The sequence below is a fragment of the Oncorhynchus keta genome, unplaced genomic scaffold (assembly GCF_023373465.1).
Source record: "Oncorhynchus keta strain PuntledgeMale-10-30-2019 unplaced genomic scaffold, Oket_V2 Un_scaffold_984_pilon_pilon, whole genome shotgun sequence".
NCBI lineage: Eukaryota > Metazoa > Chordata > Actinopteri > Salmoniformes > Salmonidae > Oncorhynchus > Oncorhynchus keta.
Window position 1 is genome coordinate 802501 of NW_026291019.1, and position 67306 is coordinate 869806.

Sequence of the window (67306 nt, forward strand, 5' to 3'; positions counted from 1 at the left end):
AGAGGTAGTTGTATTGGGGGGTATCTAGGTACAGAAAGAGGTAGTTGTATTGGGGGGTATCTAGGTAGTTGTATTGGGAGGTATCCAGGTAGTTGTTTTGGGGGGTATCTGGGTAGTTGTTTTGGAGGTATCGAGGTAGTTGTATTGGGAGGTATCTAGGTAGTTGTATTGGAGGGTATCTAGGTACAGAAAGAGGTAGTTGTATTGGGGGGTATAAAGGGACAGAAAGAGGTAGTTGTATTGGGAGGTATCTAGGTACAGAAAGAGGTTGTTGTATTGGGAGGTATCTAGGTACAGAAAGAGGTAGTTGTATTGGGGGGTATCTAGGTACAGAAAGAGGTAGTTGTATTGGGAGGTATCTAGGTACAGAAAGAGGTAGTTGTATTGGGAGGTATCTAGGTACAGAAAGAGGTAGTTGTATTGGGAGGTATCTAGGTACAGAAAGAGGTAGTTGTATTGGGAGGTATCTAGGTACAGAAAGAGGTAGTTGTATTGGGAGGTATCTAGGTACAGAAAGAGGTAGTTGTATTGGGGTGTATCTAGGTACAGAAAGAGGTAGTTGTATTGGGGGGTATCTAGGTACAGAAAGAGGTAGTTGTATTGGGAGGTATCTAGGTACAGAAAGAGGTAGTTGTATTGGGAGGTATCTAGGTACAGAAAGAGGTAGTTGTATTGGGAGGTATCTAGGTACAGAACGAGGTAGTTGTATTGGGAGGTATCTAGGTACAGAAAGAGGTAGCTGTATTGGGGGGTATCTAGGTACAGAAAGAGGTATTTGTATTGGGGGGTATCTAGGTACAGAAAGAGGTAGTTGTATTGGGAGGTATCTAGGTACAGAAAGAGGTAGTTGTATTGGGGGGTATCTAGGTACAGTAAGAGGTTGTTGTATTGGGAGGTATCTAGATACAGAAATAGGTAGTTGTATTGGGAGGTATCTAGGTACAGAAAGAGGTAGTTGTATTGGGGGGTATCTAGGTACAGTAAGAGGTTGTTGTATTGGGAGGTATCTAGGTACAGAAAGAGGTAGTTGTATTGGGGGGTATCTAGGTACAGAAAGAGGTAGTTGTATTGGGAGGTATCTAGGTACAAAAATAGGTAGTTGTATTGGGAGGTATCTAGGTACAGAAAGAGGTAGTTGTATTGGGAGGTATCTAGGTACAGAAAGAGGTAGTTGTATTGGGAGGTATCTAGGTACAGAAAGAGGTAGTTGTATTGGGAGGTATCTAGGTACAGAAAGAGGTAGTTGTATTGGGGGGTATCTAGGTACAGAAAGAGGTAGTTGTATTGGGAGGTATCTAGGTACAGAAAGAGGTAGTTGTATTGGGAGGTATCTAGGTACAGAAAGAGGTAGTTGTATTGGGAGGTATCTAGGTACAGAAAGAGGTAGTTGTATTGGGAGGTATCTAGGTACAGAAAGAGGTAGTTGTATTGGGGGGTATCTAGGTACAGAAAGAGGTATTTGTATTGGGGGGTATCTAGGTACAGAAAGAGGTAGTTGTATTGGGAGGTATCTAGGTACAGAAAGAGGTAGTTGTATTGGGGGGTATCTAGGTACAGTAAGAGGTTGTTGTATTGGGAGGTATCTAGGTACAGAAAGAGGTAGTTGTATTGGGAGGTATCTAGGTACAGAAAGAGGTAGTTGTATTGGGGGGTATCTAGGTACAGTAAGAGGTTGTTGTATTGGGAGGTATCTAGGTACAGAAAGAGGTAGTTGTATTGGGGGGTATCTAGGTACAGAAAGAGGTAGTTGTATTGGGAGGTATCTAGGTACAAAAATAGGTAGTTGTATTGGGAGGTATCTAGGTACAGAAAGAGGTAGTTGTATTGGGAGGTATCTAGGTACAGAAAGAGGTAGTTGTATTGGGTGTATCTAGGTACAGAAAGAGGTAGTTGTATTGGGAGGTATCTAGGTACAGAAAGAGGTAGCTGTATTGGGGGGTATCTAGGTACAGAAAGAGGTCGTTGTATTGGGAGGTATCTAGGTACAGAAAGAGGTAGTTGTATTGGGGTGTATCTAGGTACAGAAAGAGGTAGTTGTATTGGGAGGTATCTAGGTACAGAAAGAGGTAGCTGTATTGGGGGGTATCTAGGTACAGAAAGAGGTCGTTGTATTGGGAGGTATCTAGGTACAGAAAGAGGTAGTTGTATTGGGGTGTATCTAGGTACAGAAAGAGGTAGTTGTATTGGGAGGTATCTAGGTACAGAAAGAGGTAGTTGTATTGGGGGGTATCTAGGTACAGTAAGAGGTTGTTGTATTGGGAGGTATCTAGGTACAGAAAGAGGTAGTTGTATTGGGAGGTATCTAGGTACAGAAAGAGGTAGTTGTATTGGGGGGTATCTAGGTACAGTAAGAGGTTGTTGTATTGGGAGGTATCTAGGTACAGAAAGAGGTAGTTGTATTGGGGGGTATCTAGGTACAGAAAGAGGTAGTTGTATTGGGAGGTATCTAGGTACAAAAATAGGTAGTTGTATTGGGAGGTATCTAGGTACAGAAAGAGGTAGTTGTATTGGGAGGTATCTAGGTACAGAAAGAGGTAGTTGTATTGGGTGTATCTAGGTACAGAAAGAGGTAGTTGTATTGGGAGGTATCTAGGTACAGAAAGAGGTAGCTGTATTGGGGGGTATCTAGGTACAGAAAGAGGTCGTTGTATTGGGAGGTATCTAGGTACAGAAAGAGGTAGTTGTATTGGGGTGTATCTAGGTACAGAAAGAGGTAGTTGTATTGGGAGGTATCTAGGTACAGAAAGAGGTAGCTGTATTGGGGGTATCTAGGTACAGAAAGAGGTTGTTGTATTGGGAGGTATCTAGGTACAGAAAGAGGTAGTTGTATTGGGAGGTATCTAGGTACAGAAAGAGGTAGTTGTATTGGGGGGTATCTAGGTACAGTAAGAGGTCGTTGTATTGGGAGGTATCTAGATACAGAAAGAGGTAGTTGTATTGGGGGGTATCTAGGTACAGAAAGAGGTTGTTGTATTGGGAGGTATCTAGGTACAGAAAGAGGTAGTTGTATTGGGAGGTATCTTGGTACAGAAAGAGGTAGTTGTATTGGGGTGTATCTAGGTACAGAAAGAGGTAGTTGTATTGGGTGTATCTAGGTACAGAAAGAGGTAGTTGTATTGGGAGGTATCTTGGTACAGAAAGAGGTAGTTGTATTGGGGTGTATCTAGGTACAGAAAGAGGTAGTTGTATTGGGGGGTATCTAGGTAGTTGTATTGGGAGGTATCCAGGTAGTTGTTTTGGGGGGTATCTGGGTAGTTGTTTTGGAGGTATCGAGGTAGTTGTTTTGGAGGTATCGAGGTAGTTGTATTGGGAGGTATCTAGGTAGTTGTATTGGAGGGTTTCTAGGTAGTTGTTTTGGAGGTATCTAGGTAGTTGTATTGGGGGGTATCTAGGTAGTTGTTTTGGAGGTATCTAGGTAGTTGTATTGGGAGGTATCTAGGTAGTTGTATTGGGGGTATCTAGGTAGTTGTTTTGGAGGTATCTAGGTAGTTGTATTGGGGGTATCTAGGTAGTTGTATTGGGGGGTATCTAGGTAGTTGAATTGGGAGGTATCTAGGTAGTTGTATTGGGAGGTATCTTGGTAGTTGTATTGGGAGGTATCTAGGTAGTTGTTTTGGAGGTATCTAGGTAGTTGTATTGGGGGGTATATCTAGGTAGTTGTATTGGAGGTATCTAGGTAGTTGTATTGGGGGGTATCTAGGTAGTTGTTTTGGAGGTATCTATGTAGTTGTATTGGGAGGTATCTAGGTAGTTGTATTGGGGGTATCTAGGTAGTTGTATTGGAGGTATCTAGGTAGTTGTATTGGGGGGTATCTAGGTAGTTGTATTGGGGGGTATCTAGGTAGTTGTATTGGAGGTATCTAGGTAGTTATATTGGGGGGTATCTAGGTAGTTGTATTGGGGGTATCTAGGTAGTTGTATTGGGGGTATCTAGGTAGTTGTATTGGAGGTATCTAGGTAGTTGTATTGGAGGTATCTAGGTAGTTGTATTGGAGGTATCTAGGTAGTTGTATTGGAGGTATCTAGGTAGTTGTATTGGAGGTATCTAGGTAGTTGTATTGGAGGTATCTAGGTAGTTGTATTGGAGGTATGTATTGGAGGTAGTTGTATTGGAGGTATCTAGGTAGTTGTATTGGAGGTATCTAGGTAGTTGTATTGGAGGTATCTAGGTAGTTGTATTGGAGGTATCTAGGTAGTTGTATTGGAGGTATCTAGGTAGTTGTATTGGAGGTATCTAGGTAGTTGTATTGGAGGTATCTAGGTAGTTGTATTGGAGGTATCTAGGTAGTTGTATTGGAGGTATCTAGGTAGTTGTATTGGAGGTATCTAGGTAGTTGTATTGGAGGTATCTAGGTAGTTGTATTGGAGGTATCTAGGTAGTTGTATTGGAGGTATCTATACCAGAATAGAGGGCTGCTCTGACTTTTGAAAGGTCCAGTCTCTATGGGCTTCTTTCTATCTCTTTCTCTATGCTGTTTCTGAGACTCTTTCCTTCCCTCGTTCCTCTAACTTTCTCTCTCATTCTCCCACATTCACCCCCTCAACCTCTCCTACTCATCCTCCTCCTCTTCTTTCTCTCTCCAATCCTCCCTCGTCCTTTCACCTCTATTTATCCAGTTTCTCTCCTCTTCCACCTACTCTCTCTCTCTTCCTTTTTTCTCCTCCTTTACATATTTTTATCTCTCAGTCTTTCTCCAACTCTTTCTCTCCCTCAGAACGATGAGGTGGTATACGCGCCGTCGCTCTCGGACTGTCTGTCTATCGCTGGTCGTTGCCTCCCTCTCTCTCCATCTCCTCCTCACCGTACTATCTCGCTCCGTCTACCAGAACCACTGTGATGCCCCCTCCCCTCGTCAGACACACCTCAACACCCTCCGAGCCCTGGTGGATACCAACTATACCTCCAGGATGTTGGACAACTACGCCACCTATGCCAAGACACCCCCGGGCACCAGAAAAGTGAACTCTTCCCATATGGACAGCAATGGCCCTCAAGAAATGTCCGAAAAGGACGCTGTCACAACCAAAATGGCCGTCAAGGTAGGTCATGGACATAAGGAGGAAGGGCCTGTAGACTCACTCATGACGGTAAGGGTAGGAAAGTTTGGCTCGATGGGGATTAAGCCTATGGGATCCGGGATGTCGAAATTAGAGGCTCTTTTTAGCCACCCGCTCTACAACATGCCAACCCCGCCCATCCCTGAAGATGATTGGCTGCTGAAGGTGAAGCCCAAAGGGAAGGCGGGCGAGATGAGCACTCAGATGTGGTGAGTTTAGGGAAGTAGCGTGATTGTTCTGAAAAAACAGACGCATGCTGCATGATCCTTTAGTTCATTACGGCAAATATCCCTCCTATTTCTCCTGGCATCTCCTCCACTTCCTCCTCTTAACTACTTCTCTCTTGTCCTCTCCTCCTGTCGTCTCCCCCTCTTAACTACTTCTCTCTTGTCCTCTCCTCCTGTCGTCTCCTCCTCTTAACTACTTCTCTCTTGTCCTCTCCTCCTGTCGTCTCCTCCTCTTAACTACTTCTCTCTTGTCCTCTCCTCCTGTCGTCTCCTGCTCTTAACTACTTCTCTCTTGTCCTCTCCTCCTGTCGTCTCCTCCTCTTAACTACTTCTCTCTTGTCCTCTCCTCCTGTCGTCTCCTCCTCTTAACTACTTATCTCTTGTCCTCTCCTCCTGTCGTCTCCTCCTCTTAACTACTTCTCTCTTGTCCTCTCCTCCTGTCGTCTCCTCCTCTTAACTACTTATCTCTTGTCCTCTCCTCCTGTCGTATCCTCCTCTTAACTACTTCTCTCTTGTCCTCTCCTCCTGTCGTCTCCTCCTCTTAACTACTTCTCTCTTGTCCTCTCCTCCTGTCGCCTCCTCCTCTTAACTACTTCTCTCTTGTCCTCTCCTCCTGTCGTCTCCTCCTCTTAACTACTTCTCTCTTGTCCTCTCCTCCTGTCGTCTCCTCCTCTTAACTACTTCTCTCTTGTCCTCTCCTCCTGTCGTCTCCTCCTCTTAACTACTTCTCTCTTGTCCTCTCCTCCTGTCGTCTCCTCCTCTTAACTACTTCTCTCTTGTCCTCTCCTCCTGTCGTCTCCTCCTCTTAACTACTTCTCTCTTGTCCTCTCCTCCTGTCGTCTCCTCCTCTTAACTACTTCTCTCTTGTCCTCTCCTCCTGTCGTCTCCTGCTCTTAACTACTTCTCTCTTGTCCTCTCCTCCTGTCGTATCCTCCTCTTAACTACTTCTCTCTTGTCCTCTCCTCCTGTCGTCTCCTCCTCTTAACTACTTCTCTCTTGTCCTCTCCTCCTGTCGTCTCCTCCTCTTAACTACTTATCTCTTGTCCTCTCCTCCTGTCGTATCCTCCTCTTAACTACTTCTCTCTTGTCCTCTCCTCCTGTCGTCTCCTCCTCTTAACTACTTCTCTCTTGTCCTCTCCTCCTGTCGCCTCCTCCTCTTAACTACTTCTCTCTTGTCCTCTCCTCTTGTGTCTCCTCCTCTTAACTACTTCTCTCTTGTCCTCTCCTCCTGTTGTCTCCTCCTCTTAACTACTTCTCTCTTGTCCTCTCCTCCTGTCGTCTCCTCCTCTTAACTACTTCTCTCTTGTCCTCTCCTCTTGTGTCTCCAACCCTCTTCTCCTCTCCCTCTCTTTCCCCCTCCACCCTCCCCAGGGTGAGTGACAGTGACATTGGCGATGACTCAGCCCATTGGAACAGGAGCAGTGACAGCCACCCCCCCTGGCTGAGGTTCCATCTTGGTATCTCCCGTTGGCAGCTGTACCCCCACCTGGACCCCAACATGGCACCTCTTGCTCAGCAGCTCAGCACACACCGTATCGTCAGCGCAGGTGTGCGTGTGGCGTGTGGTGTGTGGTGTGTGTGTGGTGTGTGTGTGTGTGGTGTGTGTGTGTGTGTGGTGTGTGTGTGGTGTGTGTGTGTGTGTGGTGTGTGTGTGTGTGTGTGTGTGTGTGTGTGTGTGTGTGGCGGAATAGGGGGACGTTCCCCTTTGACACTGATCTTGGATGAGTATAGCAATTTCCCCACTAAGGGGGTTAAGGTTAGAATTGGAGGAGGGGAAGCTGATCCTAGATGTCTGTCAAAGGGAACCTTCACCCTGGAGTGTGTGTGGGTGGTGTGTGTGTGTTGGGTGGGGGTCTTGGGAGCCTGATTGTTGGGGGTGGGAGATATGAGGGCATTATGTCCTGTACACACAGAGAATGAAGTAGCACCCTAGAACACTATGTAGTTTACTACACCAGTGCCCTACTGTTAAAATCGCTGGGTGAGTTCCAATAATATCTCCTGTAGTGTACACTTGTATACTATTACACCAAAAGCATTGGATTGGTGGAGGCATGGGCTAGTGGGAGATTCCAACATATTTCTTATACCAGTCATGTCCTTTCAAATTAGTGAAGGGAAGTGAACAGGTGCACACTTTGGGAGGAAGGACAGATTGGGAGAATTGCAATTGCATTTCCTTAATCCCTCCCCTCTTCTCATTCTATGGGTTTTGAGAAGGAGGTGAAGAGAGAGGACGTGAGGAATCAAAGCAATGCAGTTGAGATTCTCCCATAGCTGGGAGGTAGTCTCTGTTGTGACGTTTAGAGTCAGGTATGAGGAGACCACTAGTGGATTAATGTAGAACTGCAGGATGAAAACATACAAACTGGATGACCTTATTTAGTTTCAAACAGGGGAACCCTGTGTGTGTGTGTGTGCGTGTGTGTGCGTGTGTGCGTGTGTGTGTGTGTGTGTGTGTGTGTGTGTGTGTGTGTGTGTGTGTGTGTGTGTGTGTGTGTGTGTGTGTGTGTGTGTGATAGAGAGAGCTCAGTGTGTTCTCAGTATGTGAAGTTCAAGTGTTGCTATGGTAACCCGTCTCTCTCTCTCTCTCAGTGCAGAAGTCTGGAGGGACACAGCTCAAGCTGGTGATGTCATTTCCTAACTACGGACATGCCATCCTCAAACCAATGAAGTGAGAGACTTAGACACACACGCACACACGTACACGTACACACGTACAGTAGCAACAGTTTGGACCCACCTACTCACTCAAGGGTTTTCACTTAATTTGTACTATTTTCTACATTGCAAAATAATAGTGAAGACATCAAAACTATGAAATAACACAAGTGGAATCATGTAGTAACCAAAGAAGTGTTGAACAGTATCTTTTATATTTCAGATTCTTCAAAGTAGCCACTCTTTGCCTTGATGACAGCTTTGCACACTCTTGGGTTTCTCTCAACCAGCTTAATGTGGTAGTCACCTGGAATGTATTTCAATTAACAGGTGTGCCTTGTTAACTTGTTAATTTGTGGAATTTATTTCCTTCTTAATGTGTTTGAGCCAATCAGTTGTGTTGTGACAAGGTAGGGGTGGTATACAGAAGATAGCCCTATTTGATAAAAGACCAAGTCCACATTACGGCAAGAACAGCTCAAATAAGCAAAGAGAACGACAGTCCATCATTACTTTAAGAAATGAAGGTCAGTCAATCCGTAAAATTTCAAGAACTCCGAAAGTTTCTTCAAGTGCAGTCGCAAGAACCATCAAGCACAGAGTTCAAGTAACAGACACATCTCAACATCAACTGTTCAGAGGAGACTGTGAATCAGGCCTTGATGGTCGAATTGCTGCAAAGAAACCACTACTAAAGGACACTAATAATAAGAAGCAACTTGCTTGGCCCGAGAATCACGAGCAATGGACATTAGACCGGTGGAAATCTGTCCTTTGGTCTGATGAGTGCAAATTTGAGATTTTTGGTTCCAACCGGCGTGTCTTTGTGAGACGCAGAGTAGATGAACAGATGATCTCTGCATGTGTGGTTCCCACCGTGAAGCATGGAGGAGGAGGTGTGATGGTGTGGGTGTGCTTTGCTGGTGACACTGTCAGTGATTTATTTAGAATTCAAGGCACACTTAACCAACATGGCCACCACAGCATTCTGTAGCGATACGCCATCCCATCTGGTTTGTTCTTAGTGGGACTATAATTTGTTATTCAAAAGGACAATGACCCAAAACACAAGCCTCTTGAAGCTAGGGGGCACTATTTTTATTTTTGGAAAAATAACGTTCCCAAAGTAAACGGCCTATTTCTCAGGACCAGATGCTAGAATATGCATATAATTATAGAAAACACTCTAAAGTTTCCAAAACTGTAAAAATAATGTCTGTGAGTATAACAGAACTGATATTGCAGGCGAAATCCTGAGAAAAATCCAATCGGGAAGTGACTCTTATTTTGAAACCATTGTGTTCCTATGCATCCCTATTGACCATTGAAAGGAATATCAACCAGATTCCTTTTTCTATGGCTTCCCCAAGGTGTCTACAGCCTTTAGACGTAGTTTCAGGCCTTTATTTTGAAGAATGAGCGTGAACGACCACATTGCGTAAGTGGATAGGTGGGGGCTCTCAGAGTGTTTCTTGCGCAAAAGAGAGAGGCAGCCATTGTTCCTCCCCGTCCTAGTGAAAAGCCAACTGTCCCGGTTGATATATTATTGAATAGATATTTGAAAAACACCATGAGGATTGATTATAAAAAATGTTTGTCATGTTTCTGTCGACATTATGGATATAATTTTGAATTTTTGTCTGCGTTGTCGTGACCGCTATTTCCGGTGGATTCCTGGGCATAACGCACCAAACTAACGGAGGTATTTGGATATAAAAAATATCTTTATGGAACAAAAGGAACATTTGCTGTCTAACTGGGAGTCTCGTGAGTGAAAACATCCGAAGATCATCAAAGGAGACTGTTAATTTGATTGTTTTTCTGATTTTCGTGACCAAGCTTCCTCATGCTAAGTGTACATAATGCTATGCTAGGCTATCAATAAACTTACACAAATGCTTGTATTGCTTTCGCTGTAAAGCATCATTTCAAAATCTGAGACGACAGGGTGATTAACAAAAGGCTAAACTGTGTTTCGCTATATTTCACTTGTGATTTCATGAATATGAATATTTTCTAGTAATATTTTTTGACCGTTGCGCTATGCTATTCAGCGATGACAAATATACCGGATCCGGGATGGGTAGTTCTAAGATGAAGATGTGTAAGGGCTATTTGACCAAGAAGGAGAGTGATGGAGTGCTGCATCAGATGACCTGGCCTCCACAATCACCCGACCTCAACCCAATTGTGATGGTTTGGGGTGTATAGTCTGTATAGTTGTGTTCCTGTGTTGACTGTGTATGGTCTGTATAGCTGTGTTGACTGTGTATGGTCTGTATAGTTGTGTTCCTGTGTTGACTGTGTATGGTCTGTATAGTTGTGTTCCTGTGTTGACTGTGTATGGTCTGTATAGTTGTGTTCCTGTGTTGACTGTGTATGGTCTGTATAGCTGTGTTCCTGTGTTGACTGTGTATGATCTGTATAGCTGTGTTCCTGTGTTGACTGTGTATGGTCTGTATAGCTGTGTTCCTGTGTTGACTGTGTATGGTCTGTATAGTTGTGTTCCTGTGTTGACTGTGTATGGTCTGTATAGCTGTGTTCCTGTGTTGACTGTGTATGGTCTGTATAGTTGTGTTCCTGTGTTGACTGTGTATGGTCTGTATAGTTGTGTTCCTGTGTTGACTGTGTATGGTCTGTATAGTTGTGTTCCTGTGTTGACTGTGTATGGTCTGTATAGTTGTGTTCCTGTGTTGACTGTGTATGGTCTGTATAGTTGTGTTCCTGTGTTGACTGTGTATGGTCTGTATAGTTGTGTTCCTGTGTTGACTGTGTATGGTCTGTATAGTTGTGTTCCTGTGTATGGTCTGTATAGTTGTGTTCCTGTGTTGACTGTGTATGGTCTGTATAGCTGTGTTCCTGTGTTGACTGTATATGGTCTGTATAGTTGTGTTCCTGTGTTGACTGTGTATGGTCTGTATAGTTGTGTTCCTGTGTTGACTTTGTATGGTCTGTATAGCTGTGTTCCTGTGTTGACTGTGTATGGTCTGTATAGTTGTGTTCCTGTGTTGACTGTGTATGGTCTGTATAGTTGTGTTCCTGTGTTGACTGTGTATGGTCTGTATAGCTGTGTTCCTGTGTTGACTGTGTATGGTCTGTATAGCTGTGTTCCTGTGTTGACTGTGTATGGTCTGTATAGCTGTGTTGACTGTGTATGATCTGTATAGCTGTGTTCCTGTGTTGACTGTGTATGGTCTGTATAGTTGTGTTCCTGTGTTGACTGTGTATGGTCTGTATAGCTGTGTTCCTGTGTTGACTGTATATGGTCTGTATAGTTGTGTTCCTGTGTTGACTGTGTATGGTCTGTATAGCTGTGTTCCTGTGTTGACTGTGTATGATCTGTATAGCTGTGTTCCTGTGTTGACTGTGTATGGTCTGTATAGTTGTGTTCCTGTGTTGACTGTGTATGGTCTGTATAGTTGTGTTCCTGTGTTGACTGTGTATGGTCTGTATAGCTGTGTTGACTGTGTATGATCTGTATAGCTGTGTTCCTGTGTTGACTGTGTATGGTCTGTATAGTTGTGTTCCTCTGTTGACTGTGTATGGTCTGTATAGTTGTGTTCCTGTGTTGACTGTGTATGGTCTGTATAGTTGTGTTCCTGTGTTGACTGTGTATGGTCTGTATAGTTGTGTTCCTGTGTTGACTGTGTATGATCTGTATAGTTGTGTTCCTGTGTTGACTGTGTCTCTGTCAGACAAGAGCGTGATGAGGAGACCAACTTCAACCTCTACTACTTCTCTGACTTTGAGAGACACAACGCAGAGATCGCTGCTTTTCACCTGGACAGGTAAACAATGAGTCTGTTTCTCACCTTGATAGCAACAGTCAGGGAGTATATAGCAACAGTCAGGGAGTATATAGCAACAGTCAGGTAGTATATAACAACAGTCAGGGAGTATATAGCAACAGTCAGGGAGTATATAGCAACAGTCAGGGAGTATATAACAACAGTCAGGGAGTATATAACAACAGTCAGGGAGTATATAGCAACAGTCAGGGAGTATATAGCAACAGTCAGGGAGTATATAGCAACAGTCAGGGAGTATATAGCATACCACACCACTGACTGAAATGGTGGAGAAATAGAGCAGACATTGAGAAGCATTAAATATGGACTCCTCCGTCTCTCTCTCTCTCTCCCTCTCCCATCTTTTTTTGCCCCTCTCCTCTCCCTCTCTCTACACCCCCCACCTCTCCCTCTCCCATCTCTCTCCCCTGTCCCTCCTCTCCTCTCCACTCCCCTCTCTCTCAGGGTGTTGGGTTACAGGCGGATCCCCCCAGCCGTTGGGAGGCTGGTTGACGTGGTAACAGAGATCAAAGACATCACCACTGACCACAAACTGGCCCGGACCTTCTTCACCTCTCCTGGTCTGTTTATCATTATTTCACTCCTTCCTTCCTTCACTCTATCCCTCTATCACACTCACCCCATCTCCCTCTCTCTCACTCCTCTTTCTTTACCAACACTCTCCTTATATTATATGTTTCACATCTCTGTTTTCTCTAGTGGGGAATGTGAAAATAGATGCTGCATATTATTCAGCGGAAAGGCCATTTTTGCTGAATTAATTTCTTTAATTTTCAATCTTTCTCTCTGTCAGCTCTTGAATTGCTGCCTCTCCTGTCATCTACACTGATGATGAAGAGAAGAGTGCACTCAAACTCTCCTCTCCTCTCCCCCTCCATCCCCTTCTATCTCCCCTAGTGAATAATGTGTGTTTCTATGGCCAGTGTTCCTACTACTGCAGTACGGAGCACGCTGTGTGTGGTCGACCCCAGAACCTTGAGGCCTCCCTGGCCATGATGCTGCCGGACACCTCCTTGGCTACCAGACGTAGCTGGAGGTCTCCCTGGAAACGCTCCTACAGCCGCAGCAAACTGGCAGTGTGGGTATAGAGTCTATAGCTATATCTATAGATAGATAATAACTCTAATCCGAGCCTCAACTCCAACTCCAACCCTAGCCTCAACTCTAACCCTAGCCTCTACTATAACCCTAACCTCAACCCTAACTCTAACCCAAGCCTCAACTTTAACCCTAGCCTCTACTCTAACCCTAATCTCAACCCTAACTCTAACCCTAGCCTCAACTCCAACTCCAACCCTAGCCTCAACTCTAACCCTAGCCTCAACCCTAGCCTCAACTCCAACTCCAACCCTAGCCTCAACTCTAACCCTCTACTCTAACCCTAACTCTAACCCTAGCCTCTACTCCAACTCCAACCCTAGCCTCAACTCTAACCCTAGCCTCAACTCTAACCCTAGCCTCAACTCTAACCCTAGCCTCAACTCCAACCCTAGCCTCAACTCTAACCCTAGCCTCTACTCTAACCCTAACCTCAACCCTAACTCTAACCCAAGCCTCAATTTTAACTCTAACCCTAGCCTCAACTCTAACCCTAACCTCAACCCTAACTCTAACCCTAGCCTCAACTCCAACTCCAACCCTAGCCTCAACTCTAACCCTAGCCTCTACTCTAACCCTAACCTCAACCCTAACTCCAACCCTAGCCTCTACTCTAACCCTAGCCTCAACTCTAACCCTAACCTCAACCCTAACTCCAACCCTAGCCTCTACTCTAACCCTAGCCTCAACTCCAACTCCAACCCTAGCCTCAACACTAACCCTAGCCTCAACTCTAACCCTAACCTCAACCCTAACTCTAACCCTAGCCTCAACTCCAACTCCAACCCTAGCCTCAACTCTAACCCTAGCCTCTACTCTAACCCTAACCTCAACCCTAACTCCAACCCTAGCCTCTACTCTAACCCTAGCCTCAACTCCAACTCCAACCCTAGCCTCAACACTAACCCTAGCCTCAACTCTAACCCTAACCTCAACCCTAACTCTAACCCTAGCCTCAACTTTAACTCTAACCCTCAACCCTAAATCAAATCAAATCAAATCAAATTTTATTTGTCACATACACATGGTTAGCAGATGTTAATGCGAGTGTAGCGAAATGCTTGTGCTTCTAGTTCCAACAATGCAGTGATAACCAACAAGTAATCTAACTAACAATTCCAAAACTACTGTCTTATACACAGTGTAAGGGGATAAGGAATATGTACATAAGGATATATGAATGAGTGATGGTACAGAGCAGCATACAGTAGATGGTATCGAGTACAGTATATACATATGAGATGAGTATGTAGACAAAGTAAACAAAGTGGCATAGTTAAAGTGGCTAGTGATACATGTATTACATAAGGATGCAGTCGATGATGTAGAGTACAGTATATACGTATGCATATGAGATGAATAATGTAGGGTAAGTAACATTATATAAGGTAGCATTGTTTAAAGTGGCTAGTGATATATTTACATCATTTCCCATCAATTCCCATTATTAAAGTGGCTGGAGTTGGGTCAGTGTCAGTGTGTTGGCAGCAGCCACTCAATGTTAGTGGTGGCTGTTTAACAGTCTGATGGCCTTGAGATAGAAGCTGTTTTTCAGTCTCTCGGTCCCAGCTTTGATGCACCTGTACTGACCTCGCCTTCTGGATGATAGCGGGGTGAACAGGCAGTGGTTCGGGTGGTTGATGTCCTTGATGATCTTTATGGACTTCCTGTAACATCGGGTGGTGTAGGTGTCCTGGAGGGCAGGTAGTTTGCCCCCGGTGATGCGTTGTGCAGACCTCACTACCCTCTGGAGAGCCTTACGGTTGAGGGCGGAGCAGTTGCCGTACCAGGCGGTGATACAGCCCGCCAGGATGCTCTCGATTGTGCATCTGTAGAAGTTTGTGAGTGCTTTTGGTGACAAGCCGAATTTCTTCAGCCTCCTGCGCTGCTGCGCCTTCTTCACGACGCTGTCAGTGTGAGTGGACCAATTCAGTTTGTCTATGATGTGTATGCCGAGGAACTTAAAACTTGCTAGGGGGGTGTTCCCTCTGCTGTTTCCTGAAGTCCACAATCATCTCCTTAGTTTTGTTGACGTTGAGTGTGAGGTTATTTTCCTGACACCACACTCCGAGGGCCCTCACCTCCTCCCTGTAGGCCGTCTCGTCGCTGTTGGTAATCAAGCCTACCACTGTTGTGTCGTCCGCAAACTTGATGATTGAGTTGGAGGCGTGCGTGGCCACGCAGTCGTGGGTGAACAGGGAGTACAGGAGAGGGCTCAGAACGCACCCTTGTGGGGCCCCCGTGTTGAGGATCAGCGGGGAGGAGATGTTGTTGCCTACCCTCACCACCTGGGGGCGGCCCGTCAGGAAGTCCAGTACCCAGTTGCACAGGGCGGGGTCGAGACCCAGGGTCTCGAGCTTGATGACGAGCTTGGAGGGTACTATGGTGTAGCCTCAAACCTAACTCTAACCCTCAACCCTAATTCTAACCCTCAACCCTAACTCTAACCATCAACCCTAATTCTAACCCTCAACCCTAACTCTAACTCTCAACCCTAACTCTAACCCTCAACCCTAATTCTAACCCTCAACCCTAACTCTAACCCTCAACCCTAATTCTAACCCTCAACCCTAACTCTAACCCTCAAAACTAATTCTAACCATCAACCCTAACTTTAACCCTATTCTCAACCTTAATTCTAACCCCCAACCCTAACTCTAACCCTCAACCCTAATTCTAACCCTCAACCCTAACACTAACCCTCAACCCCAATTCTAACCCTCAACCCCAACTCTAACCCTCAACCCTAATTCTAACCCTCAACCCTAACTCTAACCCTCATCCCTAACTCTAACACAAGTCTCAACTCTAACCCTGTTGTCATGTTGCAGGTGGGAGAAAGACCCAGACTACTGTGACACAGTGAAGAAGACCCCACCATACAACAAGGGAACCAGACTGGTGGACCTGATAGACATGACTATACTAGACTTCCTCATGGGTAGGTCTGGGCTGGGGAGGGAGACTGGTGGACCTGATAGACATGACAATACTAGACTTCCTCATGGGTAGGTCTGGGCTGGGGAGGGAGACTGGTGGACCTGATAGACATGACAATACTAGACTTCCTCATGGGTAGGTCTGGGCTGGGGAGGGAGACTGGTGGACCTGATAGACATGACTATACTAGACTTCCTCATGGGTAGGTCTGGGCTGGGGAGGGAGACTGGTGGACCTGATAGACATGACAATACTAGACTTCCTCATGGGTAGGTCTGGGCTGGGGAGGGAGACTGGTGGACCTGATAGACATGACAATACTAGACTTCCTCATGGGTAGGTCTGGGCTGGGGAGGGAGACTGGTGGACCTGATAGACATGACAATACTAGACTTCCTCATGGGTAGGTCTGGGCTGGGGGGGACTGGGGAGACTGGGTAGGTCTGGGTGGTGGACCTGATAGACATGACAATACTAGACTTCCTCATGGGTAGGTCTGGGCTGGGGAGGGAGACTGGTGGACCTGATAGACATGACAATACTAGACTTCCTCATGGGTAGGTCTGGGCTGGGGAGGGAGACTGGTGGACCTGATAGACATGACAATACTAGACTTCCTCATGGGTAGGTCTGGGCTGGGGAGGGAGACTGGTGGACCTGATAGACATGACAATACTAGACTTCCTCATGGGTAGGTCTGGGCTGGGGAGGGAGACTGGTGGACCTGATAGACATGACAATACTAGACTTCCTCATGGGTAGGTCTGGGCTGGGGAGGGAGACTGGTGGACCTGATAGACATGACAATACTAGACTTCCTCATGGGTAGGTCTGGGCTGGGGAGGGAGACTGGTGGACCTGATAGACATGACAATACTAGACTTCCTCATGGGTAGGTCTGGGCTGGGGAGGGAGACTGGTGGACCTGATAGACATGACAATACTAGACTTCCTCTTGGGTAGGTCTGGGCTGGGGAGGGAGACTGGTGGACCTGATAGACATGACAATACTAGACTTCCTCATGGGTAGGTCTGGGCTGGGGAGGGAGACTGGTGGACCTGATAGACATGACAATACTAGACTTCCTCATGGGTAGGTCTGGGCTGGGGAGGGAGACTGGTGGACCTGATAGACATGACAATACTAGACTTCCTCATGGGTAGGTCTGGGCTGGGGAGGGAGACTGGTGGACCTGATAGACATGACAATACTAGACTTCCTCATGGGTAGGTCTGGGCTGGGGAGGGAGACTGGTGGACCTGATAGACATGACAATACTAGACTTCCTCATGGGTAGGTCTGGGCTGGGGAGGGAGACTGGTGGACCTGATAGACATGACAATACTAGACTTCCTCATGGGTAGGTCTGGGCTGGGGAGGGAGACTGGTGGACCTGATAGACATGACAATACTAGACTTCCTCATGGGTAGGTCTGGGCTGGGGAGGGAGACTGGTGGACCTGATAGACATGACAATACTAGACTTCCTCATGGGTAGGTCTGGGCTGGGGAGGGAGACTGGTGGACCTGATAGACATGACAATACTAGACTTCCTCATGGGTAGGTCTGGGCTGGGGAGGGAGACTGGTGGACCTGATAGACATGACAATACTGACTTCCTCATGGGTAGGTCTGGGCTGGGGAGGGAGACTGGTGGACCTGATAGACATGACAATACTAGACTTCCTCATGGGTAGGTCTGGGCTGGGGAGGGAGACTGGTGGACCTGATAGACATGACAATACTAGACTTCCTCATGGGTAGGTCTGGGCTGGGGAGGGAGACTGGTGGACCTGATAGACATGACAATACTAGACTTCCTCATGGGTAGGTCTGGGCTGGGGAGGGAGACTGGTGGACCTGATAGACATGACTATACTAGACTTCCTCATGGGTAGGTCTGGGCTGGGGAGGGAGACTGGTGGACCTGATAGACATGACTATACTAGACTTCCTCATGGGTAGGTCTGGGCTGGGGAGGGAGACTGGTGGACCTGATAGACATGACAATACTAGACTTCCTCATGGGTAGGTCTGGGCTGGGGAGGGAGACTGGTGGACCTGATAGACATGACTATACTAGACTTCCTCATGGGTAGGTCTGGGCTGGGGAGGGAGACTGGTGGACCTGATAGACATGACTATACTAGACTTCCTCATGGGTAGGTCTGGGCTGGGGAGGGAGACTGGTGGACCTGATAGACATGACTATACTAGACTTCCTCATGGGTAGGTCTGGGCTGGGGAGGGAGACTGGTGGACCTGATAGACATGACAATACTAGACTTCCTCATGGGTAGGTCTGGGCTGGGGAGGGAGACTGGTGGACCTGATAGACATGACTATACTAGACTTCCTCATGGGTAGGTCTGGGCTGGGGAGGGAGACTGGTGGACCTGATAGACATGACTATACTAGACTTCCTCATGGGTAGGTCTGGGCTGGGGAGGGAGACTGGTGGACCTGATAGACATGACAATACTAGACTTCCTCATGGGTAGGTCTGGGCTGGGTAGGGGGAGGGAGACTGGTGGACCTGATAGACATGACTATACTAGACTTCCTCATGGGTAGGTCTGGGCTGGGGAGGGAGACTGGTGGACCTGATAGACATGACTATACTAGACTTCCTCATGGGTAGGTCTGGGCTGGGGAGGGAGACTGGTGGACCTGATAGACATGACAATACTAGACTTCCTCATGGGTAGGTCTGGGCTGGGGAGGGAGACTGGTGGACCTGATAGACATGACAATACTAGACTTCCTCATGGGTAGGTCTGGGCTGGGGAGGGAGACTGGTGGACCTGATAGACATGACAATACTAGACTTCCTCATGGGTAGGTCTGGGCTGGGGACCTGATAGACATGACAATACTAGAGAGGTCTGGTGGACCTGATGGAGACATGACTATACTAGACTTCCTCTTGGGTAGGTCTGGGCTGGGGAGGGAGAGGTCTGGGCTGGGTCTGGGCTGGGGGGAGACTGGTGGACCTGATAGACATGACAATACTAGACTTCCTCATGGGTAGGTCTGGGCTGGGGAGGGAGACTGGTGGACCTGATAGACATGACAATACTAGACTTCCTCATGGGTAGGTCTGGGCTGGGGAGGGAGACTGGTGGACCTGATAGACATGACAATACTAGACTTCCTCATGGGTAGGTCTGGGCTGGGGGGGAGACTGGTGGACCTGATAGACATGACTATACTAGACTTCCTCATGGGTAGGTCTGGGCTGGGGGGAGACTGGTGGACCTGATAGACATGACAATACTAGACTTCCTCATGGGTAGGTCTGGGCTGGGGAGGGAGACTGGTGGACCTGATAGACATGACAATACTAGACTTGGGTAGGTCTGGGCTGGGGAGGGAGACTGGTGGACCTGTAGACATGGTCTGGGTCTGGGGGGAGGGAGACTGGTGGACCTGATAGACATGACTATACTAGACTTCCTCTTGGGTAGGTCTGGGCTGGGGAGGGAGACTGGTGAACCTAATAGACATGACTATACTAGACTTCCTCTTGGGTAGGTCTGGGCTGGGGAGGGAAGGAGACTGGTGGAACTGATAGACATGACTATACTAGACTTCCTCTTGGGTCGGTCTGGGCTGGGGAGGGAGAATGGTGGACCTGATAGACATGACTATACTAGACTTCCTCATGGGTCGGTCTGGGCTGGGGAGGGAAGGAGACTGGTGGAACTGATAGACATGACTATACTAGACTTCCTCATGGGTCTGTCTGGGTCAGGACATAATAATATATTAGAACTATAATAGTAATGAGACTGTAATAGTAATACCTTTCTATTGTGCTGTTCATGGAGACCAAAGTCTTTTCAATTAGCAGAAAGAGGAAGAAGCTGAAAATAAAACACAAACAAACACGCGTTCAACACAAACTATTTTCTTCCAGGTAATATGGACCGACACCACTATGAGACGTTTGAGAAGTTTGGCAACAACACTTTCCTTCTGCACTTAGACAACGGGAGGGCGTGAGTATCCTGACAATGAAATTGATGATCTGTTTTTATTAATGGTGTGTGTGTGCATGTGTGTGTCTGACACTATGTCTGTGTGCTGACTACAGGTTTAACTAACGTTAGTTGATTGTAACATTGACACTGTGTGCTGACTACAGGTTTAACTAACGTTAGTTGATTGTAACATTGACACTGTGCTGACTACAGGTTTAACTAACGTTAGTTGATTGTAACATTGACACTGTGCTGACTACAGGTTTAACTAACGTTAGTTGATTGTAACATTGACACTGTGTGTTGACTACAGGTTTAACTAACGTTAGTTGATTGTAACATTGACACTGTGTGTTGACTACAGGTTTAACTAACGTTAGTTGATTGTAACATTGACACTGTGTGCTGACTACAGGTTTGGACGTCACTCTAAAGATGAACCCTCTATCCTGACACCTCTGGAGCAGTGCTGCAGGTATAACATGGGGTGCATAATTAAGCCCCAAGACTCGATGTCAGCACCCCCGCAGGAATCTCAGTAGCATAATAAAAACATCTCCATAAAAACCATCTTTTTCTGATAGAGATATCTGTTTCTGATAGAGATATATGTTTCTGATAGAGATATGTTTCTGATAGATATCTGTTTCTGATAGAGATATATGTTTCTGATAGAGATATATGTTTCTGATAGAGATATATGTTTCTGATAGAGATATATGTTTCTGATAGAGATATCTGTTTCTGATAGAGATATTTGTTTCTGATAGAGATATATGTTTCTGATAGAGATATATGTTTCTGATAGATATCTGTTTCTGATAGAGATATCTGTTTCTGATAGAGATATATGTTACTGATAGTGATATCTGTTTCTGATAGAGATATATGTTTCTGATAGAGATATATGTTTCTGATAGAGATATCTGTTTCTGATAGAGATATCTGTTTCTGATAGAGATATCTGTTTCTGATAGAGATATATGTTTCTGATAGAGATATATGTTTCTGATAGAGATATCTGTTTCTGATAGAGATATTTGTTTCTGATAGAGATATCTGTTTCTGATAGAGATATATGTTTCTGATAGAGATATATGTTTCTGATAGAGATATCTGTTTCTGATAGAGATATATGTTTCTGATAGTGATATCTGTTTCTGATAGAGATATATGTTTCTGATAGAGATATATGTTTCTGATAGAGATATCTGTTTCTGATAGAGATATCTGTTTCTGATAGAGATATCTGTTTCTGATAGAGATATTTGTTTCTGATAGAGATATCTGTTTCTGATAGAGATATCTGTTTCTGATAGAGATATTTGTTTCTGATAGAGATATCTGTTTCTGATAGAGATATCTGTTTCTGATAGAGATATTTGTTTCTGATAGAGATATCTGTTTCTGATAGAAACTGCGTCTCAATCCACCCCATCCACCAGTGTTGGTCTTCCTCATCTACAGTGGGAGGTGGCAGAGCCACAGCGGTGTTGGTCTTCCTCATCTACAGTGGGAGGTGGCAGAGCCACAGCGGTGTTGGCCTTCCTCATCTACAGTGGGAGGTGGCAGAGCCACAGCGGTGTTGGTCTTCCTCATCTACAGTGGGAGGTGGCAGAGCCACAGCGGTGTTGGCCTTCCTCATCTACAGTGGGAGGTGGCAGAGCCACAGCGGTGTTGGCCTTCCTCATCTACAGTGGGAGGTGGCAGAGCCACAGCGGTGTTGGTCTTCCTCATCTACAGTGGGAGGTGGCAGAGCCACAGCGGTGTTGGTCTTCCTCATCTACAGTGGGAGGTGGCAGAGCCACAGCGGTGTTGGTCTTCCTCATCTACAGTGGGAGGTGGCAGAGCCACAGCGGTGTTGGTCTTCCTCATCTACAGTGGGAGGTGGCAGAGCCACAGCGGTGTTGGTCTTCCTCATCTACAGTGGGAGGTGGCAGAGCCACAGCGGTGTTGTCCTTCCTCATCTACAGTGGGAGGTGGCAGAGCCACAGCGGTGTTGGTCTTCCTCATCTACAGTGGGAGGTGGCAGAGCCACAGCGGTGTTGGTCTTCCTCATCTACAGTGGGAGGTGGCAGAGCCACAGCGGTGTTGGTCTTCCTCATCTACAGTGGGAGGTGGCAGAGCCACAGCGGTGTTGGCCTTCCTCATCTACAGTGGGAGGTGGCAGAGCCACAGCGGTGTTGGTCTTCCTCATCTACAGTGGGAGGTGGCAGAGCCACAGTGGTGTTGGTCTTCCTCATCTACAGTGGGAGGTGGCAGAGCCACAGCGGTGTTGGTCTTCCTCATCTACAGTGGGAGGTGGCAGAGCCACAGCGGTGTTGGCCTTCCTCATCTACAGTGGGAGGTGGCAGAGCCACAGCGGTGTTGGTCTTCCTCATCTACAGTGGGAGGTGGCAGAGCCACAGCGGTGTTGGCCTTCCTCATCTACAGTGGGAGGTGGCAGAGCCACAGCGGTGTTGGTCTTCCTCATCTACATTTACATCATTTACATTTAAGTCATTTAGCAGACGCTTACAAATCTACAGTGGGAGGTGGCAGAGCCACAGCGGTGTTGGTCTTCCTCATCTACAGTGGGAGGTGGCAGAGCCACAGCGGTGTTGGTCTTCCTCATCTACAGTGGGAGGTGGCAGAGCCACAGCGGTGTTGGCCTTCCTCATCTACAGTGGGAGGTGGCAGAGCCACAGCGGTGTTGGTATTCCTCATCTACATTTACATCATTTACATTTAAGTCATTTAGCAGACGCTTACAAATCTACAGTGGGAGGTGGCAGAGCCACAGCGGTGTTGGTCTTCCTCATCTACAGTGGGAGGTGGCAGAGCCACAGCGGTGTTGGCCTTCCTCATCTACAGTGGGAGGTGGCAGAGCCACAGCGGTGTTGGTCTTCCTCATCTACAGTGGGAGGTGGCAGAGCCACAGCGGTGTTGGCCTTCCTCATCTACAGTGGGAGGTGGCAGAGCCACAGCGGTGTTGGTCTTCCTCATCTACAGTGGGAGGTGGCAGAGCCACAGCGGTGTTGGCCTTCCTCATCTACAGTGGGAGGTGGCAGAGCCACAGCGGTGTTGGCCTTCCTCATCTACAGTGGGAGGTGGCAGAGCCACAGCGGTGTTGGCCTTCCTCATCTACAGTGGGAGGTGGCAGAGCCACAGCGGTGTTGGCCTTCCTCATCTACAGTGGGAGGTGGCAGAGCCACAGCGGTGTTGGTCTTCCTCATCTACAGTGGGAGGTGGCAGAGCCACAGCAGTGTTGGTCTTCCTCATCTAAAGTGGGAGGTGGCAGAGCCACAGCGGTGTTGGTCTTCCTCATCCACAATGGGAGGTGGCAGAGCCACAGCGGTGTTGGCCTTCCTCATCTACAGTGGGAGGTGGCAGAGCCACAGCGGTGTTGGTCTTCCTCATCTACAGTGGGAGGTGGCAGAGCCACAGCGGTGTTGTCTTCCTCATCTACAGTGGGAGGTGGCAGAGCCACAGTGGTGTTGGTCTTCATCTCATCTACAGTACAGGGAGGTGGCAGAGCCACAGCGGTGTTGGTCTTCCTCATCTACAGTGGGAGGTGGCAGAGCCACAGCGGTGTTGGTCTTCCTCATCTACAGTGGGAGTCTTCCTCATCTACAGTGGCAGAGCCACAGCGGTGTTGGTCTTCCTCATCTACAGTGGGAGGTGGCAGAGCCACAGCGGTGTTGGCCTTCCTCATCTACAGTGGGAGGTGGCAGAGCCACAGCGGTGTTGGTCTTCCTCATCTACAGTGGGAGGTGGCAGAGCCACAGCGGTGTTGGTCTTCCTCATCTACAGTGGGAGGTGGCAGAGCCACAGCGGTGTTGGTCTTCCTCATCTACAGTGGGAGGTGGCAGAGCCACAGCGGTGTTGGCCTTCCTCATCTACAGTGGGAGGTGGCAGAGCCACAGCGGTGTTGGTCTTCCTCATCTACAGTGGGAGGTGGCAGAGCCACAGCGGTGTTGGTCTTCCTCATCTACAGTGGGGAGGTGGCAGAGCCACAGCGGTGTTGGTCTTCCTCATCTACAGTGGGAGGTGGCAGAGCCACAGCGGTGTTGGTCTTCCTCATCTACAGTGGGAGGTGGCAGAGCCACAGCGGTGTTGGTCTTCCTCATCTACAGTGGGAGGTGGCAGAGCCACAGCGGTGTTGGTCTTCCTCATCTACAGTGGGAGGTGGCAGAGCCACAGCGGTGTTGGTCTTCCTCATCTACAGTGGGAGGTGGCAGAGCCACAGCGGTGTTGGTCTTCCTCATCTACAGTGGGAGGTGGCAGAGCCACAGCGGTGTTGGTCTTCCTCATCTACAGTGGGAGTGGGGAGGTGGCAGAGCCACAGCGGTGTTGGTCTTCTCCTCATCTACAGTGGGAGGTGGCAGAGCCACAGCGGTGTTGGCCTTCCTCATCTACAGTGGGAGGTGGCAGAGCCACAGCGGTGTTGGTCTTCCTCATCTACAGTTGGCAGAGCCACAGCGGTGTTGGTCTTCCTCATCTACTTCCTCATCATTTAGCAGAGCTTACAAATCTACAGTGGGAGGTGGCAGAGCCACAGCGGTGTTGGTCTTCCTCATCTTTAAGTCAGGTCCTTCCTCAGAGCCACAGGAGGTGGCAGAGCCACAGCGGTGTTGGTCTTCCTCATCTACAGTGGGAGGTGGCAGAGCCACAGCGGTGTTGGTCTTCCTCATCTACAGTGGGAGGTGGCAGAGCCACAGCGGTGTTGGTCTTCCTCATCTACAGTGGGAGGTGGCAGAGCCACAGCGGTGTTGGTCTTCCTCATCTACAGTGGGAGGTGGCAGAGCCACAGCGGTGTTGGTCTTCCTCATCTACAGTGGGAGGTGGCAGAGCCACAGCGGTGTTGGCCTTCCTCATCTACAGTGGGAGGTGGCAGAGCCACAGCGGTGTTGGTCTTCCTCATCTACAGTGGGAGGTGGCAGAGCCACAGCGGTGTTGGTCTTCCTCATCTACAGTGGGAGGTGGCAGAGCCACAGCGGTGTTGGCCTTCCTCATCTACAGTGGGAGGTGGCAGAGCCACAGCGGTGTTGGTCTTCCTCATCTACAGTGGGAGGTGGCAGAGCCACAGCGGTGTTGGTCTTCCTCATCTACAGTGGGAGGTGGCAGAGCCACAGCGGTGTTGGTCTTCCTCATCTACAGTGGGAGGTGGCAGAGCCACAGCGGTGTTGGCCTTCCTCATCTACAGTGGGAGGTGGCAGAGCCACAGCGGTGTTGGTCTTCCTCATCTACAGTGGGAGGTGGCAGAGCCACAGCGGTCATCTACAGTGGGAGGTGGCAGAGCCACAGCTTCCTCATCTACAGTGGGAGGTGGCAGAGCCACAGCGGTGTTGGTCTTCCTCATCTACAGTGGGAGGTGGCAGAGCCACAGCGGTGTTGGCCTTCCTCATCTACAGTGGGAGGTGGCAGAGCCACAGCTGGCAGAGCCACAGCGGTGTTCTTCCTCATCTACAGTGGGAGGTGGCAGAGCCACAGCGGTGTTGGTCTTCCTCATCTACAGTGGGAGGTGGCAGAGCCACAGCGGTGTTGGCCTTCCTCATCTACAGTGGGAGGTGGCAGAGCCACAGCGGTGTTGGTCTTCCTCATCTACAGTGGGAGGTGGCAGAGCCACAGCGGGCCTTCCTCATCTACAGTGGGAGGTGGCAGAGCCACAGCGGTGTTGGTCTTCCTCATCTACAGTGGGAGGTGGCAGAGCCACAGCGGCCTTCCTCATCTACAGTGGGAGGTGGCAGAGCCACAGCGGTGTTGGTCTTCCTCATCTACAGTGGGAGGTGGCAGAGCCACAGCGGTGTGGGAGGTGGCAGAGCCACAGCGGTGTCTTCCTCATCTACAGTGGGAGGTGGCAGAGCCACAGCGGTGTTGGTCTTCCTCATCTACAGTGGGAGGTGGCAGAGCCACAGCGGTGTTGGTCTTCCTCATCTACAGTGGGAGGTGGCAGAGCCACAGCGGTGTTGGTCTTCCTCATCTACAGTGGGAGGTGGCAGAGCCACAGCGGTGTTGGTCTTCCTCATCTACAGTGGGAGGTGGCAGAGCCACAGCGGTGTTGGCCTTCCTCATCTACAGTGGGAGGTGGCAGAGCCACAGCGGTGTTGGCCTTCCTCATCTACAGTGGGAGGTGGCAGAGCCACAGCGGTGTTGGCCTTCCTCATCTACAGTGGGAGGTGGCAGAGCCACAGCGGTGTTGTCTTCCTCATCTACAGTGGGAGGTGGCAGAGCCACAGCGGTGTTGGTCTTCCTCATCTACAGTGGGAGGTGGCAGAGCCACAGCGGTGTTGGTCTTCCTCATCTACAGTGGGAGGTGGCAGAGCCACAGCGGTGTTGGTCTTCCTCATCTACAGTGGGAGGTGGCAGAGCCACAGCGGTGTTGGTCTTCCTCATCTACAGTGGGAGGTGGCAGAGCCACAGCGGTGTTGGTCCTTCCTCATCTACAGTGGGAGGTGGCAGAGCCACAGCGGTGTTGGTCTTCCTCATCTACAGTGGGAGGTGGCAGAGCCACAGCGGTGTGTCTTCCTCATCTACATCTTGGTCTTCCTCATCTACAGTGGGAGGTGGCAGAGCCACAGCGGTGTTGGTCTTCCTCATCTACAGTGGGAGGTGGCAGAGCCACAGCGGTGTTGGTCTTCCTCATCTACAGTGGGAGGTGGCAGAGCCACAGCGGTGTTGGTCTTCCTCATCTACAGTGGGAGGTGGCAGAGCCACAGCGGTGTTGGTCTTCCTCATCTACAGTGGGAGGTGGCAGAGCCACAGCGGTGTTGGTCTTCCTCATCTACAGTGGGAGGTGGCAGAGCCACAGCGGTGTTGGTCTTCCTCATCTACAGTGGGAGGTGGCAGAGCCACAGCGGTGTTGGTCTTCCTCATCTACAGTGGGAGGTGGCAGAGCCACAGCGGTGTTGGCCTTCCTCATCTACAGTGGGAGGTGGCAGAGCCACAGCGGTGTTGGTCTTCCTCATCTACAGTGGGAGGTGGCAGAGCCACAGCGGTGTTGGTCTTCCTCATCTACAGTGGGAGGTGGCAGAGCCACAGCGGTGTTGGTCTTCCTCATCTACAGTGGGAGGTGGCAGAGCCACAGCGGTGTTCTTCCTCATCTACAGTGGGAGGTGGCAGAGCCACAGCGGTGTTGGTCTTCCTCATCTACAGTGGGAGGTGGCAGAGCCACAGCGGTGTTGGTCTTCCTCATCTACAGTGGGAGGTGGCAGAGCCACAGCGGTGTTGGTCTTCCTCATCTACAGTGGGAGGTGGCAGAGCCACAGCGGTGTTGGCCTTCCTCATCTACAGTGGGAGGTGGCAGAGCCACAGCGGTGTTGGTCTTCCTCATCTACAGTGGGAGGTGGCAGAGCCACAGCGGTGTTGGTCTTCCTCATCTACAGTGGGAGGTGGCAGAGCCACAGCGGTGTTGGTCTTCCTCATCTACAGTGGGAGGTGGCAGAGCCACAGCGGTGTTGGTCTTCCTCATCTACAGTGGGAGGTGGCAGAGCCACAGCGGTGTTGGTCTTCCTCATCTACAGTGGGAGGTGGCAGAGCCACAGCGGTGTTGGTCTTCCTCATCTACAGTGGGAGGTGGCAGAGCCACAGCGGTGTTGGCCTTCCTCATCTACAGTGGGAGGTGGCAGAGCCACAGCGGTGTTGGCCTTCCTCATCTACAGTGGGAGGTGGCAGAGCCACAGCGGTGTTGGTCTTCCTCATCTACAGTGGGAGGTGGCAGAGCCACAGCGGTGTTGGTCCTTCCTCATCTACAGTGGGAGGTGGCAGAGCCACAGCGGTGTTGGTCTTCCTCATCTACAGTGGGAGGTGGCAGAGCCACAGCGGTGTTGGTCTTCCTCATCTCTAGTGGGAGGTGGCAGAGCCACAGCCTTCCTCATCTGGTCTTGGCAGAGCCACAGCGGTCTTCCTCATCTACAGTGGGAGGTGGCAGAGCCAGAGCCACAGCGGTGTTGGTCTTCCTCATCTACAGTGGGAGGTGGCAGAGCCACAGCGGTGTTGGTCTTCCTCATCTACAGTGGGAGGTGGCAGAGCCACAGCGGTGTTGGTCTTCCTCATCTACAGTGGGAGGTGGCAGAGCCACAGCGGTGTTGTCCTTCCTCATCTACAGTGGGAGGTGGCAGAGCCACAGCGGTGTTGGTCTTCCTCATCTACAGTGGGAGGTGGCAGAGCCACAGCGGTGTTGGCCTTCCTCATCTACAGTGGGAGGTGGCAGAGCCACAGCGGTGTTGGCCTTCCTCATCTACAGTGGGAGGTGGCAGAGCCACAGCGGTGTTGGCCTTCCTCATCTACAGTGGGAGGTGGCAGAGCCACAGCGGTGTTGGCCTTCCTCATCTACAGTGGGAGGTGGCAGAGCCACAGCGGTGTTGGTCTTCCTCATCTACAGTGGGGCAGAGCCACTTCCTCATCTACAGTGGGAGGTGGCAGAGCCACAGCGGTGTTGGCCTTCCTCATCTACAGTGGGAGGTGGCAGAGCCACAGCGGTGTTGGCCTTCCTCATCTACAGTGGGAGGTGGCAGAGCCACAGCGGTGTTGGCCTTCCTCATCTACAGTGGGAGGTGGCAGAGCCACAGCGGTGTTGGCCTTCCTCATCTACAGTGGGAGGTGGCAGAGCCACAGCGGTGTTGGTCTTCCTCATCTACAGTGGGAGGTGGCAGAGCCACAGCGGTGTTGGTCTTCCTCATCTACAGTGGGAGGTGGCAGAGCCACAGCGGTGTTGGCCTTCCTCATCTACAGTGGGAGGTGGCAGAGCCACAGCGGTGTTGGCCTTCCTCATCTACAGTGGGAGGTGGCAGAGCCACAGCGGTGTTGGTCTTCCTCATCTACAGTGGGAGGTGGCAGAGCCACAGCGGTGTTGGTCTTCCTCATCTACAGTGGGAGGTGGCAGAGCCACAGCGGTGTTGGTCTTCCTCATCTACAGTGGGAGGTGGCAGAGCCACAGCGGTGTTGGTCTTCCTCATCTACAGTGGGAGGTGGCAGAGCCACAGCGGTGTTGGCCTTCCTCATCTACAGTGGGAGGTGGCAGAGCCACAGCGGTGTTGTCCTTCCTCATCTACAGTGGGAGGTGGTGGCAGAGCCAGCCACAGCGGTGTTGGTCTTCCTCATCTACAGTGGGAGGTGGCAGAGCCACAGCGGTGTTGGCCTTCCTCATCTACAGTGGGAGGTGGCAGAGCCACAGCGGTGTTGGTCTTCCTCATCTACAGTGGGAGGTGGCAGAGCCACACCGGTGTTGGCCTTCCTCATCTACAGTGGGAGGTGGCAGAGCCACAGCGGTGTTGGTCTTCCTCATCTACAGTGGGAGGTGGCAGAGCCACAGCGGTGTTGGTCTTCCTCATCTACAGTGGGAGGTGGCAGAGCCACAGCGGCGTTGGCCTTCCTCATCTACAGTGGGAGGTGGCAGAGCCACACCGGTGTTGGCCTTCCTCATCTACAGTGGGAGGTGGCAGAGCCACAGCGGTGTTGGTATTCCTCATCTAGAGTGGGAGGTGGCTGAGCCACAGCGGTGTTGGTATTCCTCATCTAGAGTGGGAGGTGGCTGAGCCACAGCGGTGTTGGTCTTCCTCATCTACAGTGGGAGGTGGCAGAGCCACAGCGGAGGTGGTCTTCCTCATCTACAGTGGGAGGTGGCAGAGCCACACCGGTGTTGGCCTTCCTCATCTACAGTGGGAGGTGGCAGAGCCACAGCGGTGTTGGTCTTCCTCATCTACAGTGGGAGGTGGCAGAGCCACAGCGGTGTTGGTCTTCCTCATCTACAGTGGGAGGTGGCAGAGCCACAGCGGTGTTGGTCTTCCTCATCTACAGTGGGAGGTGGCAGAGCCACAGCGGTGTTGGTCTTCCTCATCTACAGTGGGAGGTGGCAGAGCCACAGCGGTGTTGTCCTTCCTCATCTACAGTGGGAGGTGGCAGAGCCACAGCGGTGTTGGTCTTCCTCATCTACAGTGGGAGGTGGCAGAGCCACAGCGGTGTTGGCCTTCCTCATCTACAGTGGGAGGTGGCAGAGCCACACCGGTGTTGGTATTCCTCATCTAGAGTGGGAGGTGGCAGAGCCACAGCGGTGTTGGTCTTCCTCATCTACAGTGGGAGGTGGCAGAGCCACAGCGGTGTTGGTCTTCCTCATCTACAGTGGGAGGTGGCAGAGCCACAGCGGTGTTGGCCTTCCTCATCTACAGTGGGAGGTGGCAGAGCCACAGCGGTGTTGGTCTTCCTCATCTACAGTGGGAGGTGGCAGAGCCACAGCGGTGTTGGTCTTCCTCATCTACAGTGGGAGGTGGCAGAGCCACAGCGGTGTTGGTCTTCCTCATCTACAGTGGGAGGTGGCAGAGCCACAGCGGTGTTGGCCTTCCTCATCTACAGTGGGAGGTGGCAGAGCCACAGCGGTGTTGGTCTTCCTCATCTACAGTGGGAGGTGGCAGAGCCACAGCGGTGTTGGTCTTCCTCATCTACAGTGGGAGGTGGCAGAGCCACAGCGGTGTTGGTCTTCCTCATCTACAGTGGGAGGTGGCAGAGCCACAGCGGTGTTGGCCTTCCTCATCTACAGTGGGAGGTGGCAGAGCCACAGCGGTGTTGGTCTTCCTCATCTACAGTGGGAGGTGGCAGAGCCACAGCGGTGTTGGTCTTCCTCATCTACAGTGGGAGGTGGCAGAGCCACAGCGGTGTTGGTCTTCCTCATCTACAGTGGGAGGTGGCAGAGCCACAGCGGTGTTGGTCTTCCTCATCTACAGTGGGAGGTGGCAGAGCCACAGCGGTGTTGGTCTTCCTCATCTACAGTGGGAGGTGGCAGAGCCACAGCGGTGGTCTTCCTCATCTACAGTTGGTCTTCCTCATCTACAGTGGGAGGTGGCAGAGCCACAGCGGTGTTGGTCTTCCTCATCTACAGTGGGAGGTGGCAGAGCCACAGCGGTGTTGGCCTTCCTCATCTACAGTGGGAGGTGGCAGAGCCACAGCGGTGTTGGTCTTCCTCATCTACAGTGGGAGGTGGCAGAGCCACAGCGGTGTTGGTCTTCCTCATCTACAGTGGGAGGTGGCAGAGCCACAGCGGTGTTGGTCTTCCTCATCTACAGTGGGAGGTGGCAGAGCCACAGCGGTGTTGGCCTTCCTCATCTACAGTGGGAGGTGGCAGAGCCACAGCGGTGTTGGCCTTCCTCATCTACAGTGGGAGGTGGCAGAGCCACAGCGGTGTTGGTCTTCCTCATCTACAGTGGGAGGTGGCAGAGCCACAGCGGTGTTGGCCTTCCTCATCTACAGTGGGAGGTGGCAGAGCCACAGCGGTGTTGGTCTTCCTCATCTACAGTGGGAGGTGGCAGAGCCACAGCGGTGTTGGCCTTCCTCATCTACAGTGGGAGGTGGCAGAGCCACAGCGGTGTTGGCCTTCCTCATCTACAGTGGGAGGTGGCAGAGCCACAGCGGTGTTGGTCTTCCTCATCTACAGTGGGAGGTGGCAGAGCCACAGCGGTGTTGGTCTTCCTCAGCGGTGTTGGTCTTCCTCTACAGTGGGAGGTCTACAGTGGGAGCGGTGTTGGTCTTCCTCATCTACAGTGTGGCAGAGCCACAGCGGTGTTGGTCTTCCTCATCTACAGTGGGAGGTGGCAGAGCCACAGCGGTGTTGGTCTTCCTCATCTACAGTGGGAGGTGGCAGAGCCACAGCGGTGTTGGTCTTCCTCATCTACAGTGGGAGGTGGCAGAGCCACAGCGGTGTTGGTCTTCCTCATCTACAGTGGGAGGTGGCAGAGCCACAGCGGTGTTGGTCTTCCTCATCTACAGTGGGAGGTGGCAGAGCCACAGCGGTGTTGGTCTCATCCTCAGTCTTCCTCATCTACAGTGGGAGGTGGCAGAGCCACAGCGGTGTTGGCCTTCCTCAGCTACAGTGGGAGGTGGCAGAGCCACAGCGGTGTTGGTCTTCCTCATCTACAGTGGGAGGTGGCAGAGCCACAGCGGTGTTGGTCTTCCTCATCTACAGTGGGAGGTGGCAGAGCCACAGCGGTGTTGGTCTTCCTCATCTACAGTGGGAGGTGGCAGAGCCACAGCGGTGTTGGCCTTCAGCTACTCAGCCTTCCTCATCTACAGTGGGAGGTGGCAGAGCCACAGCGGTGTTGGCCTTCCTCATCTACAGTGGGAGGTGGCAGAGCCACAGCGGTGTTGGTCTTCCTCATCTACAGTGGGAGGTGGCAGAGCCACAGCGGTGTTGGTCTTCCTCATCTACAGTGGGAGGTGGCAGAGCCACAGCGGTGTTGGTCTTCCTCATCTACAGTGGGAGGTGGCAGAGCCACAGCGGTGTTGGTCTTCCTCATCTACAGTGGGAGGTGGCAGGCAGAGCCACAGCGGTGTTGGTCTTCCTCATCTACAGTGGGAGGTGGCAGAGCCACAGCGGTGTTGGTCTTCCTCATCTACAGTGGGAGGTGGCAGAGCCACAGCGGTGTTGGTCTTCCTCATCTACAGTGGGAGGTCCTCCTCATCTACAGTGGGAGGTGGCAGAGCCACAGCGGTGTTGGTCTTCCTCATCTACAGTGGGAGGTGGCAGAGCCACAGCGGTGTTGGCCTTCCTCATCTACAGTGGGAGGTGGCAGAGCCACAGCGGTGTTGGTCTTCCTCATCTACAGTGGGAGGTGGCAGAGCCACAGCGGTGTTGGCCTTCCTCATCTACAGTGGGAGGTGGCAGAGCCACAGCGGTGTTGGCCTTCCTCATCTACAGTGGGAGGTGGCAGAGCCACAGCCTTCCTCATCTACAGTGGGAGGTTGGCCTTCCTCATCTACAGTGGGAGGTGGCAGAGCCACAGCGGTGTTGGCCTTCCTCATCTACAGTGGGAGGTGGCAGAGCCACAGCGGTGTTGGTCTTCCTCATCTACAGTGGGAGGTGGCAGAGCCACAGCGGTGTTGGTCCTTCCTCATCTACAGTGGGAGGTGGCAGAGCCACAGCGGTGTTGGCCTTCCTCATCTACAGTGGGAGGTGGCAGAGCCACAGCGGTGTTGGTCTTCCTCATCTACAGTGGGAGGTGGCAGAGCCACAGCGGTGTTGGTCTTCCTCATCTACAGTGGGAGGTGGCAGAGCCACAGCGGTGTTGGTCTTCCTCATCTACAGTGGGAGGTGGCAGAGCCACAGCGGTGTTGGTCTTCCTCATCTACAGTGGGAGGTGGCAGAGCCACAGCGGTGTTGGTCTTCCTCATCTACAGTGGGAGGTGGCAGAGCCACAGCGGTGTTGGTCTTCCTCATCTACAGTGGGAGGTGGCAGAGCCACAGCGGTGTTGGTCTTCCTCATCTACAGTGGGAGGTGGCAGAGCCACAGCGGTGTTGGTCTTCCTCAGCTACAGTGGGAGGTGGCAGAGCCACAGCGGTGTTGGCCTTCCTCAGCTACAGTGGGAGGTGGCAGAGCCACAGCGGTGTTGGCCTTCCTCATCTACAGTGGGAGGTGGCAGAGCCACAGCGGTGTTGGTCTTCCTCATCTACAGTGGGAGGTGGCAGAGCCACAGCGGTGTTGGTATTCCTCATCTAGAGTGGGAGGTGGCAGAGCCACAGCGGTGTTGGTCTTCCTCATCTACAGTGGGAGGTGGGAGAGCCACACCGGTGTTGGTATTCCTCATCTACAGTGGGAGGTGGCAGAGCCACAGCGGTGTTGGTCTTCCTCATCTACAGTGGGAGGTGGGAGAGCCACACCGGTGTTGGTATTCCTCATCTAGAGTGGGAGGTGGCAGAGCCACAGCGGTGTTGGTCTTCCTCATCTACAGTGGGAGGTGGCAGAGCCACAGCGGTGTTGGTCTTCCTCATCTAGAGTGGGAGGTGGGAGAGCCACACCGGTGTTGGTATTCCTCATCTAGAGTGGGAGGTGGCAGAGCCACAGCGGTGTTGGTCTTCCTCATCTACAGTGGGAGGTGGCAGAGCCACAGCGGTGTTGGCCTTCCTCATCTAGAGTGGGAGGTGGCAGAGCCACAGCGGTGTTGGTCTTCCTCATCTACAGTGGGAGGTGGCAGAGCCACAGCGGTGTTGTCCTTCCTCATCTACAGTGGGAGGTGGCAGAGCCACAGCGGTGTTGGTCTTCCTCATCTACAGTGGGAGGTGGCAGAGCCACAGCGGTGTTGGTCTTCCTCATCTACAGTGGGAGGTGGCAGAGCCACAGCGGTGTTGGTCTTCCTCATCTACAGTGGGAGGTGGCAGAGCCACAGCGGTGTTGGTCTTCCTCATCTACAGTGGGAGGTGGCAGAGCCACAGCGGTGTTGGCCTTCCTCATCTACAGTGGGAGGTGGCAGAGCCACAGCGGTGTTGGTCTTCCTCATCTACAGTGGGAGGTGGCAGAGCCAGGAACACGATGGTGTTCTAACAAAGTAATGTGACCACTCTATGGAAAGATAAGACTCAGGAACACGATGGTGTTCTAACAAAGTAATGTGACCACTCTAAGGAAAGATAAGACTCAGGAACACGATGGTGTTCTAACAAAGTAATGTGACCACTCTAAGGAAAGATAAGACTCAGGAACACGATGGTGTTCTAACAAAGTAATGTGACCACTCTAAGGAAAGATAAGACTCAGGAACACGATGGTGTTCTAACAAAGTAATGTGACCACTCTATGGAAAGATAAGACTCAGGAACACGATGGTGTTCTAACAAAGTAATGTGACCACTCTAAGGAAAGATAAGACTCAGGAACACGATGGTGTTCTAACAAAGTAATGTGACCACTCTAAGGAAAGATAAGACTCAGGAACACGATGGTGTTCTAACAAAGTAATGTGACCACTCTATGGAAAGATAAGACTCAGGAACACGATGGTGTTCTAACAAAGTAATGTGACCACTCTAAGGAAAGATAAGACTCAGGAACACGATGGTGTTCTAACAAAGTAATGTGACCACTCTATGGAAAGATAAGACTCAGGAACACGATGGTGTTCTAACAAAGTAATGTGACCACTCTATGGAAAGATAAGACTCAGGAACCCGATGGTGTTCTAACAAAGTAATGTGACCACTCTATGGAAATATAAGACTCAGGAACATGATGGTGTTTTAACAGAGTAATGTGACCACTCTAAGGAAAGATAAGACTCAGGAACATGATGGTGTTTTAACAAAGTAATGTGACCACTCTAAGGAAAGATAAGACTCAGGAACATGATGGTGTTTTAACAAAGTAATGTGACCACTCTAAGGAAAGATAAGACTCAGGAACATGATGGTGTTCTAACAAAGTAATGTGACCACTCTAAGGAAAGATAAGACTCAGGAACATGATGGTGTTCTAACAAAGTAATGTGACCACTCTATGGAAAGATAAGACTCAGGAACACGATGGTGTTCTAACAAAGTAATGTGACCACTCTAAGGAAAGATAAGACTCAGGAACACGATGGTGTTCTAACAAAGTAATGTGACCACTCTATGGAAAGATAAGACTCAGGAACATGATGGTGTTCTAACAAAGTAATGTGACCACTCTATGGAAAGATAAGACTCAGGAACACGATGGTGTTCTAACAAAGTAATGTGACCACTCTATGGAAAGATAAGACTCAGGAACACGATTGTGTTCTAACAAAGTAATGTGACCACTCTAAGGAAAGATAAGACTCAGGAACACGATGGTGTTCTAACAAAGTAATGTGACCACTCTATGGAAAGATAAGACTCAGGAACATGATGGTGTTCTAACAAAGTAATGTGACCACTCTAAGGAAAGATAAGACTCAGGAACACGATGGTGTTCTAACAAAGTAATGTGACCACTCTATGGAAATATAAGACTCAGGAACATGATGGTGTTTTAACAGAGTAATGTGACCACTCTAAGGAAAGATAAGACTCAGGAACATGATGGTGTTTTAACAGAGTAATGTGACCACTCTATGGAAAGATAAGACTCAGGAACACGATGGTGTTCTAACCAAAGGGGTTAAACATGTGTAAAAAACAATAGAATAATTCTGTATCTTTCTCATAACTCTCAGATAAAGGAGACACTTGAAAACAAACTTCCTTCTGCTGCATTGTTTTTCCGTGTATGAATCTGTTATTCAATGTGTTTCTGTAGGATAGTAATATTTTTTTAAATATATACCAAGAGGTCCTAAAATTCTAAATAAAATAACTAAATGACCATCTTAAAACAATTCAGTATGTTATCTTAGTAGAACCCCCATCACTACCCCAGCATCATCATATATTCCTCTTCTGTCTCATAGCTCTCACTCCATCACTCTCTCTCTCTCTAGGATCCGTCGCTCCACCCTCCTACATCTGCGTCTCCTCTCCCTGCCCCAGTACCGTCTCAGTGATGTCATGAGGGAGTCCCTTTCCCATGATCCTCTATTCTCCGTGGCCCCCCTCCTCTCAGAGCTGCACCTCTCTGCCCTGGACCGTCGCCTAGTGACCGTGCTCCAAACCGTGAGCCGTTGCCAGGAGCGACAACGTAGTCGCCATGGAGAAGGCGATGATGATGTCATCTATGATGATGTCACTGATTATAAGACTTTGGTTAAACACGTGACACCTGCAGGGTAGTGTGGTCACGCCCCCTCGACAACAGCATTTCAACCGTCTGAAGAAATTATGTCATGGCGCATCACCATGGTGATGATGATTTGTGTGTGACATCATTGCATCAGCAAGTCACAAGAGTGACATAATTACATTTAGAGTTCTTGGCCACATTAATTTGGCTCCTAACTGTTAGAGAGGATAGCTGTGTCTGCAGTGTCACAGTAGTTAGGGAATAGGATGCCTTTTCAGACAGACTATGTGTAGGTTTAGTGTGGTGTATGGATGGGATGTTTAAATCACTGTGTACATTTATTATTAGGCCTCATTAAATGTTGTCTTATTTAATACATGGAGCGTACTTAGTGAAATCAAGCTCAGTTTTAGCATATACTTTTATTTAAGAGGATAGTTCAACCCTAAATCAAAGTCATTCTAATTGAGTAATGATATTGCATTTTATAAAAGCGTTTTACAAAGAACAACAAATATATATATATATATTAAATAGCAACATGTGATTGAAGGGCCTGATTCAGACTTGAGATGAGTAGACTCAACATTGTGACTTAAGTCCATGTGAAGTCAAATTATCTCCAGTATGAATAGGGCCTGAATTGAATAACAGTGTGGCTGTACAGTCTTGTACATTAATTGTTAACAGTACTGAAGCTACAGTAATGATTCCCCAATTATTTGTGCCGTCACCCACGGCGACCCAAAAGACTATGGGCAACATTTTCCTCTCGCTAAACCTCACGCAAAGAGTTAAAGTAATACTGCTTAATGACAAGTTTGGTATTGTCTTGTTCCCTTTCAGATATACAAAGCAAAGCTCAGTCTCAAGCCATGAGACATGTAGAAATAGGCCAAGATGCTATATTATACTATATTAAACTCTATATTAGACCCTTTATTATACTTTATTAAACCCTATAGTAGACCCTATATTATACTATATTAAGCCCTATAGTAGACCCTATATTTAGTAATATAAAGTAAACATGTCTAAAATGTGTCTTCTACCGACAATGCAGTTTTTCAAGAATTTTCCTGATGTTTGCAGAGATCATATTTGCGGTAAATGCTGCGGATGTTGACTTAAATCAACTTTAAAATTCAAGTGTAGTATGCTTGTTGACTATGTGCTTTCAATTGAATCCCAAGCAGAGTCATCTTGTGTTCAGCACTTCTTGTTGTGTTCAGGTCTCCTTTCATTCAGGTCAACTTGCTTCCGGGTGTGTTGACAGTGCTATAAACCACAGAGAGGTCCTCCTGTGAGAGAGGTCCTCCTGTGAGAGAGGTCCTCCTGTGAGAGAGGTCCTCCTGTGAGAGAGGTCCTCCTGTGAGAGAGGTCCTCCTGTGAGAGAGGTCCTCCTGTGAGAGAGGTCCTCCTGTGAGAGAGGTCCTCCTGTGAGAGAGGTCCTCCTGTGAGAAAGGTCCTCCTGTGAGAGAGGTCCTCCTGTGAGAGAGGTCCTCCTGTGAGAGAGGTCCTCCTGTGAGAGAGGTCCTCCTGTGAGAGAGGTCTGATGAGAAAGGAGGCAACATGTTGTCATCAAACCTCACTTCTAGGATCTCATTTAAAGTCATTGTTTCAAATTTCAAGTTATATTAGTCGTATGTACAGGATACACGTGGTATACACTGTCCAACTAAATGCTTACTGGCAGGTTCCTTCTCAATAATGCAACAACAGTAAGACGTAATAACAGATAACAATACGAACAGAAAGTAAATGTCTCAGAAAAATAGAACAAAGATTTTAGCATAAGTATAATACAGGAAGGAAAATGAACTAAAGTAAAAAATAAATAAAAAAAACTATAAAAATAACAATAACGAGGCTATACAGGGGTACAGGTTAGTCGAGGTTATTGAGGTAATATGTACATGTACTGTAGGTAGGGGTAAAGTGCAAATGGTCCGGGTAACCATTTGTTTAATTGTTCAACAGTCTTAAGGCTTCCTCTTTAGCGCCTTACGGTCAGATGCCGAGCAGTTGTCAAGATGCACTCAATGGTGCAGCTGTAGAACTTTTTGAGGATCTGGGGACCCATGCTAAATCTTGTTAGTCTCCTGAGGGGGAATAGGCATGGTCGTGCCCTCTTCACAACTGTCTTGGTGTGTTTGGACCATGATAGTTTGTTGGTGAAGTGGACACCAAGGAACTTGAAGCTTTCGACACACTCAACTACAGCTATGTTCATATGAATGGTGGGGGCGTGTTCGGCCGTCCTTTTCCTGTAGTCTACAATCAGCTCCTTTGTCTCGCTCACATTGAGGGAGAGGTTGTTGTCCTGACCTCCTCCCTATAGGCTGTCTCAGTGTTGTCGGTGATCAGGCTTACCACTGTTGTGTCATCTGCAAACTTAAAGATGGTGTTGGAGTCATGCTTGGCCATGCATTCGTGGGTTAACAGGGAGTACACGAGAGGACTAAGCACGCACCCTTGAGGGGTCCAGTGTTGAGGATCAGTGGCAGATGTGTTGTTGCCTACCCTTACCTCCTGGGGGCAGCCCGTTAGGAAGTCCAGGATCCAGTTGCAGAGGAAGGTGTTTTGTCCCAGGGTCTTTAGCTTAGTGATGAGCTTTGTGGACACTATGGTGTTGAACTCTGAGCTGTATTCCCACATAGGAGTGCCTTTTGTCCAGGTGGGAAAGGGCAGTGTGGAGTGCAATTGAGATTGTGTCATCTGTGGATCTGTTGGAGGGGGGTATGCAAATCGGAGTGGGTCTAGGGTTTTCGGGATGATGGTGTTGGTGTGAGCCATGACCAGCCTTTAAAAGCACTTCATGGCTACAAAGGTGAGTGCTACATACAGGTTACCTTGGCGTTCTTGGGCACAGGGACTATGGTGGTCTGCTTGAAACATGTAGGTACTACAGAGAGGTTGAAAAGTCATTGAAGACACTTGCCAGTTGGTCCGCTCATGCTGTGAGTACACATCCTGGTACTCCGTCTGGCCCCGCGGTCTTGTGAATGTTGACCTGTTTAAAGGTCTTGCTCACATCTGCTACAGAGAGCGTGATCACACAGTTGTCCAGAACAGCTGGTGCTCTCATGCAAGCTTCAGTTTTGCTTGCCTCGAAACGAGGATAAAAGGGATTTAGCCTGCCTGGGCAGTTCGTGCCTGTGTTTCCCTTTGTAGTCTAATAGTTTGCAAGCCCTTCCACATCCAATGATCGTCAGAGCCGCTTTGCCTGTTTGATGGTTCAGCTCTAGCCTTTAGCTCAGTGCGGATGTTGCCTGTAATGCATGGATTCTGGTTGGGATATGTACATACAGTCACTGTGGGGATGATGTCATCGATGCACTTATTGATGAAGCCAGTGGCTGAGGTGGTATACTCCTCAATGCCATCGGATGAATCTGGGAACATATTCCAGTCTGTGCTATTAAAACAGTCCTGTAGCTTAGCATCCATGTTATCTGACCACCTCCGTATTGAGCGACTCACTGGTACTTGCTGCTTTTGTTTTTGCTTGAAAGCAAATCATCATCAAATAAAATGTATTTATAAAGCCCTTCTTACATCAGCTGATGTCACAAAATGCTGTACAGTAACCCAGCCTAAAACCCCAAACAGCAAGCAATGCAGGTGTAGATGCACGGGGCTAGGAAAATCTCTCTGGAAAGGTCAGAACCTAGAAAGAAACCTAGAGAGGAACCAGGCTATGAGGGGTGGCCAGTCCTCTTCTGGCTGTGCTGGGTGGAGATTATAACAGAACATGGCCAAGATGTTCAAATGTTCATAGATGACCAGCAGGTTCAAATAACAATTATCACAGTGCAGAAACGAGGAGGATAGAATTAGGCTCAGATCTGCCAAATGGAGGGCGAGAGAGAGCTTTGTACGCATCTCTGTGTGGAGTAAAGGTGGTCAACAGTTTTTTTCTTTCTTCTGGTTGCACATGTGACATGCTGGTAGAAATGAGGTAAAACTGATTTAAGTATTGCTGCATTAAAGTCCCTGGCCACTAGGCGCGCCTCTTCTGGATGAGGATGTTCTTTTTTGCTCATGGCCTTATACAGCTCGCTGAGTGTGGTATTAGTGCCAGTAAATAGACAGCTATGAAAAATATAGACAAAGATTCTTGGTAAATAGGGGGGTCTACAGCTTATCATAAGGTACTCTACCTCTGGTGAGCAAAATCTTGAGACTTCATTAATATTAGACATCCCGCACCAGCTGTTATTGACACATAGACACAGACCACCACCCCTCGCCTTACCGGAGGTAGCAGTTTCGTCTTGCCGATGCATGGAAAACTGTGCACGGAAAACTGCCAACTGTGTATTATCTATGTCGTTGTTCAGCCACGACTCAGTGAAACATAAGATATTACCGTTTTTAATATTCTGTTGGTAGGATAGTCTGAAATGGAGCTCATCCAGTTTATTCTCCAGTGATTGCACGTTGGCCAATACGACGGATAGTAGAGGCGGGTTACCCACTCGCCGACAAATTCTCACAAGGCACCTGGATCTGTGGCCCCTGTCTCTGTCTCCTCTTCATGCGAATGACGGGATTTGGTCCTGGTCCGGCAGCAGCAGTATATCCTTTGCGTCAGACTCATTAACGAAAAAAACTTTTTCCAATTCGAGGTGAGTAATTGCTGTTCAGAAATCCAGAAGCTCTTTTCGGTCATAAGAGACGGTGGCAGAAACATTATGTACAAAATAAGTTACAAACAGTGTGAAAAAACCCCACACAAAATAGCACAATCGGTTAGGAGCCTGTAAAATGGCAGCCATCCCCTCTGGCGCCATTATTCTCAGTGTGCAAAGAAACAGTGTGACAGTGGTCAATCCATTTCAAGTGTTAAGCACTCTGATGGCTTGTAGATAGAAACTGTCTCTGAGCCTGTTGATATCTGACCTCATGCTCTGACACCGTCAGCCCGACGGTAAGGGTGTGAACAGCTCGTGGCTGGGGTGTGTGGGGTCCTTGATGATGCTGGGGGCCTTCCTCAGGCACCGTATAGTCTGTATAGATGCTAATATATTTCAAATAAACAACTTTTAAATCATTGTATATCTTAATACATTTAAACCATGCAGCTTCTGGTCTGCATAACATACAAGTGTTATATGCATTCCTAACTGTCAAGTACAAGTACCATTTAATGATGAGATTTTCTGATTTGATGTAATGGCTGGACTGGCTCACTGGGTGGCAGCACTGGCGCGGTTGAATTTCACAACATCGTACAGGACATCCTCTTTCTGGGGTCGAGGCAGTTGGATGGTCGAGTACAGAGGCACTTCATGGATACTGGAGCCAGAGAAGTAGATGCTGGTGTAGTGAACATCATCCTGGCTGTCTGTGTCTGCTCTCTGTGCTGCAGTAGGGGTCATGGCCATGCCTGAGACGTTGACATGAACAAGGCTTGAGTTTACCTGATGGGGAAACAAAATTCCATTTGTTCCATTGTGCTAGAGAAGCCTAATCTTGCGCAGTATCTGAAAGAAAACAAAACAATATCATGTGATCTTAACTCACCTGTCCATTGCCTGCTGTGTCCCTCTTGACAGAGGTGGATGTGGAGGCCTTCTTCCTGTTTCGCACATGAACGTGGGAGTAATTGACAGAATGAATGAATAAACAACAATTAAGCTGGTAACATATCAGAATGATAAAGTGAAATGACAAGATGCTCACCTGAACCACATGAGTCCAGAGAGACAGAGGATGAGAACCAGAACAAGCACTGTGATTCCTACAGCTGCATTCTTCACAGATGTTTCTTTCCCTAAACCAACATGGACAACATGAATACACGTGTACCATATAGCGTAGCCTGAAATATTTCAATGATTAAACCATATTTTACCTGCTATAATTATCAATTGAGATGTAGACTTCTGGGCACCAACTTCATTCACAGCTTCACAGTAGTATTCTCCTCTGTCCTCAGAGATGATGTTAGTGATGCTGTAACTCTGTCCTGATGCTTTTGGTGAGGTTACATTCTTCTTGTACCAGGTGTATTTGTCCACAGGTGGGTTGGCATCACTGCTGCAGGTCAGAGTCACTGAACTGCCCTCCACTATTCCACCAGAGGGACTGACTGACACTGAAGTGTTTTTGGGGGCATCTGGTGTTGACGAAGACAGAGGGGTAAGTGTACACAGTCAACATCATGCTGCCACTTCAACAATAGGTTCTGACGTAACCACACCAAGACAGTCTTAAAGAGGGCACGACAACACTTTTTCCCCCTCGGGAGACTGAAAAGATTTGGCATGGGTCCCCAGATACTCAAAAAGTTCTACAGCTGCACCATCGAGAGCATCCTGACCGGTGGCATCACCGCCTGGTCTGGCAACTGCTCGGCATCCAACCCTAAGGCGCTACAGAGGGTGGTGTGTACGGCCTAATACATCACTGGGGACAAGCTTCCTGCCATCCAGAACCTATATACTAGGCGGTGTCAGAGGAAGGCCCCAAAAATTGGCAAAGACCCCAGTCACCCAAGTCATAGACTGTTTTCTCAGATAGCGCACGGCAAGCGGTACCGGAGAGCCAAGTCTAGGTCCAGAAGGCTCCTTAACAGCTTCTTCCCCCAAGCCATAAGACTGCTGAACAATTAATCAAATGGCCACCTGGACTATTTACAGCTACTAGCTGTTTATTACCTATACATAGTCACTTTATCCCTACCTACACGTACAATTTACCTTGACTAACCTGTACCCCCGCACATTGACTCGGTACCGGTACCGCCTTTATTGAGCCTCGTTAGTGTTATGTCATTTTATGCGTTACCTTTTATTTTTGACTTTGTTAATTTAGTAAATATTTTCTTAACTCTATTTCTTGAACGGCATTGTTGGGTAAGGTCTACCTACACCTGTTGTATTTGGTGCATGTGACAAATTCAATTTGATTAGATTCGATGAGACTAGATCTCTGGTCCTCTTTCTTGCAAACACGTGACATTGATCTAAAGCTATTAACCATCTGCAGCACCAAAAAGCGAGCAAATTCATTGTGCGGTTTGGGGGTATTTCAAGTTCAGGAGTTTAAAAGAACTCAACTCAATACAAGAGCACACACAGTACAAGTGAAGTTTAAAACTGTCATTTATTTACAAATACTTACAAATGACAGTGAGAGTCTCATCAGCAGAGTGAAGATTCCCATATCCTTTTGCAATACAGGAGTAGCTGCCTGCATCCTCTCTGCTGACTGGGTCTAGAAACAGGTAGTTATCTTGGGTGTTCACGAGTTGTCCGTTCTTGTACCAGATGTAGGTGGGGTTTGGGTTGTCAGTCAGAGTACAGGTGGTTCTACAGGTCAGTATCACCGCCTTTCCTTCTGTCACCATGGCAGAAGACGCCTTCACCTGCAGGCCTGGGATTAAAATACCGTAGTAGGTTCCTTCACAACAATTATAATCATATAAATCAGAACATTCATATTATACAGACTGTCATTTCGACTAAGGTCAAAATACTTGAATGTAACTGATTAGGCATCACATAATGGTGTACCTGTGACAGACAGCCTGACACGCTCCTCTCTTTGAAGGGAATTATACCAATCGAGTTGCGTCCGAGTCTTGAATGTGAACCAGTACTCAGCTGAGTCACTCTCTCTCAGGTCTGTGATTCTCAGGGTGCAGTCTTTCTCTTTAGTTCCAAGGTACTCAGCACGACCTGCATACTCTGGCACCGAGCTCAGGATTTTAGGCGCTTCATTATATTTATCTTGAAGATACCAGTTTGGTTCTGAGACTACATGATTACTTGGATGTTGATATGTGCAGGGCAGTTCCACTGTTGACTCCTTCAAGGCACAGATACTCTGATGGGTGTAAGTCACGTTGAAACAGTTCTTTCCCAGAACACCTAAAATACCAAAGTAACCCATTGGTTTCATCAATTAGTGAATTATCTTTAAATCAGTTCATTCAGGACTGAACAATAACACTTCAGTGATAGTAAGAATCGTGGTAAGATGCAAATGTAAAAAATATTAATAATACTAATAATCTTTTGCAAAAAATACTGTAGTTACAGACTCACACACTGCAGGAGAGTGCAGATCCTCGTGGCCTTTTACTGCACAGGAGTAACTGTGTGTAAAATAACTGATAACAGAGTATTGTTGAATGGTGGGTTCATCTAGACGTTGTTCATTCCTGTACCAGATGTAGGTGGGGTTGGGGTTGTCACTCAGAGGACAGGTGGTTCTACAGGTCAGTGTTACCCTCTGTCCCCACACTGCGTTGCTGGGAGACACCATAACTTGGCTTTTTTGTCCACACTTTGTTGCCGTAGTTGCTGATTTGAGTGTCATAAGAATCCATAGAGAAGTGTCACTCAGTGAGGGGTGAAAGACTCGTCCTTAATTGTTTCATGACATTTTTGAATTGTGTATGTAGGTCTATGGTAAAGCTAGCTTGCCTTGGTTAGTCTAGCGTACTGTAGGTAGATATATACAGGGCCTTCAGAAACTATTCATACCCCTTGACTTATTCCACTTTGTTGTTTTACAGCCTACATTATAAATGGATTAACTAGATTTGTTTCTCGCCCATCTACACACAATACCCCATAATGAAAGTGAAAACACGTTTTTAGAAATATTTGCAAATGTATTGAAAATGAAATACAGAAATATCTAATTTACATAAGTATTCACACCCCTGAGTCAATACTTTGTTGCAGAACCTTTGCCAGTGATTACAGCTGTGAGTCTTTCTGGGTAAGTCTAAGAGCTTAGCACACCTGGATTGTACAATTTGACCATTATATATATTTTTTAAATCTTCAAGCTCTGCCAAATAGTTTGTTCATTATTGCTAGACAACAAGTCTCTCTCAGATCAGCCCTGGGAGGTTGAGTAACAAACAGAGCTGTGTCCCTGTTGCCCAACACATTTAACCTCACCACAGTACTTCATAGTAGTGGCACCATTCCTAATAGTATAGGGTGAAACGTTAAAAAATAACCGACTGTAAGCAGCCCCTCAGATTGTTTAATATAATTTTTATTTTACCTTTATTTAACCAGGTAGGTCAGTTGAGAACAAGTTCTAATTTACAACTGCGACCTGGCCAAGACAAAGCCGTGCGACAAAAACAACAGCAGTGTGATGTCCATCACTCCGGTGGGTAACGAGCTAACACCACTCTGGCTGGTAACTTTAGTGGTAGCTACCTCCATCGATTGAATTTACGTTAAAACCAAAGGCGAAAATGACAGTCATTCTGGGGTATGGAACAATCCTCGTCCAGATATAGTACGTCCTCTTATTCCAATTTATGTTACCTTCTGAATTCGCCTCTTCTCTACTCGTTATCGTTCTTCTCCTTCTGCAACACACCCGCCTACGCACTCACTCGCGCCACCTCTCCCCAGGTCCTTTTAGCCGGTCGCGACGTCACCGGGCTCATAGTGGTCTTGGAAAGTCCCTGAAGAAAGCAGCAGTGCGGCTGGGCAGGGTTGTGTGTGTTTCGGGGGACGCATGGTTCTCGACCTTCGCCTCTCCGGAGTCCGTATGGAAGTTGTAGCAATGGGACAAGACTGTAACTACCAATTGCGGAGAAAAAGTGGTAAAAGTAAAACAATATATATATATATATATATAAGTCCCTGAACAGAACAGCAAAAGCCATATCCCTAGACTCCACCACAAGTGGAATTCAGTGATGTGTTTGCCCCAAACATAACACTTTGTATTCAGAACAAAGTACATTTCTTTGTCACATTTGTTTCGCAGTTTTACTTTAGTGCCTTATTGCAAACAAGATGCACATTTTGGAATATTTTTTATTCCTTTCAGGCTTCCTTCTTGTCACTCTGTCATTTAGGTTAGTATTGTAGATGAACTACAATGTTGTTGATCCATCCTCGGTTTTCAATCACAATCACAACCATTATACTCACCATTAGCTCATGTTGAAATCCCTGAGCGGTTTCCTTCCTCGCAATTGAGTTAGGAAGGACGCCTATATCGTTATAGTGACTGGGTGTATTGATACACCATCCAAAGTATAATTAATAACTTCACCACACTCAAAGGGATATTCCATTTATTTGTATTTTTTTCCACCTACCAATAGGTGCCCTTCTTTGCGAGGCATTGGAAAGCCTCCCTGGTCTTTGTAGTTGAATCTGTGTTTGAAATTCAGTGTGTTTGAAATTCCGTGTTCGACTGAGGGACCTTACAGATAATTAATTGTATGTGTGGGGTAAAGAGATGAGGTAGTCATTCTAAAAATCATGTTAAACACTATTATTGCACACAGAGTGAGTCCATGCAACTTAAGCACATTTTTACTCCTGAACATATTTATGCTTTTTCCATAACAAATGGGTTGAATACTTATTGACACAAGACATTTCAGCTTTTCATTTTTTATTCATTTGTAAAAATTTCTTAAAACATAATTCCACTTTGAAATTATGGGATATTGTATGTAGGACACAAAATCTCAATCTCAATGAATCTTAAATTCAGGCTGTGATAACAAAATGTGAAAAAAAGTCAAGGGGTGTGAATACTTTCTGAAGGCACTATATGTAGATTGAACAATACAGAGAAAGAGGGTAAGAAATGAATGAGTCCATACCTGCCACAGACCAGAGAAAGACCACCAACACACTTCCTGCTGTTCTCAAGGACATTGTTGCATCTCCCACCCTGCAGTCTTAGACACATAAAGGTAGACAACTAAAACACTTGATAACTGGTGAAATAACTACACCTGATACTTAGCACACAGTGTTAAGGGTGTGTAAGGGAGGCGAAGTCAGGTGCAGGAGAGTAGCGTGTAGTAACAGGCACACTTTTATTCCGATCCAAAACGACAGCACAGAATACAATAAACGTTTCCAAAACACGGAACATGGACAAAAAATCAGGCGCGTAGTAAATACCCACATAACATACAACAATTTCACACAAAGACAATGAGGGGAACAGAGGACTAAATACATGCAATGTGATTAGGGAACAAGACAAAACAAATGGAGATAAGAAAAATGGAGCGGTGCTGGCTAGAAAGCCGGTGACGCCGAACAAGGAGAGGAGCCGACGTGACACACAGCATGATTATTAATGTATTGGTCTGAATCTGTTTTATTCTCGGAACGTGTAGAATACACTTCAAGAGGTCTTTAAAACCTCGTAAGGATCGGACCCTTTTTCCCCAATTTTCGCCTAAAACGACACACCAAATCTATTTGCCTGTAGCTCAGGACCTGAAGCAAGATTCTGGATATTCTTGATACCATGTGGAAATGTGAATCTGGTAAAATGGTAAAGATCTGGTAAAAGACAATACAAAGACAATAGCATGCATTTCTGGGGGGGGGGGGGGGGGCAGACTTGTATCCAGTTTGCCCAAATGTGCCCAATTGGTTTATTCATACATTCTCAAGTTCATAACTGTGCACTCTCCTCACACAATAGCATGGTATTATTTCACTGTAATAGTTACTGTAAACTGGACAGTGCAGTTAGATTAAGAAGAATTTAAGTCTCATGCAATATAGTCCTGCATTGAACGGGCTACTGTAGGCTATGTCATAGAAATGAAAAGCTATTTCCATGTGAAAATGTTATAGGATTTGCTCCATTGGTTTTGTTGGTAGGCCTACTTTATGCTCCAATAACCACAATAGCCGGCTAGTAGGCTATATGTGGTGTTCAATGCAGGCCTACATTACATGAGACGTTTAAATGTGTTTTTACCTCATGAAAGGCTTGACATGAATTCATTCATATTTGACTTGGTCTGTAACTGTAAGGGTAAAGCCTCAGTGTTCACTGTAAATGTGTGCTGGAAGTTGCACACAATTATCACAATGTTCAAGTTTCCACTCACAAGACCTCAAATTTGCTCAGTGCCCCAAAACATTAGAGGGAACATGGGTCAGGACACAAGTAGCTGATACAGAACTATACTTCCTTTTTAATAAGACCGTCTACACAGAGTATACAAAACATTAGAGGGAACATGGGTCAGGACACAAGTCGCTGATACAGAACTATACTTCCTTTTTAAGACCGTCTACACAGAGTATACAAAACATTAGAGGGAACATGGGTCAGGACACAAGTAGCTGATACAGAACTATACTTCCTTTTTAAGACTGTCTACACAGAGTATACAAAACATTAGGAACACCTGCTCAGGTGACCAGGGGAAGCTATGATCCCTTATTGATGTCACTTGTTAAATCCAGTTTAATCTGTGTAGATGAAGGGGAGGAGACAGGTTAAAGAAGAATGTTTAAGCCTTGAGACAATTGAGATATGGACTGTGTACATGTGCCATTCAGAGGGGCTGAATGGGCAAGACAAAATATTCATTAAGTGCCTTTGAACGGGGTATGGTAGTAGGTGCCAGGCGCACTGGTTTGTGTCAACAACGGCAACGCTGCTGGGCTTTTCACTCTCAACAGTTTATCTTGTGTAGCAATAATAGTCCACCACCCAAAGGACATCCAGCCAACTGTGGGAAGTATTGGAGTCAACATGGCCCAGCATCCCTGTGGAACGCTTTCGGCACCTTGTAGAGTCCATGTCCCAATGAATTGAGGCTGTTCTGAGCGTAAATGGGGGGGTGCAAATCAATATTAGGAAGGTGTTCATTCTGCAGAACAAACCACCAAGAACAAGTAGAATGGTAATGTAAAAGGTACTTACAGAGTGAAGAGAGGAGTTTGGTAGGAGACCTTATACTGGCTGTGTGAAACAGAAGAGTGTGAGTTCTGTGGTTGACACCAACTAGATGTACTGAGGGTCTAAGATGTTGATGCACAGCTGGCTTCCTGTACCCATGATGCCTTTTCCTGACAACCAACACGCCACTGAAGTGCTTATAAACAACATGTGAACATAATTGGACCGTACCAATAGGCCTGTGGTTTCTCTGCACTTCTGTAGGTCTCACCAGCTACACTAAAACATGTTTCCAGTGGACTGTACTACAGCGCTCTCTACTGGCATCTCAACAACACAACAGCCATCAATGTTTCTCAAAAACAGTCTATTTTGCAACAGACAGGCACTTCCTGGTTTCTGTGGTGGATGCCTGTGTAGTGAACATCATCCTGCTCGCCTGTGTAGTGAACATCATCCTGCTCGCCTGTGTAGTGAACATCATCCTGCTCGCCTGTGTAGTGAACATCATCCTGCTCGCCTGTGTAGTGAACATCATCCTGCTCGCCTGTGTAGTGAACATCATCCTGCTCGCCTGTGTAGTGAACATCATCCTGCTCGCCTGTGTAGTGAACATCATCCTGCTCGCCTGTGTAGTGAACATCATCCTGCTCGCCTGTGTAGTGAACATCATCCTGCTCGCCTGTGTAGTGAACATCATCCTGCTCGCCTGTGTAGTGAACATCCTGCTCGCCTGCTGTGTAGTGAACATCATCCTGCTCGCCTGTGTAGTGAACATCATCCTGCTCGCCTGTGTAGTGAACATCATCCTGCTCGCCTGTGTAGTGAACATCATCCTGCTCGCCTGTGTAGTGAACATCATCCTGAACATCATCCTCGCCTGTGTAGTGAACATCATCCTGCTCGCCTGTGTAGTCATCCTGCTCGCCTGTGTAGTGAACATCATCCTGCTCGCCTGTGTAGTGAACATCATCCTGCTCGCCTGTGTAGTGAACATCATCGCCTGTGTAGTGAACATCATCCTGCTCGCCTGAACATCATCCTCGCCTGTGTCAGTGAACATCATCCTGCTCGCCTGTGTAGTGAACATCACCCTGCTCGCCTGTGTAGTGAACATCATCCTGCTCGCCTGTGTAGTGAACATCATCCTGCTCGCCTGTGTAGTGAACATCATCCTGCTCGCCTGTGTAGTGAACATCATCCTGCTCGCCTGTGTAGTGAACATCTGTGTAGTGACACATCACCTGTAGTGAAACATCACCCTGCGCTGCTCGCCTGTGTAGTGAACATCATCCTGCTCGCCTGTGTAGTGAACATCATCATCCTGCTCGCCTGTGTAGTGAACATCATCCTGCTCGCCTGTGTAGTGAACATCATCCTGCTCGCCTGTGTAGTGAACATCATCCTGCTCGCCTGTGTAGTGAACATCATCCTGCTCGCCTGTGTAGTGAACATCATCCTGCTCGCCTGTGTAGTGAACATCATCCTGCTCGCCTGTGTAGTGAACATCACCCTGCTCGCCTGTGTAGTGAACATCATCCTGCTCGCCTGTGTAGTGAACATCATCCTGCTCGCCTGTGTAGTGAACATCACCCTGCTCGCCTGTGTAGTGAACATCATCCTGCTCGCCTGTGTAGTGAACATCATCCTGCTCGCCTGTGTAGTGAACATCATCCTGCTCGCCTGTGTAGTGAACATCATCCTGCTCGCCTGTGTAGTGAACATCATCCTGCTCGCCTGTGTAGTGAACATCACCCTGCTCGCCTGTGTAGTGAACATCATCCTGCTCGCCTGTGTCCACTCTCTTTGCTGCAGTAGGGGTCATGGCCTGATGTAGCCAGGTGGTTAAAACACATTGCTGTATTCATTTCTACCCACTAGATGAAACTGTCCATTTAAGAGATCAGTAAATAATGTGTACATGGTGTTATGGGATTGCGCCTGCACATTGTGTAAGAGCGAGAGCAAGAAATGACATTGGAGAGCTGTTGTAATCCATTATGGGTCCAATATGACTTATTATGGGTCCAATGTAACTCAACAGCATTATGACCAGGAATACAACTTTCCCCAATTGGATCCTTTGTTCGTACCCCCAGGGCAATTTAACCTATCCCAGAGGCTGCTCCAAGATGACGCCGGCGGAGAAGAGTTAATCATCGTGGACTTTTAGTCAGCCATCACTAGCTGGCCTCCACCCGGTTACTCAACCCTGCACCTTAAGAGGCTGTTGCCCTATATAGACATGGAATCACTGGTCAATTTAATAATGGAACACTAATCACTTTAATACTGTTTACATATTGTACTGCTTTACTCATTTCATATGTATTGTTGGGTTCTGAGAATATGAAATGTTAGTTATCCATGTCACTGATGGAGTGCTAAGGTTTAGAGGCTCTACACCAGAAGTGAAGGGTTATAGGAGGAAGGTATATAGTGGGGTAGAGTAGAGTTTGGGATAGAGGTCAGGTTAGACGAAGTGAGGAAGAACAGATATCACTAAGGTTCTGTCGAGCAACAGGGATGCATTGGCTGTTCGGTTGTGGAGGAGGAGACTCAGCCTAGGAGAAAGAGTTAAATATCAGTAGTTGTGTGAGATTTTTGGGGGGTCCGAATTACAGCTGTATCGACCCTTTGGGAAGAATTAAACTTGGTTAAGCTTCTCTGGTGTCCGTGAGTTATTTACTCTGAAAAATTAGAACCTAACAGTATATACTGTATTCTATTCCACTGTATTTTAGTCAATGCCACTACGACATTGCTCGTCCTAATATTTATTTATTATTTAATTCCATTCGTTTACTTTTAGATTTGTGTATTGTTGTGAATTGTTAGATACTACTGCACTGTTGGAGCTAGGAACACAAGCATTTGGCTACACCTGCAATAACATCTGCTAAATATGTGTATGTGACCAATACAACAACATTTGATTTGAGATGGGTAAATAATCTGGATGGGTATCTCATATTTTACATCTGCAATGTATAAGAGTTTGTTTTGTAATATTTAAATGCCAGATGGTCATGTTAGCCTGTTGATACTTTCAGATTGACATGAGGATGTTAGCTTCTTGCTAGCTGAATACCAGGCTCTCAGAACCACGTTGTGGAGAGATGAGGATCTGCTGTTCTATATGGGGTTACGGGTAGCACGTGGACAGCGTGTAAGTATCCGTATTGTAATTGATGACAGAATGGATTTGAGTTCTTTGTTGATGGACATCTTGTACTCAGACATTTGAAACGCTAGAAAGTCCATTCTAACTGTGAACATTGTGGTCTTTGTATTGTATTGTATTTCTGTTGTTGAAAGCAGAGCCACTACTCTTTCTGCAGTTCATTTTGTACTTATTATACATATTGTTTTTATGCACTTTACTAACAGATTGTTTTTCACTTGATGGTGATTTAGACTGAACTTTACTTTATGGTGACTTCACCGTACATTATCCTATTTTAAATGTAAGCTTTGACAAAATAAACAAACCCAAATGAGTTTTGTGTCCTGTGCTGGGTTTACTTTCGCCAGGCTACACTGATGTTGTCATTCCACAGTCATTGAGTCCATCTCCACACAAACCACTGTAGCTCTCAGTCAACTAACTCCAACAGACTCACCTGTCCAGGAGACTGGAGACATTCAGGTCCTTCTACTGTTTAGGAGTATCTGCCTGCATCCTCACTGCTGACTGGGTCTTTGAGTTGGTGTACCAGATGTGGGTGGAGTTGTCAGAGTACAGGTGGTGCTACAGGTCACTTTGAGTTGGTGTACCAGATGTAGGTGGAGTTGTCAGAGTACAGGTGGTGCTACAGGTCACTTTGAGTTGGTGTACCAGATGTAGGTGGAGTTGTCAGAGTACAGGTGGTGCTACAGGTCACTTTGAGTTGGTGTACCAGATGTAGGTGGAGTTGTCAGAGTACAGGTGGTGCTACAGGTCACTTTGAGTTGGTGTACCAGATGTAGGTGGAGTTGTCAGAGTACAGGTGGTGCTACAGGTCACTTTGAGTTGGTGTACCAGATGTAGGTGGAGTTGTCAGAGTACAGGTGGTGCTACAGGTCACTTTGAGTTGGTGTACCAGATGTAGGTGGAGTTGTCAGAGTACAGGTGGTGCTACAGGTCACTTTGAGTTGGTGTACCAGATGTAGGTGGAGTTGTCAGAGTACAGGTGGTGCTACAGGTCACTTTGAGTTGGTGTACCAGATGTGGGTGGAGTTGTCAGAGTACAGGTGGTGCTACAGGTCACTTTGAGTTGGTGTACCAGATGTGGGTGGAGTTGTCAGAGTACAGGTGGTGCTACAGGTCACTTTGAGTTGGTGTACCAGATGTAGGTGGAGTTGTCAGAGTACAGGTGGTGCTACAGGTCACTTTGAGTTGGTGTACCAGATGTGGGTGGAGTTGTCAGAGTACAGGTGGTGCTACAGGTCAGTGTCAGATTCCTCTGCCCTTTTGTCACTCACTCCCTACATCACAAGGGACTTGCTGTGGGGTCGTACTCTGGTGACCTGGTCCTCATGTTCAGAGCGGTGTATGTGTCACTGTTAGGATCAGGCGGACTCTCTGTTGAAGAGAGACACACACACAGAGTCATGGGTAACTGCATTCGTGGACTGTGTCTGGAAGTGGGCGTTCTGAAACAAGTGGGAGGCTCAACATCAGTGGGTGTATTGAATCCTAACCGCTAATTTGGCAGATTGGTTGCCACCAAAGACTGTTTAAAGTGACTGCTTGCTGCTGCCTTGTAGCATTTTAACTAAGCCTAACCCTTTTCCTAACCTGCTAGGTTAGTTATCCTAACCTGACACGTTAATTATCCTAACCTGCCTAACTCAAATCAAATGGTATTTGTCACATCCGCAGAATACAACACCATACAGTAAAATGCTTACCAACAATGCAATTCAAGAAAGAGTTAAGAAAAGATTTACTAAATAAACGAATGTAAAAAAAAAAGTAAGAAGATAATTAAATAATAATGAGGCTATATACAAGGGACACCGGTATTGAGTCAATGTGCAGGTAATTTGTAAAGTGACGATGCATAGATAATTTTTTTTATTTATTTTACTTTTATTTGACCAGGCAAGTCAGTTAAGAACATATTCTTATTTTCAATGACGGCCTGGGAACAGTGGGTTAACTGCCTGTTCAGGGGCAGAACGACAGATTTGTACCTTGTCAGCTCGGGGTTTGAAAACGGTTACTAGTCCAACGGGGCTACGTGCCGCCCCATAATGAATAGCAGCAGTGTAAAAACAGGAGGGGGGGGGGGGGGTCAATGTAAATAGTCTGGGTGGCCATTTGATTAATTGCTGTAAAACGTTTTGAGGATCTGGGGACCCATGCCAAATCTTTTCAGTGTCGTGAGGGGGAAAAGGTTTTGTCGTGCCCTCTTCACAACTGTCTTGGTGTGTTTGGACCATGATAGTTTGTTGGTGATGTGGACACCATGGAACTTGAAATTCTCGACCCACTCCACTTCAGCACTGTTGATGTACAAGTAAAACTAAATGCATGCTCTTCAACCGATCGCTACCTGTACCTACCTGCCTGACCAACATCACTACTCTGGACGGCTCTGACTTAGAATACGTGGACAACTACAAATACTTAGGTGTCTGGTTAGACTGTAAACTCTCCTTCCAGACCCATATCAAACATCTCCAATCCAAAGTTAAATCTAGAATTGGCTTCCTATTTCGCAACAAAGCATCCTTCACTCATGCTTCCAAACATACCCTTGTAAAACTGACCATCCTACCAATCCTAGACTTTGGCGATGTCATTTACAAAATAGCCTCCAATACCCTACTCAACAAATTGGATGCAGTCTATCACAGTGCAATCCGTGTTGTCACCAAAGCCCCATATACTACCCACCATTGCGACCTGTACGCTCTCGTTGGCTGGCCCTCGCTTCATACTCGTCGCCAAACCCACTGGCTCCATGTCATCTACAAGACCCTGCTAGGTAAAGTCCCCCCTTATCTCAGCTCGCTTATCTCCCACCTGTAGCACACGCTCCAGCAGGTATATCTCTCTAGTCACCCCCAAAACCAATTCTTTCTTTGGCCGCCTCTCCTTCCAGTTCTCTGCTGCCAATGACTGGAACGAACTACAAAAATCTCTGAAACTGGAAACACTTATCTCCCTCACTAGCTTCAAGCACCAACTGTCAGAGCATCTTACAGATTACTGCACCTGTACATAGCCCACCTATAATTTAGCCCAAACAACTACCTCTTTCCCAACTGTATTTAATTAATTTATTTATTTTGCTCCTTTGCACCCCATTATTGTTATTTCTACTTTGCACATTCTTCCATTGCAAAACTACCATTCCAGTGTTTTATTGTGCTATATTGTATTTACTTTGCCACCATGTCCTTTTTTTGCCTTACCTCCTTCTCACCTCATTTGCTCACATTGTATATAGACTTGTTTATACTGTATTATTGACTGTATGTTTGTTTTACTCCATGTGTAACTCTGTGTCGTTGTATCTGTCGAAACTGCTTTGCTTTATCTTGGCCAGGTCGCAATTGTAAATGAGAACTTGTTCTCAACTTGCCTACCTGGTTAAATAAAGGTGAAATAAATAAAAAATAAAAGTTAATGGGGGCCTGTTCAGCCCTTCTTTTCCTATAGTCCCCGATCAGCTTCTTCGTCTTTCTCACATTGAGGGAGAGGTTGTTGTCGTGGCACCACACTGCCAGGTCTCTGACCTCCATATAGGCTGTCTCTTCATTGTCGGTGATCAGGCCTACCACTGTTGTATCGTCAGAAAACTTAATGATGTTGGAGTCGTGCTTGGCCACAGTCGTGGGTGAACAGTGAGTACAGGAGGGGACTAAGCACGCACCCCTGAGTGTTCATTTTCTCCAGGTGGAAAAGGGCAGGGTGGAATGCGATTGAGATTGCATCATTTGGGGATCTGTTGGGGCGGTATGCGAATTGGAGTGGGTCTAGGATTTCCGGCGCACAAAGTGATTTCCGCCGCCGACAGAGATGGCCGCCTCGCTTCGCGTTTCTAGGAAACTATGCAGTTTTTTTTTTTTTTTTACGTGTTACTTCTTACATTGGTACCCCAGGTCATCTTAGGTTTCATTACATACTGTCGAGAAGAACTACTGAACATAAGAGCAGCGTCAACTCACCATCAGTACGACCAAGAATATGATTTTCGCGAAGCGGACCCTGTGTTCTGCCTTTCACCCAGGACAACGGAATGGATCCCAGCCGGCGACCCCAAAAACGACTTCGAAAAAGGGGAAAACGAAGCGGTCTTCTGGTCAGACTCCGGAGACGGGCACATCGTGCACCACTCCCTAGCATTCTCCTCGCCAATGTCCAGTCTCTTGACAACAAGGTTGATGAAATCCGAGCAAGGGTAGCATTCCAGAGGGACATCAGAGACTGTAACGTTCTTTGCTTCACGGAAACATGGCTCACTGGAGAGACGCTATCGGAGACGGTGCAGCCAGCTGGTTTCTCCACGCATCGCACCGACAGAAACAAGCATCTTTTTGGTAAGAAGAGGGGCGGGGGCGTATGCTTTATGGTTAACGTGACGTGGTGTGGCCAAAACAAAATACAGGAACTCAAGTCCTTCTGTTCACCTGATTTAGAATTCCTCACAATCAAATGTAGACCGCATTATCTACCAAGGGAATTCTCTTCGATTATAATCACAGCCGTATATATTCCCCCCCAAGCAGACACATCGATGGCTCTGAACGAACTTTATTTGACTCTTTGCAAACTGGAATCCATATATCCGGAGGCTGCATTCATTGTAGCTGGGGATTTTAACAAGGCTAATCTGAAAACAAGACTCCCTAAATTTTATCAGCATATCGATTGCGCAACCAGGGCGGGAAAAACCTTGGATCATTGCTATTCCAACTTCCGTGACGCATATAAGGCCCTGCCCCGCCCTCCTTTCGGAAAAGCTGACCAGGACTCCATTTTGTTGATCCCTGCCTACAGACAGAAACTAAAACAAGAAGCTCCCGCGCTGAGGTCTGTTCAACGCTGGTCTGACCAATCTGATTCCACACTCCAAGACTGCTTCCATCACGTGGACTGGGATATGTTCCGTATTGCGTCAGACGACAACATTGACGAATACGCTGATTCGGTGTGCGAGTTCATTAGAACGTGTGTTGAAGATGTCGTTCCCATAGCAACGATTAAAACATTCCCAAACCAGAAACCGTGGATTGATGGCAGCTTTCGCGTGAAACTGAAAGCGCAAACCACTGCTTTTAATCAGGGCAAGGTGACTGGAAACATGACCGAATACAACCAGTGTAACTATTTCCTCCGCAAGGCAATCAAACAAGCTAAGCGTCAGTATAGAGACAAAGTAGAATCTCAATTCAACGGCTCAGACACAAGAGGTATGTGGCAGGGTCTACAGTCAATCACGGATTACAAAAAGAGAACCAGCACCGTCACAGACCAGGATGTCTTGCTCCCAGGCAGACTAAATAACTTTTTTGCCCGCTTTGAGGACAATACAGTGCCACTGACACTGCCCGCAACTAAAACATGTGGACTCTCCTTCACTGCAGCCGACGTGAGGAAAACATTTAAACGTGTCAACCCTCGCAAGGCTGCAGGCCCAGACAGCATCCCCAGCCGCGCCCTCAGAGCATGCGCAGACCAGCTAGCTGGTGTGTTTACGGACATATTCAATCAATCCCTATCCCAGTCTGTTGTTCCCACATGCTTCAAGAGGGCCACCATTGTTCCTGTTCCCAAGAAAGCTAAGGTAACTGAGCTAAACGACTACCGCCCCGTAGCACTCACTTCCGTCATCATGAAGTGCTTTGAGAGACTAGTCAAGAACCATATCACCTCCACCCTACCTGACAACCTAGACCCACTCCAATTTGCTTACCGCCCAAATAGGTCCACAGACGATGCAATCTCAACCACACTGCACACTGCCTTAACCCATCTGGACAAGAGGAATACCTATGTCAGAATGCTGTTCATCGACTACAGCTCGGCATTTAACACCATAGTGCCCTCCAAGCTCGTCATCAAGCTCGAGACCCTGGGTCTCGACCCCGCCCTGTGCAACTGGGTACTGGACTTCCTGACGGGCTGCCCCCAGGTGGTGAGGGTAGGCAACAACATCTCCACCCCGCTGATCCTCAACACTGGGGCCCCACAAGGGTGCGTTCTGAGCTCTCTCCTGTACTCCCTGTTCACCCACGACTGCGTGGCCACGCACGCCTCCAACTCAATCATCAAGTTTGCGGACGACACAACAGTGGTAGGCTTGATTACCAACAACGACGAGACGGCCTACAGGGAGGAGGTGAGGGCCCTCGGAGTGTGGTGTCAGGAAAATAACCTCACACTCAACGTCAACAAAACTAAGGAGATGATTGTGGACTTCAGGAAACAGCAGAGGGAACACCCCCCTATCCACATCGATGGAACAGTAGTGGAGAGGGTAGTAAGTTTTAAGTTCCTCGGCATACACATCACAGACAAACTGAATTGGTCCACCCACACAGACAGCATCGTGAAGAAGGCGCAGCAGCGCCTCTTCAACCTCAGGAGGCTGAAGAAATTCGGCTTATCACCAAAAGCACTCACAAACGTCTACAGATGCACAATCGAGAGCATCCTGTCGGGCTGCATCACCGCCTGGTACGGCAACTGCTCCGCCCACAACCGTAAGGCTCTCCAGAGGGTAGTGAGGTCTGCACAACGCATTACCAGGGTCAAACTACCTGCCCTCCAGGACACCTACACCACCCGATGTCACAGGAAGGCCATAAAGATCATCAAGGACAGCAACCACCCGAGCCACTGCCTGTTCACCCCGCTATCATCCAGAAGGCGAGGTCAGTACAGGTGCATCAAAGCTGGGACCGAGAGACTGAAAAACAGCTTCTATCTCAAGGCCATCAGACTGTTAAACAGCCACCACTAACATTGAGTGGCTGCTGCCAACACACTGACTCAACTCCAGCCACTTTAATAATGGGAAATGATGTAAAATATATCACAAGTCACTTTAAACAATTCTACCTAATATAATGTTCCCTACATTATTCATCTCATATGTATACGCATATACTGTACTCTATATCATCTACTGCATCCTTATGTAATACATGTATCACTAGCCACTTTAACTATGCCATTTTGTTTACATACTCATCTCATATGTATATACTGCACTCAATACCATCTACTGTATCTTGCCTATGCCGCTCTGTACCATCACTCATTCATATATCTTTATGTACATATTCTTTATCCCCTTACACTTGTGTCTATAAGGTAGTAGTTTTGGAATTGTTAGCTAGATTACTTGTTGGTTATTACTGCATTGTCGGAACTAGAAGCACAAGCATTTCGCTACACTCGCACTAACATCTGCTAACCATGTGTATGTGACAAATAAAATGTGATTTGATTTGATTTGATGATGGTGTTGATGTGAGCCATGACTAGCCTTTCAGAGCACTTCATGGCTACCGGCGTGAGTACTACGGGGCGGTAATCATTTAGGCAGGTTACCTTTCTTGGGCACAGGGACTATGCTAGTCTGTTTGAGACATGTAGGTATTACAGACTCGGTCAGGGAGAGATTGAAAATGTCACTGAAGTCACTTGCCAGTTTGTCCGCACACGCTTTGAGTACACATCTTGCTAATCCGTCTGGCCCAGCAGCTTTGTGAATGTTGACCTGTTTAAAGGTCTTGCTCAAATCGGCTACGGAGAGTGTGATCACAGGGTCATCTGGAACAACATGTGCTCTCATGCATGCTTCAGTGTTGCTTGCCTCAAAGCGAGCATAAAAGGCATTTAGCTCGTCTGGTACGCTCGCCTCACAGGGCAGTTCGCGGCTGGGTTTCCCTTTGTAGTCCGTAATAGTTTTCAAGCCCTGCCACATCCGATGAGCATCAGAGCCGGAGTAGTACGATTCGATCTTAGTCCTGTATTGATGCTTTGCCCGTTTGATGGTTCATCAGAGGGCATAGCGGGATTTCTTATAAGCTTCCGGGTTAGAGCCTCGCTCCTTGAAAACAGCAGCTCCACCCTTTTGTTCAGTGCATATGTTGCCTGTAATCCATGGCTTCTGGATGCAGTTTTTACATAGAGTCGTGGCCAAAAGTTTTGAGAATGACACAAATATTAATTTCCACAAAGTTTGCTGCTTCAGTGTCTTTAGATATTTTTGTCAGATGTTACTATGGAATACTGAAGTATAATTACAGGCATTTCATAAATGTCAAAGGCTTTTATTGACAGTTACATGAAGTTGATGCAAAGAGTCAATATTTGCAGTGTTGGCCCTTCTTTTTCAGGACCTCTGCAATCCGCCTTGGCATGCTGTCAATTAACTTCTGGGCCACATCCTGACTGATGGCAGCCCATTCTTGCATAATCAATGATTCGAGTTTGTCAGAATTTGTGGGGTTTTGTTTGTCCACCCGCCTCTTGAGGATTGACCACACGTTCTCAATGGGATTAAGGTCTGGGGAGTTTCCTGGCCATGGACCCAAAATATCGATGTTTTGTTCCCCGAGCCACTTTGCCTTAAGGCAAGGTGCTCCAGGATCATGCTGGAAAAGGCATTGTTCGTCACCAAACCGTTCCCTGGATGGTTGGGAGAAGTTGCTCTCGGAGGATGTGTTGGTACCATTCTTTACTCATGGCTGTGTTCTTAGGCAAAACTGTGAGTGAGTCCACTCCCTTGGCTGAGAAGCAACCCCACACATGAATGGTGTGACCATAGTCCTCATGCTGTGCGACATCTCCTTCCCAAAAGATAAAGGATTTAATGTGTTTTTGTATTGAATACATGTATCGTGGAAATTACTACCAAGAACTCAGTCAAACTTTAATGAATAATTATTTTATATCAGCAAGCTGGAGAGATTGCAACAAACATAATGCACCAGAGTACACATCGGTCAGGAGCTCTTTCGGGGGAGTCCCGTTAATTCTCTTATATACTGCTTACACAGACAAGTTATATTTGCATGATTTACATTATTCATCATGAATTCATCATTAACATTTGGTTCATGCATGTGACTGGCGTCATCTATCTTAACTTACACAACCTCTTCTGGTCATTCTGCCAAAAGGTCTGAGGGTTCATGACCATCTCCCCCTCACATATCTACCCAGCATCTACAGGAACCAATGATTGTATAAGACAAGATGAACAATTTCTCTTCAGACAACATTTCCCCCACACATGAATACACACCTGGTATTGTTGAAATATTATTCTACATAAAAGTTATTTAATGGATAATAGGAATTAATTAAACAAGATATAGCTCTGAACACCCCCACCCCACCACACACCACTCCTACTCCGAGACATATGGATCCAGAGCTGCATATTATCTACAGGTTACCATGGTAATCAGACTTAGTAAACTGTTAGAGAATGGGAGATGGATGACTCTTCACAATATGTTTTCTATTGAAACTGTATTTAGGGATCTGGAACCGGTGCTGTAGAGGAGGGAGATGAAAGAAAACATGTTTGAGCTTTCTGGTGTTTTTTCAATGACCCTGAATAAGCAAAGCTCTTTCCACATAGACAAGAGTAAGGTTTCTCTCCAGTGTGTGTGAGCTGGTGTGTAGTCAGGCTGGAATCTTGAGAAAAACTCTTCTCACACTGATCACAGCTATAAGGTTTCTCTCCTGTGTGTATGCGTTGGTGTTTAGTCAGGTGTTCTGACGTCCTGAAACTCTTCCCACACTGATCACAGCTATAAGGTTTCTCTCCAGTGTGTGTGAGATGGTGTTTGGTCAGGGTGAAATCTCGAGCAAAACTCTTTCCACATTGATCACAGCTATAAGGCCTCTCTCCTGTGTGTATGCGCTGGTGTATAGTCAGGTGTCCTAAATTCCTGAAGCTCTTCCCACACTGATCACAGTTATAAGGTTTCTCGCCTGTGTGTATGCGCTGGTGTATAGTCAGGTATCCTGAACGATTGAAGCTCTTCCCACACTGATCACAGCTATAAGGCTTCTCTCCTGTGTGTATGCGCTGGTGTGTAATCAGGGCTCCTGAATGATTGAAACTCTTCCCACACTGATCACAGCTATAAGGCTTCTCTCCTGTGTGTATGCGCTGGTGTGCAGTCAGGTTTCCTGAACGATTGAAGCTCTTCCCACATTGATCACAGCTGTAAGGCTTCTCGCCTGTGTGTATGCGCTGGTGTGCTGTTAGGTCTCCTGATTGATTGAAACTCTTCCCACACTGATCACAGCTATAAGGCTTCTCTCCTGTGTGTAAGCGTTGGTGTATAGTCAGGTGTCCTGATTGATTGAAGCTCTTCCCACACTGATCACAGCTATAAGGCTTCTCTCCTGTGTGTGTGCGTTGGTGTTCGCTCAGGGTTCCTGAATGATTAAAGCTCTTCCCACACTGATCACAGCTATAAGGCCTCTCTCCTGTGTGTATGCGTTGGTGTGTAGTCAGGTGTCCTGAATGATTGAAGCTTTTCCCACACTGATCACAGCCATAAGGCCTCTCTCCTGTGTGTATGCGCTGGTGTGTAATTAGAGATCCTGAAAGAATGAAGCTCTTCCCACACTGATCACAGCTATAAGGCTTCTCTCCTGTGTGTATGCGCTGGTGTGTAATTAGGGATCCTGAATGATTGAAGCTCTTCCCACACTGATCACAGCTATAAGGCTTCTCTCCTGTGTGTATGCGCTGGTGTGTAGTCAGGTGTCCTGAACGATTGAAGCTCTTCCCACACTGAACACAGCCATAAGGCCTCTCTCCTGTGTGTATTCGCTGGTGTGTAGTCAGTTGTCCTGAACGATTGAAGTTCTTCCCACACTGATCACAGCTATAAGGCTTCTGTCCTGTGTGTATGTGCTGGTGTGCAGTCAGATCTCCTGACATCCTGAAGCTCTTCCCACAATGATAACAGCTATAAGGCTTCTCTCCAGTGTGTATGCGTTGATGTGTAGTCAGTGCTCCTGATTGATTGAAGCCCTTCCCACACCAATCACAGCTATAAGGCTTCTCTCCTGTGTGTATGCGCTGGTGTGTAGTCAGGTGTCCTGATTGATTAAAGCTCTTCCCACACTGATCACAGCTATAAGGCCTCTCTCCAGTGTGAAGCCGCTGGTGAATTATCAATTCTGTCTGTTTAGCAAAACTCTTCCCACAGTCAGAACAGCGGTGGTGTGGTTTCTTCCCTGTAAGTTTCTGCTGGTGTTTACTAAGATGTTCTGATCTGGAGAGACTCTTCTGGAGAGACGTCTTGTCAGCATCATGTTGATGTTGAGGCTCCCCAGATGATAAGCCCCTCCCACTGAGAGAGCAACGGTTAGGGCTGTCCGCTGTGAAACAAAGTGAATGAATAGCAGGTTAACCAATGGGACTTTGATAAATGCATTAAATTGAGTGAGAACCATGTTAGTTGTTATTTGATTAGCATATTTGACTCTGAAATTCAGACATGAAATTATGTGAAAACTATTTCTAAGATTCATACTTTCAGTTTCCCTAACTCACTGCTGTCATGACTTTCCCTCCCGGTTGATGATCAGAGTGCCCCCCCCCCCGAGAGGAAGGACTTTAACGACCGGTCATAAACTCTCTCTCGTGCGCGGCAGTATCGAGAAGTCAAAAATCCTTTGTGTGTAGAGAGAGAATTTGCCGCCAAAACGCCAACATCCAAAAGTGGATAATGAAACAATATTTCTCCCATAAAGAATGTGGGAAATGGTTGGTGGGGATTCAAACAATAATCATGTCAACAGTTGTTTTGCGTATAACTAAATACAGTTGAAGTCTGAAGTTTACATACACCTTACCCAAACACATTTAAACTCTGTTTTTCACAATTCCTGACATTTAATCCAAGTAGAAATTCCCTGTCTTAGATCAGTTAGGATCACCACTTTATTTTAAGAATGTGAAATGTCAGAATAATAGTAGAGAGAATGACTTATTTCAGCTTTAATTTCTTTCATCACATTGTCAGAAGTATACATACACTCAATTCGTATTTGGTAGCATTGCCTTTAAATTGTTTAACATTTTGGGTAGCCTTCCACAAGCTTCCCACAACAAGTTGGGTGAACTCAGATTTGTAGTCCTCCTTGCTCACACATGCTTTTTCCTAGTTCTGCCCACAAATGTTCAATAAGATTGAGGTCAGGGCTTTGTGTTGGCCACTCCAATACCTTGACTTTGTTGTCCTTAAGCCATTTTGCCAAAACTTTGGAAGTATGCTTGGGGTCATTGTCCATTTGGAAGACCCATTTCCGACCAAGCTTTAACTTAACTGATGTCTTGCTTCAATATATCCACATAATTTTCCTTTCTCATGATGCCATCAATTTTGTGAAGTGCACCAGTCCCTCCTGCAGCAAAGCACCCCATAACAAGATGCTGCCACCCCAGAGCTTCACAATTGGGATGGTGTTCTTCGGCTTGCAAGCCTCCCCCCTTTTTTACTCCAAACATAAGATGGTCACCATGGCCAAACAGTTCTATTTTTGTTTCCTCAGACCAGAGGACATTTCTCCAAAAAGTACAACCTTTGTCCCCAGAGTCTGGATTTTTTTTATGCTGTTTTGCAGCAGTGGCTTCTTCCTTGCTGAGCGGTTATGTTGATATAGGACTCGTTTCACTGTGGATATAGATACTTAGTACCTGTTTCCTCCAGCATCTTCACAGGGTCCTTTGCTGTTGTTCTGAGATTTATTTGCACTTTTCGCTCCAAAGTACGTTCATCTCTAGGAGACAGAATGTGTCTCCTTCCTCAGCGGTATGACGGCTGCATGGTTCCATGGTGTTTATACTTACATACTATTGTTTGTACAGATGAACGTGGTACCTTCAGACGTTTGGAAATTGCTCCCAAGGATGAACCAGACTCGTGGAGGTCTACAATTTTCTTTGAGATCTTGGCGGATTTCTTTTTCCCCCCCGATGACGTCAAGCAAAGAGGCACAGAGTTTGAAAGTAAGCCTTGAAATACATCCACAGGTACACCTCCAATTTACTCAAATTATGTCAATTAGCCTATCAGAAGCTTCTAAAGCCATGACATAATTTTCTGGAATTTTCCAAGCTGTTTAAAGGCACAGTCAACTTAGTGTATGTAAACCTGTGGCCCATCGGAATTCAAATCAAATTTTATTTGTCACATACACATGGTTAGCAGATGTTAATGCGAGTGTAGCGAAATGCTTGTGCTTCTAGTTCCGACAATGCAGTAATAACCTACAAGTAATCTAACTAACAATTCCAAAACTACTGTCTTATACACACAAGTGTTGGGGGATAAAGAATATGTACATAAAGATATATGAATGAGTGATGGTACAGAGCGGCATAGGCAAGATACAGTAGATGGTATCGAGTACAGTATATACATATGAGATGAGTATGTAAACAAAGTGGCATAGTTAGTGGCTAGTGATACATGTATTACATAAAGATGCAGTAGATGATATAGAGAACAGTATATACATATACATATGAGATGAATAATGTAGGGTATGTAAACATTATATTAGGTAGCATGGTTTAAAGTGGCTAGTGATATATTTTACATCATTTCCCATCAATTCCCATTATTAAAGTGGCTGGAGTTGAGTCAGTGTGTTGGCAGCAGCCACTCAATGTTAGTGGTGGCTGTTTAACAGTCTGATGGCCTTGAGATAGAAGCTGTTTTTCAGTCTCTCGGTCCCAGCTTTGATGCACCTGTACTGACCTCGCCTTCTGGATGATAGCAGGGTGAACAGGCAGTGGCTCGGGTGGTTGTTGTCCTTGATGATCTTTATGGCCTTCCTGTAACATCGGGTGGTGTAGGTGTCCTGGAGGGCAGGTAGTTTGCCCCCGGTGATGCGTTGTGCAGACCTCACTACCCTCTGGAGAGCCTTACGGTTGTGGGCGGAGCAGTTGCCGTACCAGGCGGTGATACAGCCCGCCAGGATGCTCTCGATTGTGCATCTGTAGAAGTTTGTGAGTGCTTTTGGTGACAAGCCGAATTTCTTCAGCCTCCTGAGGTTGAAGAGGCGCTGCTGCGCCTTCTTCACGATGCTGTCTGTGTGGGTGGACCAATTCAGTTTGTCTGTGATGTGTATGCCGAGGAACTTAACTTGCTACCTTCTCTACTACTGTTCCATCGATGTGGATAGGGGGCTGCTCCCGCTGCTGTTTCCTGAAGTCCACAATCATCTCCTTAGTTTTGTTGACGTTGAGTGTGAGGTTATTTTCCTGACACCACACTCCGAGGGCCCTCACCTCCTCCCTGTAGGCCGTCTCGTCGTTGTTGGTAATCAAGCCTACCACTGTTGTGTCGTCCGCAAACTTGATGAACTTGACCATTTATGTGCATGTGACGCGAGCAGTGTGGTCAGCATGTTACTTTATTTGGCACATAGGCACTTGGTATAGTCATATTTTAATTCAATGTTTTGAGATAGAAGAAAATACATGTATTTAGATGTACATGACAGAATGTTTAAAATTAGGTGAAAAATATTTTTGGACCAAGGTACACTTAAATATCGGTGGAATGACCGATATTTTCATCAATATATAATTATTAAATGAATGACTAAAGTGCATAAAGATGGCAGGATTCTGATATGACGTCATTGTTTTAGCACTATCCACTGAGTTCTGAAACTACGGTGAGCGACATTGTGTTGATTTATTGGAACATTGAACAATCTACTTTTTTGGTTTTTCAAATTGCCGACATCTTGAAGCTAAAATTGGGATCATGTTTACTGTGCTAATGACCATACCACTAGTAAAGGACAGCAAAGTAGAATACAGTGAACTCAGCAAAAGGAATAATTTGTGGTAAGTAATGCAGGCAGCCATCTTTATGCACCTCCGCTATCATTTCAGAAGCACTGTAGTCTAATCTACACACCATGGTTCTTACTTAATGAAATCAAATCTCCCTCTTCCTTCTCTTCTTCTCCTCTCTCAGTTCCACTCTGCCCCGGTGTTTTCCTGCAGTCAACCAGACCCAGCAGTAAAGCGGTCCCGGGAGACTTTTGACCTGGGGACTCCAGGAAGGTGGAGGGGAACGGAATAGCTTTGTCCTGTTGGACACAAGAAATATTAATCATAGTTAATTATTAAACTAAATATTTGATTAATTTAGTCTACAACTCTGATTGATTTGGGTGTATCCCTAGAATAACTCCTTTTCCTCAAATGTTCAATCGTTCACTACTTCCCACGACAGGGTAGCCTAGTGGTTAGAGTGTTGGACTAGTAACCGAAAGGTTGCAAGTTCAAATCCCCGAGCTGACAAGGTACATATCTGTCGTTCTGCCCCTGAACAGGCAGTTAACCCACTGTTCCTTGGCCATCATTGAAAATAAGAATTTGTTCTTAACTGACTTGCCTAGTAAAATAAAATAAAAATAGTATTGGGTTGGTGGAGGCA

General features: G+C 47.2%; 3 protein-coding genes and 1 long non-coding RNA gene across 8 annotated transcripts; 2 read left to right on the forward strand and 2 right to left on the reverse strand.

Annotated features, from left to right (window-relative positions):
- Positions 1-4719: 4719 nt before the first annotated feature.
- fam20cl (family with sequence similarity 20 member C, like) lies at positions 4720-36258 on the forward strand. The gene is made up of 10 exons (XM_052517848.1): positions 4720-5267; positions 6657-6832; positions 7881-7959; positions 11642-11734; positions 12200-12315; positions 12653-12833; positions 15685-15794; positions 19715-19796; positions 20194-20253; positions 35958-36258. Exons 1-10 carry the CDS (start codon positions 4720-4722, stop codon positions 36244-36246), a joined length of 1734 nt encoding a protein of 577 aa, XP_052373808.1. The 3' UTR covers positions 36247-36258.
- On the forward strand, positions 28895-29775 carry LOC127929692 (uncharacterized). The gene is made up of 3 exons (XR_008135797.1): positions 28895-29331; positions 29378-29423; positions 29746-29775. It is a non-coding gene; the product is annotated as an uncharacterized LOC127929692 (long non-coding RNA).
- Positions 36259-37609: 1351 nt separating the features above from the next.
- LOC127929691 (B-cell receptor CD22-like) lies at positions 37610-49578 on the reverse strand. 4 transcript variants are annotated; one of them, XM_052517821.1, is made up of 10 exons: positions 48887-49578; positions 46806-46883; positions 44254-44511; positions 43720-44076; positions 43328-43606; positions 42057-42320; positions 41885-41975; positions 41726-41780; positions 41343-41622; positions 37610-37748 (listed from the first exon to the last, which is right to left on the reverse strand). In XM_052517821.1, exons 2-9 carry the CDS (start codon positions 46858-46860, stop codon positions 41389-41391), a joined length of 1593 nt encoding a protein of 530 aa, XP_052373781.1. In that variant the 5' UTR covers positions 46861-46883; positions 48887-49578; the 3' UTR covers positions 37610-37748; positions 41343-41388. The 4 variants fall into 4 exon arrangements, with proteins under 4 accessions (XP_052373781.1, XP_052373782.1, XP_052373784.1 ...); XM_052517822.1 differs by having other exon boundaries at positions 43328-43579; positions 46806-49578; XM_052517824.1 differs by lacking the exons at positions 43720-44076; positions 44254-44511 and having other exon boundaries at positions 43328-43579.
- An 11151-nt stretch (positions 49579-60729) lies between these two features.
- Positions 60730-67286, reverse strand: LOC118375021 (zinc finger protein 271-like). 2 transcript variants are annotated; one of them, XM_052517819.1, is made up of 2 exons: positions 66782-67286; positions 60730-63221 (listed from the first exon to the last, which is right to left on the reverse strand). In XM_052517819.1, exons 1-2 carry the CDS (start codon positions 66981-66983, stop codon positions 61351-61353), a joined length of 2073 nt encoding a protein of 690 aa, XP_052373779.1. In that variant the 5' UTR covers positions 66984-67286; the 3' UTR covers positions 60730-61350. The 2 variants fall into 2 exon arrangements, with proteins under 2 accessions (XP_052373779.1, XP_052373780.1); XM_052517820.1 differs by having other exon boundaries at positions 66794-67285.
- Positions 67287-67306: the final 20 nt, after the last annotated feature.

Bases quoted from the DNA above. Each gene is read 5' to 3' on its own strand.
- fam20cl (XM_052517848.1), top strand. From the start codon at position 4,720: ATGAGGTGGTATACGCGCCGTCGCTCTCGGACTGTCTGTCTATCGCTG. The intron at 6,833-7,880 runs GTGTGCGTGTGG...TCTCTCTCTCAG, and splicing joins ACACCGTATCGTCAGCGCAG to TGCAGAAGTCTGGAGGGACA. The intron at 12,316-12,652 runs GTCTGTTTATCA...TATCTCCCCTAG, and splicing joins GACCTTCTTCACCTCTCCTG to TGAATAATGTGTGTTTCTAT.
- LOC127929691 (XM_052517821.1), bottom strand. From the start codon at position 46,860: ATGTCCTTGAGAACAGCAGGAAGTGTGTTGGTGGTCTTTCTCTGGTCT. The intron at 43,607-43,719 runs GTACACCATTAT...ATTGTTGTGAAG, and splicing joins TGTCAGGCTGTCTGTCACAG to GAACCTACTACGGTATTTTA. The intron at 41,781-41,884 runs GTGAGCATCTTG...TGTGCGAAACAG, and splicing joins TCTGGACTCATGTGGTTCAG to GAAGAAGGCCTCCACATCCA.
- LOC118375021 (XM_052517819.1), bottom strand. From the start codon at position 66,983: ATGATTAATATTTCTTGTGTCCAACAGGACAAAGCTATTCCGTTCCCC. The intron at 63,222-66,781 runs GTGTGTAGATTA...TTTGTTTCACAG, and splicing joins TTCATTAAGTAAGAACCATG to CGGACAGCCCTAACCGTTGC.